Below are 72,089 nucleotides of genomic sequence, written 5' to 3' on the forward strand. Positions count from 1 at the left end.
GTCTCCCCCTTTGGCCTGACCCCTCCACGCAGGTGGATTCGGGCGTGCGGTGGCGACTCGCCCGTCCGCATCCCTGGGATCCCTTCATTCCTCGTTCCTGGAGCCTTCACCGCTCCTCTTCCTTCCTTCTCCCTCTTGCAGGCCTGGGCCTCTGTTACTAGGCCCGCCTCCGGAGCAGAGCTCATGCAGAGCCCCTGCTCCCTGCCACTTCTGCTCAGACTTCTCTGCACTGAACTAAGATGGTGCCCACCTTTTATACTCCCTTCTCAATGCACCCAGGAACTGCTTCCTCCCTGCTCCTGCACTGCAGGGTTCCCCTTCCTCAGTGTTCCCTCCTCCCACTCCAGCCAGGGACAGGGACTGTCGTGCCCATCTCAGGGGCATATTGGTCGCCCTGCCCCACGGCAATGTGGTGTAATGCAAGCAGGTGTCGGGTCCTGATCCACACTCCATCCTTATCTGAGAGTGAGATATCACACCTCTGGGTGAGGTGCAATACGTCTGTAGCAACCGAGCCCTCGTTGCTACAGTTCCATTTATCTTCAGCCTAGGTGACGTATTGTGATACAGGGCCGTGATTTTGGCTATAAAAGGGTCCCCTAGACCCCTACCCCAAGCTTTTTAAGAGAATCATATATGGCGTGCCAGGAGACTCTATGGAATGCTTTCTCAGCATCCAACGAGAGTATCTACTTACAAATTTTTAACTGCATCTAGCCCAGGAAATACTTTGTGCCTAGTAGCAGTGTCTGCTAGTCAGCGGATTATCCCGGCTGTTAAGCAAGCTACACCACCTGTAGTTTGGACACTTAATTTTTTCAAAGGAAATGCTTCGGGACCACGGGATACTCAGTGAAGAGCATCAGGAGGCACCCCAAGGCATAGGGGCTGGGACTGGCACTAGGATGCCTTGCGGTGGACAGCCGAGCTCGATCCTTATAAAAGCTTTTTAACTGCAGCAGCTTTAGTGGACGCTACTGGAGCTGGAATTACGCGGCTGCTGGCATGAGACTTGCCCTCCAATAGATCCTTGTAAATGGATTTAAAGTGTATTCATTCAAATTAGAGGGACAATTTAAATTAAAAAGCTTAGAGCTGCCTCCACCAAAGGGGGGCTCTCTCGACCCACCAGCGGACAGGCACCAGTATTGGGAGAGGGGGGCTGGCCGTCAGGGTTCACCGCGGCTCTGGCACAAACCCGGCGACACGGAGGTGGCACGGGCAGGAGCGGACTGGCCGTCTCGGCTTCTCACTTTTTGGATTTTAGAAGGGCATGACATGCCTATATCTGTGTCTCACCCTCCTTTTACTCCTCCACCTCTTTTCTTTTCGCATGACTATATGTACTTGTCACTTTTCCATGTGTTAGTTGTGTCTTCTGAGCAGTTTGTCAGCTTTTGGACACCTTTGAAGGTGTTTTCTATGTGTTTCTATGTGTTTTTGTTTGCCTGCCATTGGTTTTAACGGTGTTCGAAGGTGTTCGACGAACCGAACCGAACTCGAACACTACGGGGGTGGCTCAACACTAATCCCAACGTGCCTTAAATATTCAATGTTTTGCTTTTGTTCCCCGATGATTTTTCTCATGAAATAATTGTTTATAAGTTATTATTCTATAACATTCAACTAAAATACACTTTTTTAGACACTGTGCTGACAGATAGCAACCAGCTTCAATTTTAATCCAGACATGGGTTAAGTTATGAAAAAGTGTTTTGCTCTCGATGTGATTTGAACACACAACCTTCTGACCTGGTGTCAGAATCGCTACTGTTGCGCCACGAGAACATATTAAAAGTAACTTTCCGCCCATAATATAACTCACTTAAAAAGTGCATGAAGAAATCGTGGCACACCTTCTCGAAATTTGCTACTTTTACTTACAGACTGAAAAAGACATAAACAAGGATGAATGAACATCTTGATATTGGGAATGCAGGGTTTTCCAGTTTAAAATTCAGAGTCTAGTAAAGAACCCTTTTTTCTTATGGATTCAAAGAGGACAATGCTATGATCAAAGTGAAAAGAGATCCCAATGTGCCTTAAATATTCAATGTTTTGATTTCGTTTCCCTATGATTTTTCTCATCAAATAATTGTTTATAAGATATTAATTTATAACGTCCAACTAACAGACACTTTTTCAGACACTGTGCTGACAGATAGCAACACAGCTTCAATTTTAATCCAGACATGGGTTAAATTATGAAAAAGTATTTTGACCCCGACATGATTTGAACAGGCAACCTTCTGATCTGGAGTCATATGCGCTACCGTTGCGCCATGAGATCATATGAAAAGTAATTTTCCACCCATAATATAACTCACGTAAAAAGTGCATGAAGAAATCATGGCACACCCTCTTGAAATTTGCTACTTTTACTCACAGACTGAAAAAGACATAAAAACGGATGAATGAACATCTTGATATTGGGAATGCAGGGTTTTCCAGTTTAAAATTCAGAGTCTAGTAAAGAACCCTTTTTTCTTATGGATTCAATGATGACAATGCTATGATCAAAGTGAAAAGAGAACCCACCGTGCCTTAAATATTCAATGTTTTGATTTCGCTTCCCTATGATTTTTCTCATCAAATACTTGTTTATAAGATATTAATTTATAACATTCTACTAAAAGACTCTTTTTTAGACACAGCGCTGACAGATAGCAACACAGTTTCAATTTTAATCCAGACATGGGTTAAGTAATGAAAAAGTTGCTTGACCTTGGTATGATTTGAACTCGCGACCTTATGATATGGAGTCAGACGCGCTACCGTTGCACCACAAGATCATTGGAAAAGATACTTTCCACCCATAATTCACATGAAAAGTGTATGAAGAAATCGCGCAAACCTTCTCGAAGTTTGCTACTTTTGCTCACAGACTGAAAATGACATAAACAAGGACGAATGAACATCTTGATATTGGGAATGCAGGGTTTTCCTGTTTAAAATCTAGAATCTAGTAAAGAACCCTTTTTTCTTATGGATTCAAAGATGACAATGCTATGATCAAAGTGAAAGGAGATCCCGACGTGCCTAAAATATTCAATGTTTTGCTTTTGTTCCCCGATGATTTTTCTCATCAAAGAATTGTTTGTAAGATATTATTCTATAACATTCAACTAAAATACACTTTTTTAGACACTGTGCTGACAGATAGCAACACAGCTTCAATTTTAATCCAGACATGGGTTAAGTTATGAAAAAGTGTTTTGATCCCGATGTTATTTGAACACACAACCTTCTGACCTGGAGTCAGAATCGCTACTGTTGCGCCACGAGGTCATTTTAAAAGCAACTTTCTGCCCATAATATAACTGACTTAAAAAGTGCATGAAGAAATCGTGGCACACCTTCTCGAAATTTGCTACTTTTACTTACAGACTGAAAAAGACATAAACAAGGATGACTGAACATCTTGATACTGGGAATGCAGGGTTTTCCAGTTTAAAATTCAGAGTCTAGTAAAGAACCCTTTTTTCTTATGGATTCAAAGATGACAATGCTATGATCAAAGTGAAAAGAGATCCCAACGTGCATTAAATATTCAATGTTTTGATTTCGTTTCCCTATGATTTTTCTCATCAAATAATTGTTTATAAGATATTAATTTATAACATTCAACTAAAAGACACTTTTTCAGACACTGTGCTGACAGATAGCAACACAGCTTCAATTTTAATCCAGACATGGGTTAAGTTATGAAAAAGTTTTTTGACCCCGACGTGATTTGAACACGCAACCTTCTGATCTGGAGTCATATGCGCTACCGTTGCACCACAAGGTCATATGAAAAGTAATTTTCCACCCATAGTATAACTCACTTAAAAAGTGCATGAAGAAATCGTGGCACACCTTCTCCAAATTTGCTACTTTTACTTACAGACTGAAAAAGACATAAACAAGGACGAATGAACATCTTGGTATTGGCAATGCAAGGTTTTCCAGTTTAAAATTTAGAGTCTAGTAAAGAACCGTTTTTTCTTATGGATTCAAAGATGACAATGCTATGATCAAAGTGAAAGGAGATCCCAACGTGCCTTAAATATTCAATGTTTTGATTTCGCTTCCTGATTATTTTTCTCATCAAATAATTGTTTATAAGATATTAATCTATAACATTCAAATAAAAGACACTTTTTCAGACACTGTGCTGACAGATAGCAACACAGTTTAAATTTTAATCCAGACATGGGTTAAGTTATGAAAAAGTTTTCTAACCCCGACATGATTTGAACACACAACCTTCTGATATAGAGTGAGACGCGCTACCGTCGCGCCACAAAGTCATATGAAAAGAAACTTTCCGCCCATAATATATCTCAATGAAAAAGTGCATGAAGCAAACGTGGCACACCTTCTCGAAATTTGCTACTTTTACTTACAGACTGAAAAAGACATAAACAAGGACGAATGAACATCTTGATATTGGGAATGCAGGGATTTACAGTTTAAAATTTAGAATCTAGTAATGAACCCTTTTTTCTTATGGTTTCAAAGATGAAAAAGCTATTATCAAAGTCAAAAGAGATACCGAAGTGCATTAAATATCCAATGTTTTGATTTAATTTCACGATGATTTTTCTCATAAAAGAATTGTTTATAAGATATTAATATATAACATTCAACTAAAAGACACTTTTTCAGCAACTGCGCCGACAGATAGCAACACAGTTTCAATTTTAATGCATACATGGGTTAAGTAATGAAAAAGTAGCCTGACCCTGGCGTGATTTGAACACGCAACCTTCTGATCTAGAGTCAGACTTGCTACCGTTGCACAACAAGATAATACGAAAAGAAACTTTCCGCCCATAATTCATGTGAAAAGTGTATGAAGAAATCGCGCAAACCTTCTCGAAATTTGCTACTTTTGCTCAAAGTCTGAAAATGACATAAACAAGGACGAATGAACATCTTGATATTGGGAATGCAGGGATTTCCTGTTTAAAATTTAGAATCTAGTAAAGAACCCTTTTTTCTTATGGATTCAAAGATGACAATGCTATGATCAAAGTGAAAAGAGATCCCGACGTGTCTTAAATATTCAATGTTTTGATTTTGTTCCCCGATGATTTTTATCATCAAAGAATTGTTTGTAAAATATTAATCTATAACATTCAACTAAAAGACACTTTGCTGACAGATAGCAACACAGCACTAGTTTTATTCCAGACATGGGTTAAGTTATGAAATAGTTTTTTGTCCCCGACGTGATTTGAACAAGCAACCTTCTGATCTGGAGTCAGACGCGCTACCGTTGCACCACGAGATCATACAAAAAGTAACTTTCCACCCATAATATAACTCACTTAAAAGTGCATGAAGAAATCGTGGCACACCTTCTCGAAATTTGCTACTTTTACTTACAGACTGAAAAAGACATAAACAAGGACGAATGAACATCTTTGTATTGGGAATGCAGGGTTTTCCAGTTTAAAATTTAGAGTCTAGTAAAGAACACTTTTTTCTTATGGATTCAAAGATGACAATGCTATGATCAAAGTGAAAGGAATTCCCAACGTGCCTTAAATATATGCAATGTTTTGATTTTGCTTCCTGATTATTTTTCTCATCAAATAATTGCTTATGAGATATTAATCTATAACATTCAACTAAAGGACACTTTTTCAGACACTGTGCTGACAGATAGCAACACAGTTTCAATTTTAATCCAGACATGGGTTAAGTTATGAAAAAGTTTTTTGACCCTGACGTGATTTGAACACGCAACCTTCTGATGTGGAGTCAGACGCACTACCGTCACACCACGAAGACATATGAAAGCAACTTTCCGCCCATAATATAACTCACTGAAAAAGTGCATGAAGCAATCGTGGAACACCTTCTCGAAATTTGCTACTTTTACTTACAGACTGAAAAAGACATAAACAAGGACGAATGAACATCTTGATTTTGGGAATGCAGGGATTTCCAGTTTAAAATTAAGAATCTAGTAATGAAGCCTTTTTTCTTATGGTTTCAAAGATGACAATGCTATGACCAAAGTGAAAAGAGATCCCGAAGTGCATTAAATAATCAATGTTTTGATTTCATTTCACGATGATTTTTCTCATAAAAGAATTGTTTATAAGATATTAATCTATAACATTCAACTAAAAAACACTTTTTTATACAATGCGCCGACAGATAGCAATACAGTTTCAATTTTAATCCAGACATGGGTTAAGTAATGAAAAAATTGCTTGACCCTGACTTGCTTTGAACACACAACCTTCTGACCTGGAGTCAGAAGCGCTACCATTGAGCCATGAGGTGGTATGAGAAGCAACTTTCCACCCATAATATAACTCACTTAAAAAGTGCATGAAGAAATCGTGGCACAACTTCTCGAAATTTGCTACTTTTACCTACAGACTGAAAAAGACATAAACAAGGACGAATGAACATCTTGGTATTGGGAATGCAGGGTTTTCCAGTTTAAAATTTAGAGTCTAGTAAAGAACCCTTCTTTCTTATGGATTCAAAGATGACAATGCTATGATCAAAGTGAAAGGAGATCCCGACGTGCCTTAAATATTCAATGTTTTGATTTTGTTCCCCGATGATTTTTCTCATCAAAGAATTGTTTGTAAGATATTAATCTATAACATTCAAAAAAAGGACACTTTTTTAGACACTGTGCTGACAGATAGCAACACAGCTTTAATTTTAATCCAGACATGGGGTAAGTTATGAAAAAGCTTTTTGACCCCGACGTGATTTCAACACGAAACCTTCTGATCTGGAGTCAAACGCGCTACCCTTGCGCTACGAGATCATTCAAAATGCAACTTTCCACCCATGATATAACTCACTTAAAAAGTGCATGAAGAAATCATGGCACACCTTCTCGAAATTTTCTACTTTTACTTACAGACTGAAAAAGACCTAAACAAGGACGAATGAATATCTTGGTATTGGGAATGCAGGGTTTTCCAGTTTAAAATTTAGAGTCTAGTAAAGAACCCTTTTTTCTTATGGATTCAAAGATGACAATGCTATGATCAAAGTGAAAGAAGATCCCAACGTGACTTAAATATTCAATGTTTTGATTTCGCTTCATGATTATTTTTCTTATCAAATAATTGTTTATAAGATATTAATCTATAACATTCAACTAAAAGACACTTTTTCAGACACTGTGCTGACAGATAGCAACACAGCTTCAATTTTTCATTCAGACCTGGGTTAAGTTATGAAAAAGGTTTTTAACACTCACGTGATTTGAACACGCAACCTTCTGAACTGGAGTCAGACACGCTACTGTTGCTCCACAAGGTCATGTCGAAAGAAACTTTCCGCCCATAATATAACTCACCTAAAAAGTGCATGAAGAAATCATGGCACACGATCTCGAAATTTGCTACTTTTACTTACAGACTGAAAAATACATAAACAAGGACGAATGAACATCTTGATATTGGGAATGCAGGGATTTACAGTTTAAAATTTAGAATCTAGTAATGAACCCTTTTTTCTTATGGTTTCAAAGATGAAAAAGCTATTATCAAAGTCAAAAGAGATTCCGAAGTGCATTAAATATTCAATGTTTTGATTTTGTTTCCCGATGATTTTTCTCATCAAAGAATTGTTTATAAGATATTAATCTATAACAATCAACTAAAAGACACTTTTTTAGACACTGCGCTGACAGATAGCAACACAGTTTCAATTTTAATCCAGACATGGGTTAAGTAATGAAAAAGTTGCTTGACCCTGGCGTGATTTGAACACGCAACATTCTGATCTGGAGTCAGACGCGCTACCATTGCACCACAAGATCATACTAAAAGAAGCTTTCCACCCATAATTCACATGAAAAGTGTATGAAGAAATCATGGCAAACCTCGAAATTTGCTACTTTTGCTCACAGACTGAAAATGACATAAACAAGGATGAATGAACATCTTTATATTGGGAATGCAGGGTTTTCCAGTTTAAAATTTAGAATCTAGTAAAGAACCCTTTTTTCTTATGGATTCAAAGATGACAATGCTATGATCAAAGTTAAAGGAAATCCCGACGTGCCTTAAATATTCAATGTTTTGATTTTGTTCCCCGATGATTTTTCTCATCAAAGAATTGTTTGTAAGATATTAATCTATAACATTCAACTAAAAGACACTTTTTTAGACACTGTGCTGACAGATAGCAACACAGCTTTAGTTTTAATCCAGACATGGGTTAAGTTATGAAAAAGCTTTTTGACCCGGACGTGATTTGAACATGCAACCGACTGTTTTGAAGTCAGACGCGCTACCCTTGCGCCGCGAGATCAAACGAAAAGTAACTTTCCACCCATAATATAACTCACTTAAAAAGTGCATGAAGAAATCATGGCACACCTTCTCGAAATTTGCTACTTTTACTTACAGACTGAAAAAGACATAAACAAAGACGAATGAATATCTTGGTATTGGGAATGCAGGGTTTTCCAGTTTAAAATTTAGAGTCTAGTAAAGAACTCTTTTTTCTTATGGACTCAAAGATGACAATGCTATGATCAAAGTGAAAAGAGATCGCAACGTGCCTTAAATATTCAATGTTTTGATTTTGCTTCCTGATTATTTTTCTCATCAAATAATTGTTTATGAGATATTAATCTATAACATTCAACTAAAAGACACTTTTTCAGACATTGTGCTGACAGATAGCAACAAAGCTTCAATTTTAATCCAGACATGGGTTAAGTTATGAAAAAGTTTTTTGACCCTGACATGATTTGAATACGCAACCTTCTGATCTGGAGCTAGACGCGCTACCGCTGCGCCACGAGTAGAGAAGAGCGTTGTTCTACTCGAACTGCTCGCCAATCTAAAATTCAAGCTGTTTTGGGCGGTGTTCGAGCCGTTCGGCGAACACAAACAATTTGAGAAAAATTCGGCTGTTCGAGGTTATGTTCGATAACTGTTCGTGCACCAAAATCATAACTGGATTTTTTCTCAGTAATGATGAAAATTAATGTTAATACGCAGTTTGAGTGTACAGCGGGGAGGGGCAGGGGATGGATCTCTGCAGGAACAATGAAGATCTCCATTTTTTTTTCTCTTTCCCGCATTTACAGTGGGGAGGTGCAATCAGTCAGCCTATCAGCAGCGCACACACGGAGCGAAGTGCTTTTTTTCACACAAGCAAGGGCATGTGTCATTGGCAGTGTATGTCACATGTCCTTGCCCTATAAGACCAAGCCATTTTCCCCGTCGCCACCATATTCTCACTGCTGCAGCTGCGTGTTAGACGGCACCGCTGTTGCTGTGTGCGCTATACCTTGTTAATTTCAAGCCAATTTTCGCACAAATCTACAGATAGCTTGGGAGTAAGGAATAGTTGTGATTGCAGTCCTTTTAATGACTAGGTTACAGCATTTCCTACGAATTTTATCAGGCAGGTCTGTGCTCTTAAAAAGATAGGTTGTGGGAGTAAAGAATAATTGTAATTGGAGTCCTTTTCAGGACTAGGTTACATCAGTTACTATCAGTTTTTGCCAGGCAGGTCTGTGCCAGTGCTGTGCAAGTTTTTTTCACAGCATTTGGCTGAATCTAGCAAAGCTAATTCTTTTTGGCCTATTGCAGAGTGTGTTAGTCAGTGGAGTAGCCTATCTGTGTTGCAAGATATACCACCTGTGTATAGAATACCAATTTTTTTACTGCACCTAGTGAAGTAAAATCTTTTGGGCATAGCATCATTCTATTAGTCCATCTATACTGACCTCCATCAGGTTGCAAATTGAATATAATTTTTTTCTGCATCTAGCTCTGAAAAAATATTTGGGCTTCTAGCAGTGTGTGGGACTTTCTCTATTAGTCCATCTATACTGACCTCCATCAGGTTGCAAACTGAATATATTTTTTTCTGCATCTACCTCTGAAAAAATATTGGGTTTGGAGCTGTGTGTGGGACTTGTTCTATTAATCCATCTATACAGACCTCCATCAGGTTGCAAACTGAATATAATTTTTTTCTGCATCTACCTCTGAAAAAATATTTGGGCTTCTAGCTGTGTGTGGGACTTGTTCTAATACTCCATCTATACTGACCTCCATCAGGTTGCAAATAGAATATAATTTTTTTCTGCATCTAGCTCTGAAAAAATATTTGGCTTCTAGCTGTGTGTGGGACTTGTTGTATTAGTCCATCTATACTGACCTCCATCAGGTTGCAAACTGAATATATTTTTTTCTGCATCTACCTCTGAAAAAATATTGGGCTTCTAGCTGTGTGTGGGACTTGTTCTATTAATCCATCTATACAGACCTCCATCAGGTTGCAAACTGAATATAATTTTTTTCTGCATCTAGCTCTGAAAAACTATTTGGGCTTCTAGCTGTGTGTGGGACTTTCTCTATTAGTCCATCTATACTGACCTCCATCAGGTTGCAAATTGAATATAATTTTTTTCTGCATCTAACTCTGAAAAAATATTGGGCTTCTAGCTGTGTGTGGGACTTGTTGTATTAGTCCAACCATACTGACCTCCATCAGATTGCAAACTGAATATATTTTTTTCTGCATCTACCTCTGAAAAAATATTGGGTTTCTAGCTGTGTGTGGGACTTGTTCTATTTATCCATCTATACTGACCTCCATCAGGTTGCAAATTGAAAATAATTTTTTTCTGCATCTAGCTCTGAAAAAATATTGGGCTTCTAGCTGTGTGTGGGACTTGTTGTATTAGTCCATCTATACTGACCTATATCAGGTTGCAAACTGAATATATTTTTTTCTGCATCTACCTCTGAAAAAATATTGGGCTTCTAGCTGTGTGTGGGACTTGTTCTATTAATCCATCTATACAGACCTCCATCAGGTTGCAAACTGAATATAATTTTTTTCTGCATCTAGCTCTGAAAAAATATTTGGCCTTCTAGCAGTGTGTGGGACTTTCTCTATTAGTCCATCTATACTGACCTCCATCAGGTTGCAAATTAAAAATATTTTTTATCTGCATCCAGCTCTGAAAAATATTTGGGCTTCTAGCTGTGTGTGGGACTTGTTCTATTACTCCATCTATACTGACCTCCATCAGGTTGCAAATTGAATATAATTTTTTTCTGCACCTAGCTCTGAAAAAATATTGGGCTTCTAGCTGTGTGGGACTTGTTGTATTAGTCCATCTATACTGACCTCCATCACGTTGCAAACTGAATATATTTTTTTCTGCATCTACCTCTGAAAAAATATTGGGCTTCTCTCTGTGTGTGGGACTTGTTCTATTAATCCATCTATGCAGACCTCCATCAGGTTGCAAACTGAATATAATTTTTTTCTGCATCTAGCTCTGAAAAAATATTTGGCCTTCTAGCAGTGTGTGGGACTTTCTCTATTAGTCCATCTATACTGACCTCCATCAGGTTGCAAATTAAAAATAATTTTTATCTGCATCTAGCTCTGAAAAAATATTTGGGCTTCTAACTGTGTGTGGGACTTGTTCTATTACTCCATCTGTACTGACCTCCATCAGGTTGCAAATTGAATATAATTTTTTTCTGCATCTAGCTCTGAAAAAATATTGGGCTTCTAGCTGTGTGTGGGACTTGTTGTATTAGTCCATCTATACTGACCTCAATCAGGTTGCAAACTGAATATATTTTTTTCTGCATCTACCTCTGAAAAAATATTGGGCTTCTAGCTGTGTGTGGGACTTGTTCTATTAATCCATCTATACAGACCTCCATCAGGTTGCAAACTGAATATAATTTTTTTCTGCATCTAGCTCTGAAAAAATATTTGGCCTTCTAGCAGTGTGTGGGACTTTCTCTATTAGTCCATCTATACTGACCTCTGTCAGGTTGCAAACTGAATATAATTTTTTTCTGCATCTAGCTCTGAAAAAATATTTGGCCTTCTAGCAGTGTGTGGGACTTTCTCTATTAGTCCATCTATACTGACCTCCATCAGGTTGCAAACTGAATATAATTTTTTTCTGCATCTAGCTCTGAAAAAATATTTGGCCTTCTAGCAGTGTGTGGGACTTTCTCTATTAGTCCATCTATACTGACCTCCATCAGGTTGCAAATTAAAAATAATTTTTATCTGCATCTAGCTCTGAAAAAATATTTGGGCTTCTAGCTGTGTGTGGGACTTGTTCTATTACTCCATCTATACTGACCTCCATCAGGTTGCAAATTGAATATAATTTTTTTCTGCATCTAGCTCTGAAAAAATATTGGGCTTCTAGCTGTGTGTGGGACTTGTTCTATTAATCCATCTATACAGAACTCCATCAGGTTGCAAACTGAATATAATTTTTTTCTGCATCTAGCTCTGAAAAAATATTTGGCCTTCTAGCAGTGTGTGGGACTTTCTCTATTAGTCCATCTATACTGACCTACATCAGGTTGCAAATTAAAAATAATTTTTATCTGCATCTAGCTCTGAAAAAATATTTGGGCTTCTAGCTGTGTGTGGGACTTGTTCTATTACTCCATCTATACTGATCCCCATCAGGTTGCAAATTGAATATTATTTTTTTCTGCATCTAGCTCTGAAAAAATATTGGGCTTCTAGCTGTGTGTGGGACTTGTTGTATTAGTCCATCTATACTGACCTCCATCAGGTTGCAAACTGAATATATTTTTTTCTGCATCTACCTCTGAAAAAATATTGGGCTTCTAGCTGTGTGTGGGACTTGTTCTATTAATCCATCTATACAGACCTCCATCAGGTTGCAAACTGAATATAATTTTTTTCTGCATCTAGCTCTGAAAAAATATTTGGCCTTCTAGCAGTGTGTGGGACTTTCTCTATTAGTCCATCTATACTGACCTCCATCAGGTTGCAAATTAAAAATAATTTTTATCTGCATCTAGCTCTGAAAAAATATTTGGGCTTCTAGCTGTGTGTGGGACTTGTTCTATTACTCCATCTATACTGACCTCCATCAGGTTGCAAATTGAATATAATTTTTTTCTGCATCTAGCTCTGAAAGAGTATTGGGCTTCTAGCTGTGTGTGGGACTTGTTGTATTAGTCCATCTATACTGACCTCCATCAGGTTGCAAACTGAATATATTTTTTTCTGCATCTACCTCTGAAAAAATATTTGGCCTTCTAGCAGTGTGTGGGACTTTCTCTATTAGTCCATCTATACTGACCTCCATCAGGTTGCAAACTCAATATAATTTTTTTCTGCATCTAGCTCTGAAAAAAATATTTGGCCTTCTAGCAGTGTGTGGGACTTTCTCTATTAGTCAATCTATACTGACCTCCATCAGGTTGCAAATTAAAAATAATTTTTATCTGCATCTAGCTCTGAAAAAATATTTGGGCTTCTAGCTGTGTGTGGGACTTGTTCTATTACTCCATCTATACTGACCTCCATCAGGTTGCAAATTAAAAATAATTTTTATCTGCATCTAGCTCTGAAAAAATATTTGGGCTTCTAGCTGTGTGTGGGACTTGTTCTATTACTCCATCTATACTGACCTCCATCAGGTTGCAAATTGAATATAATTTTTTTCTGCATCTAGCTCTGAAAGAGTATTGGGCTTCTAGCTGTGTGTGGGACTTGTTGTATTAGTCCATCTATACTGACCTCCATCAGGTTGCAAACTGAATATATTTTTTTCTGCATCTACCTCTGAAAAAATATTTGGCCTTCTAGCAGTGTGTGGGACTTTCTCTATTAGTCCATCTATACTGACCTCCATCAGGTTGCAAACTCAATATAATTTTTTTCTGCATCTAGCTCTGAAAAAAATATTTGGCCTTCTAGCAGTGTGTGGGACTTTCTCTATTAGTCCATCTATACTGACCTCCATCAGGTTGCAAATTAAAAATAATTTTTATCTGCATCTAGCTCTGAAAAAATATTTGGGCTTCTAGCTGTGTGTGGGACTTGTTCTATTACTCCATCTATACTGACCTCCATCAGGTTGCAAATTGAATATAATTTTTTTCTGCATCTAGCTCTGAAAAAATATTGGGCATCTAGCTGTGTGTGGGACTTGTTGTATTAGTCCATCTATACTGACCTATATCAGGTTGCAAACTGAATATATTTTTTTCTGCATCTACCTCTGAAAAAATATTGGGCTTCTAGCAGTGTGTGGGACTTGTTGTATTAGTCCATCTATACTGACCTCCATCACGTTGCAAACTGAATATATTTTTTTCTGCATCTACCTCTGAAAAAATATTGGGCTTCTAGCTGTGTGTGGGACTTGTTCTATTAATCCATCTATACAGACCTCCATCAGGTTGCAAACTGAATATAATTTTTTTCTGCATCTAGCTCTGAAAAAATATTTGGCCTTCTAGCAGTGTGTGGGACTTTCTCTATTAGTCCATCTATACTGATCTCCATCAGGTTGCAAATTAAAAATATTTTTTATCTGCATCTAGCTCTGAAAAAATATTTGGGCTTCTAACTGTGTGTGGGACTTGTTCTATTACTCCATCTGTACTGACCTCCATCAGGTTGCAAATTGAATATAATTTTTTTCTGCATCTAGCTCTGAAAAAATATTGGGCTTCTAGCTGTGTGTGGGACTTGTTGTATTAGTCCATCTATACTGACCTCAATCAGGTTGCAAACTGAATATATTTTTTTCTGCATCTACCTCTGAAAAAATATTGGGCTTCTAGCTGTGTGTGGGACTTGTTCTATTAATCCATCTATACAGACCTCCATCAGATTGCAAACTGAATATAATTTTTTTCTGCATCTAGCTCTGAAAAAATATTTGGCCTTCTAGCAGAGTGTGGGACTTTCTCTATTAGTCCATCTATACTGACCTCCATCAGGTTGCAAATTAAAAATAATTTTTATCTGCATCTAGCTCTGAAAAAATATTTGGGCTTCTAGCTGTGTGTGGGACTTGTTCTATTACTCCATCTATACTGACCTCCATCAGGTTGCAAATTGAATATAATTTTTTTCTGCATCTAGCTCTGAAAGAGTATTGGGCTTCTAGCTGTGTGTGGGACTTGTTGTATTAGTCCATCTATACTGACCTCCATCAGGTTGCAAACTGAATATATTTTTTTCTGCATCTACCTCTGAAAAAATATTTGGCCTTCTAGCAGTGTGTGGGACTTTCTCTATTAATCCATCTATACTGACCTCCATCAGGTTGCAAATTGAATATAATTTTTTTCTGCATCTAGATCTGAAAAAATATTGGGCTTCTAGCTGTGTGTGGGACTTGTTGTATTAGTCCATCTATACTGACCTCCATCACGTTGCAAACTGAATATATTTTTTTCTGCATCTACCTCTGAAAAAATATTGGGCTTCTAGCTGTGTGTGGGACTTGTTCTATTAATCCATCTATACAGACCTCCATCAGGTTGCAAACTGAATATAATTTTTTTCTGCATCTAGCTCTGAAAAAATATTTGGCCTTCTAGCAGTGTGTGGGACTTTCTCTATTAGTCCATCTATACTGACCTCCATCAGGTTGCAAATTAAAAATAATTTTTATCTGCATCTAGCTCTGAAAAAATATTTGGGCTTCTAGCTGTGTGTGGGACTTGTTCTATTACTCCATCTATACTGACCTCCATCAGGTTGCAAATTGAATATAATTTTTTTCTGCATCTAGCTCTGAAAAAGTATTGGGCTTCTAGCTGTGTGTGGGACTTGTTGTATTAGTCCATCTATACTGACCTCCATCAGGTTGCAAACTGAATATATTTTTTTCTGCATCTACCTCTGAAAAAATATTTGGCCTTCTAGCTGTGTGTGGGACTTTCTCTATTAGTCCATCTACACTGACCTCCATCAGGTTGCAAACTGAATATATTTTTTTCTGCATCTACCTCTGAAAAAATATTGGGCTTCAAGCTGTGTGTGGGACTTGTTCTATAAATCCATCTATACAGAAATCCATCAGGTTGCAAACTGAATATAATTTTTTTCTGCATCTAGCTCTGAAAAAATATTTTGCCTTCTAGCAGTGTGTGGGACTTTCTCTATTAGTCCATTTATACTGACCTCCATCAGGTTGCAAAAAGAATATAATTTTTTTCTGCATCTAGCTCTGAAAAAATATTTGGCCTTCTAGCAGTGTGTGGGACTTTCTCTATTAGTCCATCTATACTGACCTCCATCAGGTTGCAAACTGAATATATTTTTTTCTGCATCTACCTCTGAAAAAATATTGGGTTTGGAGCTGTGTGTGGGAATTGTTCTATTAATCCATCTATACAGACCTCCATCAGGTTGCAAATTGAAAATAATTTTTTTCTGCATCTAACCCAGCCAATAGTTTTGGCCTAATACCACACTTTGGCCACTCAGCTCTGCTCGGTTCCCATCCATTGTTTTTTTGTGCAAACAACTCCAGAGTTGTGAATTAGTTAACCACCAAAATGAGTGGAAAAAGGCCTGCTGCTGGTGGAAAGGGGAATAGGCGTGTTGGGAAGGGGAAAAAAGGTTGTGTCCGTGGGGTAGGTGTTAAAGCAGCATTAACATCTGCAGAAGAAAGACCATCTTCCAGCCAAACTAAAATGTCTACTTCTTTTAGCGGACAATGTGATAAGATCCCTTTCTTACGGCCACGCCAATCACTACAAATTCCAGATGAGGCACAAAACAGCCTGTGCTTCAACGGATATCAAGTGCTCCTTTAAGTGGGCTCTCCTCCACATCAACTTCAACATCACAAATACTCCAGTCCTCAAAGGTGTCACCCCAATGGCACTTGCTTCCTCACAGCTCCCAAATCTCCAGCTGCCCATCTGAGTATGAGGTAGAACAGATGGTTGAGTCTGCAGAGCTGTTTACTCATATTATAGCCTGGGAATCAGAGGTCGACTCCAGCGCTTCTGTGAATCCAGACGAGGAAATGATCTGCACTGATGCCCAGAATCTTTATGAGTCGGATCCAGGACCAGACGCAGAAGGTTCTGACCATAATGTAGACCCTCATTCCTAAACTGTAACTCCTGTTGGTGGAGACAATGAGGAAGACGATGATGAGACTCAAATACCTGATTGGAGCGACAACTTTAGTTTTTTGTCAGGGCAGGAAGAGGTTGGCTCTGAGGACGACGGGTGTGATAACGCACAGGGTGATGATGATGAGGTTGGAGATCCCACTTACTGTCAACCCACAGTCAGCCAAGAGATGAGGTCAGCAGAGGAGGTGGAGGAAGATGCTAGTGACGACGAGGTCAGGTTGCGCCTTCCTGGACAGAGACGTAGTACTGGAAGCACGTCAACAACTGCATCCTCAAACACAACTCTGCCTCTCACCACAAGTCGTGGTGGCTCTTCCGGTCGCATGGGTGCTAAGCCTTGCATAGCCTGGGCATTTTTTCAGATCGATAAATATGACCCAACTCGTGTTATCTGTAACATTTGTCAGCAAAAGCTAAGTAGAGGCCAAAAAATACATAGTTTGAGTACTTCATGCATGAACCGGCACATGGACATGAAGCATAAGTTGCAGTGGGATACTCGGTGTGCTACAATGTGGCTTAGCCGGCCGGGCCAACCACCGTCTGCCATATCTTGTGCATCCGCGGCCTCTTCATCCTCTGTGACTGGGGGGACAGCAGTCACACCTGTTTTGGGGCGCAGACCTGCCACCTCTTTACCCGCAACAGCCAGCGTGATTGGCAGGTCATCATTTTCTTTGGAGGTGGTAACACCAGCTGGTGTTGAGCTCTGTCCGACATCGATAGCACCACCTTTGGATCAAGGCAACCTAACATGTCCGCCTGCATCTTCCTCACAGACCGGCAGTTTGCCGGGGACACCCTTATCAACCCCGTCTAAGCACAATAGCCAGCCCTCGGTCCCTCAGATGTGGACAAGTAAAAGACCATTTCCTCCTAGCCATGAGAAAGCTAAGAGGTTGAATTTCACCATCTGCAAGCTCTTGGCTACAGAAATGCTGCCCTTCCGCCTGCTGGACACAGAGGATTTTCGAGACCTTATGTCCGTCGCAGTGCCCCAGTACCAGATGCCCAGTCGGCACTACTTCTCAAACAAAGGTGTGCCTGCGCTCCACCAGCATGTCGCACACAACATCACCGCTTCTTTGAGAAACTCTGTGTGTGACAGGGTGCATTTCACCACAGACACTTGGACGAGTAGGCATGGACAGGGGCGTTACATGTCGCTGACTGGGCACTTGGTAACTATGGTGACAGCAGGACAAGGGGCTGCTGTCCAAGTCTTGCCGTCCCCACGAGTTGTGCGTCAATCCTCTTTATGTCAAAGTTCCTCCACTGCTTCTGCCTCCTCAACCTCCTCTCGGTCTTCCACCTGCACCCAAAGCCTGTCTGGTCATGCCACAAGCTTTCTAACTGCGCAGAAGGGATCCTGCACACCTCCTTACTATGCTGGCAGTAGGGCTCAACGTCATCAGGCTGTTTTTACTTTGAAATGTCTGGGAAATGTGAGTCACACAGCTGAGGAGTTGTGGTCAGCTCTGGAGAACCAATTTCATGAATGGTTGTCTCCACTGGACCTGAAACCAGGGAAGGCCGTGTGCGACAATGCTGCAAACCTGGGTGTGGCCCTTTGCCGGGGCAATGTCACACACGTGCCTTGTATGGCTCACGTGTTGAACCTGGTTGTCCAGCAATTTTTAGCCCACTATCCCAGACTAGATGGCCTTCTGCAGAGGGCACGGTCGCTGTGTGCTCACTTCCGCCGTTCGCATCCCGCAGCTCAGCGACTTACATCTCTACAGAAGTCGTTGGGCCTGCCGCTTCACTGGCTAAAATGCGATGTGCCTACCCGGTGGAATTCAACTCTGCACATGTTGCAGCGACTGTGGCAGCACCGAGAAGCCCTGGTGCAATACGTTCTGATGTATAGCCTGGGCCAACGAGATCCAGAGGTGGGGCAAATCACGCTGGAGGAGTAGTCTCAGATCAGGGACCTATGCACCCTTCTGCACAGTTTTGAAATGGCGATGAAGATGTTTAGTGCTGACAATGCCATTATCAGCATGACTATTCCGGTGATTTACATGCTGGAGCACATGTTAAACAGAATTCGGAGTCAGGTGGTGGCACAAGAGGAGGTGGAGGAAGTAGAGGAGGAGGAGTTGTATGAGGAAGGGCTAACATCTGCAAGGTCCAGACGGTCGGCAGCACCAAGGCGGCAGGCATGTGAGGGTGGGGGAGATGGTTTTAACAGGGCGCATGGTAGCAGCCAAACTAGTGAGGAAGGTGCAGGAGCCCAGGAAGAAGTGGAGGACGAACTGATGGAAGACTCATCAGATGAGGGAAACCTTGATCACATTTCTGTTGTATGAGGTTGGGGGGAGAGGACAGAGGAAGGAATCATGATTGTTACCTCGCCACCAACACAACAGGGACTTGGTGCTCCTGGATGCGCAACACACATGAGTGCCTTTTGCTGCACTACCTGCAACATGACCCTCGAATTGTGAGAATTAGAAATAATCCTGACTACTGGGTTGCCACACTGTTAGATCCCCGGTACAAAAGTAAATTTGCAGAAATTATTCCTGCCATAGAATGGGATGCACGCATGCAGGAGTATCAGCAGAGACTGTTGCAGAATCTTACATGTGCTTTTCCACAAAACACCAGTGGTTCACGTAATGAATCTTACAGTTCTAACTTGCCAACCGTGGTCTGTATGGAGTTGTTCAATAAAGGGCCCAAAATTAAGATAACATAGATGGGAGAGGTCTCTATGAATAGGAATTCCTAAGTATTTGATACCCTGTGAGGGCCAGGCAAAGGGAAAGTTGGACTGGATGGAATCCTATATGGATTTTCGGAGGGAGACATCGAGGGCCTCAGACTTCGCTGCATTGATTTTAAAATTTGACCATGTAACAAAGTGATCTATTTCAGCCATAACAGCATGGATGGATATATGTGATTGAGTGATATATACTAGGACATCATCAGCAAATAGAGAGCACTTGTACTCGGTGCCTCCCACCTCAATCCACCTAATATTGGGGTTATGGCGAATTTATGAGAGCAGGTGCTCCATCACTAGGATGTATAAGAGAGGGGACAGAGAACATCCCTGCCTTGTCCCATTGGTGATTGTGAAAGGTGATGAAAATGTTCTGATGCACCCCCTGGGCCTTGGGACCACCGGAGCCGGACCCTTTTTGGTGGTTGCTGGTGGTTGTAGTCTTCGTGGCGGCGACAAGGTTCCGTGGCTCAGGGTGGTCAAACCAGGGGCGGAACTATTTATGTGGTTTTGATGTTTAAATGTCCGACTACGCCACCCGTGGATTGCGGTCAGAGTGAACCGCCATTGCAGGGCAGACCGCTGAGGCTGGTGTTGTGGGTGCAGCAGAGCGTAGCATAACTCCCCACGGGAGGAGTATAGCCTCAGGGCAGTGTATGCGGAGGATGGGGGTGATGGTGCAGGGCAGCAGCAGTAATGACACGGAGTCAGTGATGCAGTCCAGGGCCTTTACTCACAGTTCTTATTATCCAGACCACGTCTGCAGGTAACGGCTGCCCACGTCGTACTGTGCTCACCAGGTGAGGGGCTCAGACAACTCCCAGATAACTTTGGAGCGCTTCACAGGACCCCCTTTGTGTGTCCTTTGTCTGGCCTTTCTTACCAACCCTTCTGTCCGGCTGCCTCGGGTCTCCTCTTGGTAAACTTGGCGCCAGTTTCCCTGACCCTATGTGGTGCCTTCCTAGCTGGTGTAGCGAGGGGCTGCGCCACATAAAATGTCACAGCCTCTGGTTTCTAGCTGAGGGTCATTTCCTGCCTCCACTAGTTTCGGGGACCGGTCTCCCCCTTTGGCCTGACCCCTCCACGCAGGTGGATTCGGGCGTGCGGTGGCGACTCACCCGTCCGCACCCCTGGGATCCCTTCATTCCTCATTCCTGGAGCCTTCTCCGCTCCTCTTCCTTCCTTCTCCCTCTTCCAGGCCTGGGCCTCTGTTACTAGGCCCGCCTCCGGAGCAGAGCTCATGCAGAGGCCCTGCTCCCTACCACTTCTGCTCAGACTTCTCTGCACTGAACTAAGATGGTGCCCACCTTTTATACTCCCTTCTCAATGCACCCCGGAACTGCTTCCTCCCTGCTCCTGCACTACAGAGTTCCACTTCCTCAGTGTTCCCTCCCCCCACTCCAGCCAGGGACAGGGACTGTCGTGCCCATCTCAGAGGCATATTGGTCGCCCTGCCCCACGGCAATGTGGTGTAATGCATGCAGGTGTCGGGTCCTGATCCACACTCCATCCTTACCTGAGAGTGAGATATCACACCTCTGGGTGAGGTGCAATACTTCTGTAGCAACCGAGCCCTCAGGGTGCTACAGTTCCATTTATCTTCAGCCTAGGTGACGTATTGTGATACAGGGCCGTGATTTTGGCTATAAAAGGGTCCCCTAGATCCCTACCCCAAGCTTTTTAAGAGAATCATATATGGCGTGCCAGGAGACTCTATGGAATGCTTTCTCAGCATCCAACGAGAGTATCTAATTACAAATTTTTAACTGCATCTAGCCCAGGAAATACTTTGTGCCTAGTAGCAGTGTCTGCTAGTCAGTGGATTATCCCGGCTGTTAAGCAAGCTACACCACCTGCAGTTTGGACAGTTAATTTTTTCAAAGGAAATGCTTCGGGACCACGGGATACTCAGTGAAGAGCATCAGGAGGCACCCCAAGGCATAGGGGCTGGGACTGGCAGTAGGATGCCTTGCGGTGGACAGCCGAGCTCGATCCTTATAAAAGCTTTTTAACTGCAGCAGCTTTAGTGGACGCTACTGGAGCTGGAATTGCGCGGCTGCTGGCATGAGACTTGCCCTCCAATAGATCCTTGTAAATGGATTTAAAGTGTATTCATTCAAATTAGAGAGACAATTTAAATTAAAAAGCTTAGAGCTGCCTCCACCACAGGGGGGCTCGCTCAACCCACCAGCGGACAGCCACCAGTATTGGGAGAAGGGGGGCTGGCCGTCAGGGTTCACCACGGCTCTGGCACAAACCCGGCGACACGGAGGTGGCACGGGCAGGAGCGGACTGAATGTGTCGGCTTCTCACTTTTTGGATTTTAGAAGGGCATGACATGCCTATATCTGTGTCTCCCCCTCCTTTTACTCCTCCACCTCTTTTCTTTTCACATGACTATATGTACTTGTCACTTTTCCATGTGTTAGTTGTGTCTTCTGAGCAGTTTGTCAGCTTTTGGAAATCTTTGAAGGTGTTTTTTATGTGTTTCTATGTGTTTTTGTTTGCCTGCCATTGGTTTTAACGGTGTTCGAAGGTGTTCGACGAACAGTTCGACGAACACACGGGTGTTCGACGTACCAAACCGAACTCGAACACTACGGGGGTGGCTCAACACTAGTAAAGAACCCTTTTTTCTTATGGATTCAAAGATGACAATGCTATGATCAAAGTGAAAGCAGATCCCAACGTGCCTTAAATATTCAATGTTTTGATTTTGCTTCCTGATTATTTTTCTCTTGAAATAATTGTTTATAAGATATTAATCTATAACATTCAACTAAAAGACACTTTTTCAGACACAGTGCTGACAGATAGCAACACAGCATCAATTTTAATCCAGACATGGGTTAAGTTATGAAATAGTTTTTTGACCCCGACGTGATTTGAACACGCAACCTTCTGATCTGGAGTCAGACAAGCTACCCTTGCGCTCGAGATCATACAAAAAGTAACTTTCCACGCATAATATAACTCACTTAAAAAGTGCATGAAGAAATCGTGGCACACCTTCTCGAAATTTGCTACTTTTACTTACAGACTGAAAAAGACATAAACAAGAACGAATGAACATCTTGGTATTGGGAATGCAGGGTTTTCCAGTTTAAAATTTAGAGTCTAGTAAAGAACCCTTTTTTCTTATGGATTCAAAGATGATAATGCTATGATTAAAGTGAAAGGAGATCCCAACGTGCTTTAAATATTCAATGTTTTGATTTCGCTTCCTGATTATTTTTCTCATGAAATAATTGTTTATAAGATATTAATCTATCACATTCAACTAAAAGACACTTTTTCAGACACTGTGCTGACAGATAGCAACACAGCTTCAATTTTAATCCAGACCTGGTTTAAGTTATGAAAAAGTTTTTTAACACTCATGTGATCTGAACACGCAACCTTCAGATGTGGAGTCAGACGCGCTACCGTTGCGCCACGAGGTCATATGAAAACAAGCTTTCCGCCCATAATATAACTCACTTAAAAATTGCATGAAGAAATCGTGGCACACCTTCTCGAAATTTGCTACTTTTACTTACAGACTGAAAAAGACATAAACAAGGATGAATGAACATCTTGATATTGGGAATGCAGGAATTTAAAGTTTAAAATTTAGAATCTATTAATGAACCCTTTTTTCTTATGGTTTCAAAGATGACAATGCTATGATCAAAGTGAAAAGAGATCCCGAAATGCATTAAATATTCAATGTTTTGATTTCGTTTCACGATGATTTTTCTCATGAAAGAATTGTTTATAAGATATTAATCTATAACATTCAACTAAAAGACACTTTTTTAGACACTGCGCTGTCAGATAGCAACACAGTTTCAATTTTAAACCAGACATGGGTTAAGTAATGAGAAAGTTGCTTGACCCTGGCGTTATTTGAACACGCAAACTTCTGATCTGGAGTCAGACGCGCTACCGTTGCACCACAAGATCATATGAAAAGAAACTTTCCGCCCATAATTCACATGAAAAGTGTATGAAGAAATCACAAAAACCTTCTCGAAATTTGCTACTTTTGCTCACAGACTGAAAATGACATAAACAAGAACGAATGAACATCTTGATATTGGGAATGAAGGGTTTTCCTGTTTAAAATTTATAATCTAGTTATGAACCCTTTTTTCTTATGGATTCAAAGATGACAATGCTATGATCAAAGTGAAAGGAGATCCCGACGTGCCTTAAATATTCAATGTTTTGATTTTGTTCCCCGATGTTTTTTCTCATGAAAGAATTGTTTATAAGATATTAATCTATAACATTCAACTAAAAGACACTTTTTTAGACACTGCGCTGACAGATAACAACAAAGTTTCAATTTTAATCCAGACAGGGGTTAAGTAATGAAAAAGTTGCTTGACCCCGACGTGATTTGAACATGCAAACTTCTGATGTGGAGTCAGATGCGTTACCGTTGCACCACAAGATCATATGAAAAGAAACTTTCCGCCCATAATTCACTTAAAAAGTGCATGAAGAAATCGTGCACACCTTCTCGAAATCTGCTACTTTTACTTACAGACTGAAAAAGACATAAACAAGGATGAATGAATATCTTGGTATTGGGAATGGAGGGTTTTCCAGTTTAAAATTTAGAATCTAGTAAAGAACCCTTTTTTCTTATGGATTCAAAAATGACAATGCTATGATCAAAGTGAAAGGAGATCCCGACGTGCCTTAAATATTCAATGTTTTGATTTTGTTTCCCGATGATTTTTCTCATCAAAGAATTGTTTGTAAGATATTAATGTATAACATTCAGCTAAAAGACACTGTGCTGACAGATAGCAACACAGCTTCAATTTTAATCCAGACATAGGTTAAGTTATGAATAAGTTTTTTGACCCGCGACGTAATTTGAACACGCAACCTTCTAATCTGCAGTCAGACGCGCTACCGTTGCGCCACGAGGTCATATGTAAACAAGCTTTCCGCCCATAATATAACTCACTTAAAAATTGCATGAAGAAATCGTGGCACACCTTCTCGAAATTTGCTACTTTTACTTACAGACTGAAAAAGACATAAACAAGGATGAATGAACATCTTGATATTGGGAATGCAGGGATTTCCAGTTTAAAATTTAGAATCTATTAAAGAACCCTTTTTTCTTATGGTTTCAAAGATGACAATGCTATGATCAAAGTGAAAAGAGATCCCGAAATGCATTAAATATTCAATGTTTTGATTTCGTTTCACGATGATTTTTTTCATGAAAGAATTGTTTATAACATATTAATCTATAGCATTCAACTAAAAGACACTTTTTTAGACACTGTGCTGTCAGATAGCAACACAGTTTCAATTTTAATCCAGACATGGGTTAAGTTATGAAAAAGTTGCTTGACCCTGGCGTGATTTGACCACGCAAACTTAAGATATGGAGTAAGTCGCGCTACCGTTGCGCCGCAAGATAATATGAAAAGAAACTTTCCACCCATAATTCACATGAAAAGTGTATGAAGAAATCGCGCAAATCTCGAAATTTGCTACTTTTGCTCACAGACTGAAAATGACATAAACAAGGACGAATGAACATCTTGACATTGGGAATGCAGGGTTTTCCTGTTTAAAATTTAGAGTCTAGTAAAGAACCCTTTTTTCTTATGGATTCAAAGATGACAATGCTATGATCAAAGTGAAAGGAGATCCCGACATGCCTTAAATATTCAATGTTTTGATTTGGTTTCCCGATGATTTTTCTCATCAAAGAATTGTTTGTAAGACATTAATGTATAACATTCAACTAAAAGACACTTTTTTAGTCACTGTGCTGACAGATAGCAACACAGCTTCAGTTTTAATCCAGACATGGGTTAAGTTATGAAAAAGTTTTTTGACCCTGATGTGATTTGAACACGCAACCTTCTGATCGGGAGTCAGAGGCGCTACCGTTGCGCCATGAGGTCATTCCACCCATAATATAACTCACTTAAAAAGTGCATGAAGAAATCGTGGCACACCTTCTCGAAATTTGCTACTTTTACTTACAGACTGAAAAAGACATAAACAAGGATGAATGAACATCTTCATATTGAGAATGCAGGGTTTTCCAGTTTAAAATTTAGAATCCAGTAAAAAACCCTTTTTTCTTATGGATTCAAAGATGACAATGCTGTGATCAAAGTGAAAAGATATCCCGAAATGCATAAATATTAAATGATTTGATTTCGTTTCACGATGATTTTTCTCATGAAAGAATTGTTTATAAGATATTAATCTATAACATTCAATTAAAAGACACTTTTTTAGACACTGCGCTGACAGATAGCAACACAGTTTCAATTTTAATCCAGACATGGGTTAAGTAATGAAAAAGTTGCTTGATCCTCGCGTGATTTGAACACGCAACCTTCTGATCTGGATTCAGATGGGTTACCGCTGCACCACAAGATCATACGAAAAGAAACTTTCCGCCCATAATTCACTTAAAAAGAGCATGAAGAAATCGTGGCACACCTTCTCGAAATTTGCTACTTTTACTTACAGACTGAAAAAGACATAGACAAGGACGAATGAATATCTTTTTATTGGGAATGGAGGGTTTTCCAGTTTAAAATTTAGAGTCTAGTAAAGAACCCTTTTTTCTTATGGATTCAAAGATGACAATGCTATGATCAAAGTGAAAGGAAATCCCGACATGCCTTAAATATTCAATGTTTTGATTTCGCTTCCCTATGATTTTTCTCATCAAATAATTGTTTATAAGATATTAATTTATAACATTCAACTAAAAAATACTTTTTCAGACACTTTGCTGACAAACAGCAACACAGCTTCAATTTTAATCCAGACATGGGTTAAAATAAGAATAAGTTTTTTGACCCCGACGTGATTTAAACACTCTACCTTCTGATCAGGAGTCAGACGCGCTACCTTTGCGCCACGCGGTGATATGAAAAGAAACTTTCCGCCCATAATATCACTCACTTAAAAATTGCATGAAGAAATCGTGGAACACCTTCTTGAAATTTGCTACTTTTACTTACAGACTGAAAAAGACATAAACAAGGATGAATGAACATCTTGATATTTTGAATGCAGGGATTTCCAGTTTAAAATTTAGAATCTATTAATGAACCCTTTTTTCTTATGGTTTCAAAGATGACAATGCTATGATCAAAGTGAAAAGAGATCCCGAAATGCATTAAATATTCAATGTTTTGATTTCGTTTCACGATGATTTTTCTCATCAAAGAATTGTTTATAAGATATTAATCTATAACATTCAACTAAAAGACACTTTTTTAGACACTGCGCTGACAGATAGCAACACAGTTTCAGTTTAAATCCAGACATGGGTTAAGTAATGAACAAGTTGCTTGAACCTGGCGTGATTTGAACACGCAATCTTCTGATCTGGAGTCAGACGCGTTACCGTTGCACCACAAAATCATATGAAAAAAAACTTTCCGCCCATAATTCACTTAAAAAGTGCATGAAGAAATCATGCACACCTTCTCGAAATTTGCTACTTTTACTTACAGACTAAAAAAGACATAAACAAGGACGAATCAATATCTTGGTATTGGGAATGGAGGGTTTTCCAGTTTAAAATTTAGAGTCTAGTAAAGAACCCTTTTTTCTTATGAATTCAAAGATGACAATGCTATGATCAAAGTGAAAGGAGATCCCGACATGTCTTAAATATTCAGTGTTTTGATTTTGCTCCCTGATTATTTTTCTCATCAAATAATTGTTTATAAGATATTAATCTATAACATTAAACTAAAATACACTTTTTCAGACACTGTGCTGACAGATAGCAACACAGCTTCAAGTTTAATCCAGACATAGGTTAAGTTATGAAAAAGTATTTTGACCTCAACATGATTTGAACACGCAACCTTCTGATATGGAGTCAGAAGCTCTACTGTTGCTCCACAAGATAATATGAAAAGAATCTTTCCGCCCATAATATAAATCACTTAAAAATTGCATGAAGAAATCGTGGTATACTTTCTCAAAATTTGCTACTTTTACTTACAGACTGAAAAAGACATAAACAAGGATGAATGAACATCTTGATATTGGGAATGAAGGGATTTCCAGTTTAAAATTTAGAATCTATTAATAAACCCTTTTTTCTTATGGTTTCAAAGATGACAATGCTATGATCAAAGTGAAAAGAGATCCCGAAATGCATTAAATATTCAATGTTTTGATTTCGTTTCACGATGATTTTTCTCATGAAAGAATTGTTTATAAGATATTAATCTATAACATTCAACTAAAAGACACTTTTTTAGACACTGCGCTGACAGATAGCAACACAGTTTCAATTTTAATCCAGACATGGGTTAAGTAATGAAAAAGTTGCTTGACCCTGGCGTGATCTGAACACACAACCTTCTGATCAGGAGTCAGACACGTTAAGGTTGCACCACAAGATCATACGAAAAGAAACTTTCCGCCCATAATTCACTTAAAAAGTGCATGAAGAAATAGTGGCACACCTTCTCGAAATTTGCTACTTTTACTAACAGACTGAAAAAGACATAAACAAGGACGAATGAATATTTTAGTATTGGGAATGGAGGGTTTTCCAGTTTAAAATTTAGAGTCTAGTAAAGAACCCTTTTTTCTTATGGATTCAAAGATGACAATGCTATGATCAATGTGAAAAGAAATCCCAACGTGCCTTAAATATTCAATGTTTTGATTTCGCTTCCCTATGATTTTTCTCATAAAATAATTGTTTATAAGATATTAATCTATAACATTCAACTGAAAGACACTTTTGCACACACTGTGCTGACAGATAGCAACACAGCTTCAATTTTAATCCAGACATCGGTTAAGTTATGAATAAGTTTTTTGACCCCGACGTGATTTGAACACGCAACCTTCTGATGTGGAGTCAGACACGCTACCGTTGCGCCACGAGGTCATATGAGTAGAAATTTTCCACCCATAATATAACTCACTTAAAAATTGCATGAAGAATTCGTGGCACACCTTCTCGAAATTTGCTACTTTTACTTACAGACTGAAAAAGACATAAACAAGGACGAATGAACATCTTGATTTAGTGAATGCAGGGATTTCTAGTTTAAAATTTAGAATCTATTAATGAACCCTTTTTTGTTATGGTTTCAAAGATGACAATGCTATGATTAAAGTGAAAAGACATACCGAAATGCATTAAATATTCAATGTTTTGATTTCGTTTCACGATGAATTTTCTCATCAAAGAATTGTTTATAAGATATTAATCTATAACATTCAAATAAAAAACACTTTTTTAGACACTGCACTGACAGATAGCAACACAGTTTCAATTTTAATCCAGACATGGGTTAAGTAATGAAAGAGTTGCTTGACCCTGGTATGATTTGAACACGCAACCTTTGGATCTGGAGTAAGATGTGCTACCATTGCGCCACAAGGTCATATAAAAAGAATGTTTCCGCCCATAATATAACTCACTTAAAAATTGCATGAAGAAATCGTGGCACACTTTCTCGAAATTTGCTACTTTTACTTACAGACTGAAAAAGACATAAACAAGGATGAATGAACATCTTGATATTGGGAATGCAGGGATTTCCAGTTTAAAATTTAGAATCTATTAATAAACCCTTTATTCTTATGGTTTCAAAGATGACAATGCTATGATCAAAGTTAAAAGAGATCCAAAAATGCATTAAATATTCAATGTTTTGATTTCGTTTCACAATGATTTTTCTCATGAAAGAATTGTTTATAAGATATTAATCTATAACATTCAACTAAAAGACACTTTTTTAGACACTGCGCTGACAGATAGCAACACAGTTTCAATTTTAATCCAGACATGGGTTAAGTGATGAAAAAGTTGCTTGACCCTGGCGTGATTTGAACACGCAACCTTCTGATCGGGAGTCAGACGCGTTACCGTTGCACCACAAGATCATATGAAACAAAACTTTCCGCCCATAATTCACTTAAAAAGTGCATGAAGAAATTGTGCACACCTTCTCGAAATTTTCTACTTTTACTTACAGACTGAAAAAGACATAAACAAGGACGAATGAATATCTTGGTATTGGGAATGGAGGGTTTTCCAGTTTAAAATTTAGAGTCTAGTAAAGAACCCTTTTTTCTTATGGATTCAAAGATGACAATGCTATGATCAAAGTGAAAGGAGATCCCGACGTGCCTTAAATATTCAATGTTTTGATTTTGCTTCCTGATTATTTTTCTCATCAAATAATTGTTTATGACATATTAATCTATAACATTCAGCTAAAAGACACTTTTTCAGACACTGTGCAGACAGATAGCAACACAGCTTCAATTTTAATCCAGACATGGGTTAAGTTATAAAAAAGTATTTTGACCTCGACATGATTTGATCACGCAACCTTCCGATAAGAAGTCAGACGCGCTACCGTTGCTCCACAAAGTCATATGAAAAGAAACTTTCCGCCCATAATATAACTCACTTAAAAATTGCATGAAGAAATCGTGGCACACCTTCTCGAAATTTGCTACTTTTACTTACAGACTGAAAAAGACATAAACAAGGATGAATGAACATCTTGATATTGGGAATGCAGGAATTTAAAGTTTAAAATTTAGAATCTATTAATGAACCATTTTTTCTTATGGATTCAAAGATGACAATGCTATGATCAAAGTGAAAAAAGATCCCGAAATGAATTAAATATTCAATGTTTTGATTTCGTTTCACGATGATTTTTCTCATGAAAGAATTGTTTATAAGATATTAATCTATAACATTCAACTAAAAGACACTTTTTTAGACACTGCGCTGACAGATAGCAACACAGTTTCAATTTTAATCCAGACATGGGTTAAGTAGTGAAAAAGTTGCTTGACCCTGGCATGATTTGAACACGCAACCTTCTGATCGGGAGTCATACGCGTTACCGTTGCACCACAAGATCATATGAAACAAAACTTTCCGCCCATAATTCACTTAAAAAGTGCATGAAGAAATCGTGGATAGTTTTGAGCCACCCCCGTAGTGTTCGAGTTCGGTTCGGTTCGTCGAACACCTTCGAACACCGTTAAAACCAATGGCAGGCAAACAAAAACACATAGAAACTCATAGAAAACACCTTCAGAGGTGTCCAAAAGCTGACAAACTGCTCAGAAGACACAACTAACACATGGAAAAGTGACAAGTACATATAGTCATGCAAAAAGAAAAGAGGTGGAGGAGTAAAAGGAGGGGGAGACACAGATATAGGCATGTCATGCCCTTCTAAAATCCAAAAAGTGAGAAACCGACACGGCCAGTCCGTTCCTGCCCGTGCCACCTCTATGTCGCCGGGTTTGTGCCAGAGCCGCGGTGGACCCTGACGGCCAGCCCCCCTCTCCCAATACTGGTGCCTGTCCGCCGGTGGGTCGAGGCCCCCCACGGTGGGTTTGGGAGTAACATCTGCAGAAGAAAGACCATCTTCCAGCCAAACTAAGATGTCGACTTCTTTTCGTGGACAATGTGATACGATCCCATTCTTACGGACATGCCCATCGCTACAAATTCTAGATGAGGCACAAAAACAGCAGGTGCTTCAACGGATATCAAGTGCTCCTTCAAGTGGGCTCTCCATCACATCAATTTCAACATCACAAATACTCCAGTCCTCAGAGGTGTCACCCCAATCGCACTTGCTTCCTCACAGCTCCCAAGTCTCCAGCTGCCCGTCTGAGTATGGGGTAACACAGATGGTTGAGTCTGCACAGCTGTTTACTCATACTATAGCCTGGGAAACAGAGGTCTGCTCCAGAGCTTCTGTTAATCCAGATGAGGAAATGATCTGATCTGATGCCAAGAATCTTTATAAGTCGGATCCAGGACCAGATGAAGAAGGTTCTGAGCATAATGTAGACCCTTGTTCCCAAACTGTAACTCCTGTTGGTGGAGACAATGATGAAGACGATGATGAGACTCAAATACCTGATTGGAGCGACAACTTGACTTTTCGGTCAGGGCAGGAAGAGGTTGGCTCTGAGGACGACGGGTGTGATAACACACAGCGTGATGATGACGAGGTTGGAGATCCCACTTACTGTCAACCCACAGTCAGCCAGTCCATGAGGTCAGCAGAGGAGGTGGAGGAGGATGTGACTAGCCCTGGGGATGGGGATGACTCGGTACCCGGTAATTTGCCTGGCCTTGGGGATGTCGCGGTGGTCGGCTCCCTGGCCCGTACCCTGGGGTCTCTCTTTAAAAGAGTGGATAATTGTTAATTTTATAAGAGTTCATGACGCCACCTGTGGTATCTGGTGACAAGCACCAGCGTTGCAGCAGTCCACTGAGGCCGGTGATAAGGCAGCTCGATGGTATAGCTCCCCACAGGTGGAGCTACGTCTCAGGGCAGCGTATGCAGGGGGAATGCAGGACAGGCGAGACCCAGCTGGGTCAGAGCAAGAACGGGAACGGACACGGTAGTCACTTCAGTACCTTTTACTGGTGGAAATTCAGGCACATCCCGGAGCACTGTAGGGTGAAGGGTGCATATCAGGATCCTCCCCAATGATCGGGTGTAGGGCCTCCTGTTTCTTGCCTCTGCGTAGTAAGTTTCTGACCTGCCTGGAGCTAGGCCTAACTTTGTCTCTGTCCTGCGCTGGCTGACCTTGTGGTAGGGCCTTCTCTTGGAGTTCACGCTCCCAGTATGCGGGGCCTAAGCATCTCCTGGCTCTGTTACATATCAGCACCTTAGCGATCCTGGGACTTGTAGTTCTCCAGGGATTCCTGTTATGCCTTACTGGGTCATAGAGATACCGGTAAGCTCGGATCCTGTGTCCGGTAAATGCTTCGGGGTGAGCAGGTTAAGCTCCTCTGCCCCTTATGTAGTAACTCGCCTCTCGCCTTTGGCCTACTCGGGCCCTCACTAGGCTATACACATTAACGGCAGCTTGCCGCGCTTCACTGATATTACGGCACCGGCACACCTTAAGCTCTATCTAGGCTCCCTGAATCTAGCAAGCAGGAGCCTCGTGCTTCACTGCTGAACTATTAACTGCGTTCTCTAGACTAGACTGAGCTCCACTGCAGACTGACCTCTCTTAGGCTTCTCTACTGCAGGAACTCTTCAGAGGAACTGAACTGCCTAGCTCCACCTTGCCTATTTATATCCCTAACGGGCTCCCTCTGCTGGTCTGAGGTGGAAGGTGGAGATGTGTGAATGTTTATGGGGGCCTCTTGTGGAGGATTCCATCAATGCACTCTTCTAGGATCTGTGATACCAAGGGCAGGGGGGCATCACAGATGCTATTGACGATGAGGTTAGGTTGCGCCTTCCTGAACAGAGACGGAGTACTGGAAGCACGTCAACAACTGCATCCTCAACCACAACTCTGCCTCTGACCACAAGTTGTAGTGTCTCTTCAGGTCACATGGGCTCTAAGCCTTGCATAGCCTGGGCATTTATTCAGATCGATAAGGATGACCGAACTCGTGTTATCTGTAATATTTGTCAGCAAAAGCTAAGTAGAGGCCAAAAAATCCATAGTTTGAGTACTTCATGCATGTACCGTCACATGGATATGAAGCATAAGTTGCAGTGGGAAGCTCACTGTGCTACAATGCGGCCTAGCCGGCTGGGCCAACCACCGTCTGCCCCATCTTGTGCATCCGCAGCCTCTTCATCCTCTGTGATTGGGGGGACAGCAGTCACACATGTTTTGGGACGCAGACATGCCACCTCTTTACCCGCAACAGCCAGTGTGATCGGCAGGTCGTCAGTTCATTGGGAAGTGGAAACACCTGCTAGTGTTGAGCGCTCTCCGACATCGAGAGCACCACCTTTGGATCAAGGCAACCTAACATGTCCGCCTGCATCTTCCTCACAGACCAGCAGTTTGCCGGGGACACCCTACTCAACACCGTCTAAGCACAACAGCCAGCCCTCGGTCCCTCAGATGTGGAAAAGTAAAAGACCATTTCCTCCTAGCCATGAGAAAGCTGTGAGGTTGAATTTCACCATCTGCAAGCTGTTGGCTACAGAAATGCTGCCTTTCCACCTGGAGGACACAGAGGATTTTCAAGACCTTATGTCCGTCACAGTGCCCCAGTACCAGATGCCCAGTCGGCACTACTTCTCAAAGAAAAGTGTGCCTGTGCTCCACTAGCATGTCGCACACAACATCACCGCTTCTTTGAGAAACTCTGTGTGTGACAGGGTGCACTTCACCACAGACACTTGGACGAGAAGGCATGGACAGGGGCGTTACATGTCGCTGACTGGGCACTGGGTAACTATGGTGACAGCAGGACAAGGGGCTGCTGTCCAAGTCTTACCTTCCCCACGAGTTGTGCGTCAATCCTCTTTATCTCGAAGTTCCTCCACTGCTTCTGCCTCCTCAACCTCCTCTCGGTCCTCCACCTGCACCCAAAGCCTGTCTGGTAATGCCACCTGCTTTCTAACTGCGCAGAAGGAATCCTGCACACCTCCTTACTATGCTGGCAGCAGGGCTCAACGGCATCAGTGTTTACTTTGAAATGTCTGGGAAATGTGAGTCACACAGCTGAGGAGTTGTGGTCAGCTCTGGAGACCCAGTTTCATGAAAGGTTGTCTCCACTGGACCTGCAACAAGGGAAGGCCATGTGCGACAATGCTGCAAACCTGGGTGCGGCACTTCGCCGGGGCAATGTCACACACGTGCCTTGTATGGCTCACGTGTTGAACCTGGTTGTCCAGCAATTTTTAGCCCACTATCCCGGACTAGATGGCTTTCTGCAGAGGGCACGGTCGCTGTGTGCTCACTTCCGCCGTTCGCATCCCGCAGTTCAACGACTTACATCTCTACAGAAGTCGTTGGGCCTGCCAGTTCACCGGCTGAAATGCGATGTGCCGACACGGTGGAATTCAACTCTGCACATGTTGCAGCGACTGTGGCAGCACTGACAAGCCCTGGTGCAATACGTTCTGACGTATAGCCTGGGCCAATGTGATCCAGAGGTGGGGCAAATCACGCTGCAGGAGTGGTCTCAGATCAGGGACCTATGAAGTTGATGCGCCCCCTGGGCCATGGGGTACCCTGAGCAGGGCCGGTAGACGCTGGGGGTTGTAGTCACTGTGGCGGTGACCCAGTCCATGACCCAGGGCGGTCAATCCAAGGGTAATTTGTATATATGGATTTTATAATGTCTGACTACGCCACCTGTGGAGTGCGGCCAAAGGGGCCGCCGCTGCGGAACAGTCCTCTGAAGCTGGTGGTTTTGCAGCAACGGTATTATTACTCACCACAGGAAGAGTGTAGCTTCAGGGCAGTGTGGGTGGATGATGGTGGTTGTAGTGCAGGGAGTCAGTAATGAACACAGAGTCCGTGTGATGCCGTCTCAAGATATTACTCACAGTTGTTGTAGTCCAGATTACAGGTAACAGAGCAATCTCCCCCGTCGTGCTGTGCATACTCAGTGAGGGGCTCAGTCCACCCCCAGAAAGCTCTGGAGTACTTAGCAGGACCCCCTTCTGTGTGTCCTTTCTCTGGCCTTCTCCCTGCACCTCACACCCAGTGACACTTCTATCCGGTATCCTTGGGCCTTGGCGGGTGACGTGTGTTCCGTCCCCTGGGTCCTATGTGGCTACCTTCTTAGTGAGATTGGTGTGGACTTTGGCCTGCAGTACATGAAATGCAGCAGCCTCCGGTTTCTAGTTGAGACTTGCTGTTTCTCCGCTAGTTGAGGGATTGGTTCCTCTTATCTGGCCTGACCCCTCTACCTCCTGGTAGCAGCGGGAGTACGGGTGGCCTTCTGCACGGCCCATAGCCGTAGGGTCCCTTTGGTTCCTGGAGCCTTCCAGCTCCCCCTCCTCTCTTCTCTCCTTCAGTCCTGGGCCTCCCAGGCTAGGCCCGCCTCCGGAGCAGAGCTCATGCCTAGTCTCTGCACCTGTCACTTTTCCTCCTCTGTCTGGCTTGCTCTTTCTAAGATGGCTTCCTATTTATACTCTCCTTGTCATGTGCTCCCCTAAGCACCCACTACATAGGACCCTCAAACCAGCTAGGGACCTGGGACTGTGCTCTCCCTTAGGAGCAATCTCGCCCTACCCCCACTGCGGGTATGTGTTGGATGCAGGAGTTAGGGTCCCGAGCCATATGCCTTCCTTACCTGAGGGTGAGATACCACACCTCTGGGTGAGATGCAGTAACTCTGTGGCGACTGAACCCTCAGGGGCGCCACACACCCTTCTGCACAGTTTTGAAATGGCGACGAAGATGTTTAGTGCTGACGACGATGCCATTATCAGCATGACTATTCCGGTGATTTACATGCTGGAGCACACATTAAACAGAATTCAGAGTCAGGTGGTGGGACAAGAGGAGGTGGAGGAAGTAGAGGAGGAGTCGTATGGGGAAGGGATAACATCTCCAAGGTCCAGACGGTTGGCAGCACCAAGGCGGCAGGCATGGGAGGGTGGGGGAGAGGGATTAACCAGGGCGCATGGTAGCAGCCAAACTGTTGAGGAAGGTGCAGGAGCCGAGGAAGAAGTGGAGGACGAACTGGCGATGGGCATGGAAGACTCATCAGATGAGGGAGACCTTGATCACATTTCTGTTGTGCGAGGTTGGAGGGAGAGGGCAGAGGAAGGAAGCATGATTCTTACCTCGCTACCAACACAACAAGGACTTGGTCCTTCTGGATGCGCAAGACACATGAGTGCCTTCTTGCTGCACTACCTCCAACATGACCCCCGGATTGTCAGAATTCAAAGTAATCCCGACTACTGGGTTGCCACACTCTTAGATCCCCGGTACAAAATTATATTTGCCGAAATAATTCCTGCCATAAAAAGGTATTGACGAATGCAGGAGTATCTGCAGATGCTGTTGCTGAATCTTACATGTGCTTTTCCACAAAACACCAGTGGTGCACGTAGTGAATCTCACAGTTCTAACTTGCAGCATGCCCTGGGTCCCCACTCCGGCAAGTTGGCCAACAAGTGTAACTCTCCAACATGTCCTTTCTATTTCCAGGCCACGGAGGATCCAGCGTACTCGTATGCAGGACTCTGACTCCCACCCATCACTCTTAACGCTTGTTCCACTCCGTCCTGGAGTCCTGACAGGAATATGTCCAGTCCAATATCTATTAAGTGAACACCGTCGGGCCGTATGAGGCCTGCTTTATCTCCTTCCAGTTGTCGGTGTCGTATCACTACACCGCCTCTGTCTCTTCTAAATTTTGCCATCCGAATATTTATTACCCGCCTTGTCCATTCAATGGCCGTGATGTCTCGCGCACCTTGCCATATCGCTATCGGCACAATCTCTGACCATACTATAGCTAATTTTGTGAAAAAATCTCTGAAGCGCTCAGTGTCTAATTTCATTATTGCCATTAGTTATGCGCTCTTGTGATGACCTAGGTTGTTTCCTCCGGCCTGTATAACTAAGATGACCGGACCTCTTGCCTCTCTCCCTACCTTGATTACCTCCATTAGTACCTGTGGACATAGCAGGCCTCTAATACCTCTCCAGTTGAAATATGTGATATGAAACTCTAATTTCCTCCCGCCTGGGCGGACTTTCGCCCTTTTTTGTGCCCAATATATATACGAGTGGCCTATCACTCACACTGTTGGCTTAGCGTCACCTGTAAAAGAAACAAACCACGTTAGGATAACAAGTCCGGTCTTATGTATCTCACCAAACACGTGGATCGCCATCTCCCTATCCTCTGAACTTCCGTTTCTGACAGTCCTGCTCTTGCTGCTTCCGTGGCCGCACCTATGCGGAATGAGTGTGTCCTGTAATCTTTGGGGTGGTTCCCTGCCGATGTTATGCATTTATTAAATATAGCTTGGAACAGGTATCTTGATAATGGCGTTCCATCAATGTGTGATAGGAAGAAATTACTTTGTGATCTGATGGTTAGATATGTTTTTACTATTGTTACCCGACTCAGTGTACCGTTTGTGGGTTGTAGAAGTACCCAAGTACCCCTGCCCGCTGGAACCATTTTCGATTGGTGTATGCGTAGACGTATTGCATTATTGGCTATGACTACGTCCTGGTGTAATAAGCCTCCACTGGTGGTAATTTTGGATTGAGGGACTAATTCGCTTATACATAGCGCCCCGAAGAAGGCGATCACAAATGCATTAGACATTAGTGTTGCTTCAAATTGTGAGTGTCATGTTAATGGTGTTAGGGATAAGATGTGAGAAATCAGTTTTAGTGACACGGGACGGGACGTCTACATTCCTGACTTGGCTGACCCCTTTTCCACCCTTTTATGCATTGTCTGATGATGAATCTTTGTCACATCTCAACAATTCAGTAATTGGAAGTGAAATGCTACTCCGGTCAGACACCGCTGCGCTGACGCCCCTGATATGCCCCTCATCATTAGCTGGTGGAGAAATTCTATGGTGACTTGTGATCTGGCTTGTTCACATTGGTCAACCCGTCTGCCTGCTACTAGTCGTGTCCACTCTTCCCATGCCTTACCGTATGCTTGCCACGTTGACGGGGCAACTGACGCTCTGATTAATGGCATCAACTATTCGCCACTAGATCCCATAGGGAGGGTGGGCAACTGTTGCCCGATGGGTGGGTGTTGTGGAAGAGCTCTGTGAAAATCTGCCAATTGAATTGTTATAAAGCGTTAGCAGCAGCTTTATACCCCTCAGCATAGCGGCTAGCGCGGACCCATACATTGTGTTTTAGGCACAGGAATGCTAGCCTGCGTAGTAGGCCTAGCACTGGGAAAGACGATGATGCCTTCTTATTAATGCAGTGCGCTAGGCTGGTGTTTTGTGTTATGAAGCGTATATTATTGTTAGCCAGGCGCGCGCCCCATATTTCTATTGCTATCACTATTGGGAAAAATTATTTTCAGGGCTAGATGCAGCTAAAAATTATTTTTAATTTCAAAGCTGGTGGAGCTTGGTATAGATGGCCTAATACAATGAGTCCCACACACTGCTAGAAGTCCAACCTGATGGAGGTCAGTATAGATGGACTAATAGAGAAAGTCCCACACACTGCTAGAAGGCCAAATATTTTTTCAAAGCTAGATGCAGATAAAAAATATTTTTAATTTGCAACCTGATGGAGGTCAGTATAGATCGACTAATAGACCAAGTCCCACACACTGCTAGAAGCCCAAATATTTTTTCAGAGCTAGATGCAGATAACAAATATTTTGAATTTGCAACCTGATGGAGGTCAGTATAGATGGACTACTAGAACAAGTCCCACACACTGCTAGAAGCCCAAATATTTTTTCAGAGGTAGATGCAGAATAAAATTATATTGAATTTGCAACCTGGTGTAGGTTAGTATAGATGGACTAATAGAACAAGTCCCACACACGGCTAGAAGCCCAAATATTTTTTCAGAGCTAGATGCAGAAAAAAATGATATTCAATTTGCAACCTGATGGAGGTCAGTGTAGATGGACTAATAGACCAAGTCCCACACACTGCTAGAAGCCCAAATATTTTTTCAGAAGTAGATGCAGAAAAAAAGTATATTCAATTTGCAACCTGATGGAGGTCAGTATAGATGGACTAATAGAACAAGTCCCACACACTGCTAGAAGCCCAAATTTTTTTTCAGAGGTAGATGCATAAAAAAATGAAATTCAGTTTGCAACCTGATGGAGGTCAGTATAGATGGACTAATAGAACAAGCCCCACACACTGCTAGAAGCCCAAATATTTTTTCAGAGCTAGATGCAGAAAAAAATTATATTCAGTTTGCAACATGATGGAGATCAGTATAGATGGACTAATAGAACAAGTCCCACACACTGCTAGAAGCTCAAATATTTTTCCAGAGCTAGATCCAGATAAAAATTATTTTTAATTTGCAGTCTGATGGAGGTCAGTATAGATGGACTAATAGACCAAGTCCCACACACTGTTAGAAGCCCAAACATTTTTTCAGAAGTAGATGCAGAAAACAATGATATTCAATTTGCAACCTGATGGAGGTCAGTATATATGGACTAATAGAACAAGTCCCACACACTGCTAGAAGCCCAAATTTTTTTTCAGAGGTAGATGCAGAAAAAAATTATATTCAATTTGCAACCTGATGGAGGTCAGTATAGATGGACTAATAGAACAAGTCCCACACACTGTTAGAAGGCCAAATATTTTTTCAGAGCTAGATGCAGAAAAAAATTATATTCAGTTTGCAACCTGATGGAGGTCAGTATAGATGGACTAATAGAACAAGTCCCACACAGAGCTAGAAGCCCAAATATTTTTTCAGAGGTAGATGCAGATAAAAATTATTTTTAATTTGCAGCCTGATGGAGGTCAGTATAGATGGACTAATAGAGAAAGTCCCACACACTGCTAGAAGGCCAAATATTTTTTCAGAGCTAGATGCAGACAATAAATATTTTTAATTTGCAACCTGATGGAGGTCAGTATAGATGGACTAATAGAGAAAGTCCCACACACTGCTAGAAGGCCAAATATTTTTTCAGAGCTAGATGCAGATATAAATTATTTTTAATTTGCAACCTGATGGAGGTCAGTATAGATGGACTAATAGAGAAAGTCCAACACACTGCTAGAAGGCCAAATATTTTTTCAGAACTAGATGCAGAAAAAAATTATATTCAGTTTGCAACCTGATGGAGGTCAGTATAGATGGACTAATAGACCAAGTCCCACACACTGCTAGAAGGCCAAATATTTTTTCAGAGCTAGATGCAGACAAAAAATTATTTTGAATTTGCAAGCTGATGGAGGTCAGTATAGATGGACTAATAGAGAAAGTCCCACACACTGCTAGAAGGCCAAATATTTTTTCAGAGCTAGATGCAGATAAATATTATTTTAAAATTGCAACCTGATCCCGACGTGCCTTAAATATTCAATGTTTTGATTTCGTTTCACGATGATTTTTCTCATGAAAGAATGGTTTATAAAATATTAATCTATAACATTCAACTAAAAGACACTTTTTTAGACACTGCGCTGACAGATAGCAACACAGTTTCAATTTTAATCCAGACATGGGTTAAGTAATGAAAAAGTTGCTTGACCCTGGCGTGATTTGAACACGCAACCTTCTGATCTGGAGTCAGACGCGTTACCGTTGCACGACATAATCATATGAAAAGAAACTTTCCGCCCATAATTCACTTAAAAAGTGCATGAAGAAATCGTGCACACCTTCTCGAAATTTGCTACTTTTACTTACAGACTGAAAAAGACATAAACAAGGACGAATGAATATCTTGGTATTGGGAATGGAGGGTTTTCCAGTTTAAAATTTAGAGTCTAGTAAAGAACCCTTTTTTCTTATGGATTCAAAGATGACAATGCTATGATCAAAGTGAAAGGAGATCCCGACGTGCCTTAAATATTCAATGTTTTGATTTTGCTTCCTGATTATTTTTCTCATCAAATAATTGTTTATGAGATATTAATCTATAACATTCAACTAAAAGACACTTTTTCAGACACTGTGCTGACAGATAGCAACACAGCTTCAATTTTAATCCAGACATGGGTTAAGTTATGAAAAAGTATTTTGACCTCGACATGATTTGAGCACGCAATCTTCAGATCTGGAGTCAGACGCACTACCATTGCTCCACGAAGTCATATGAAAATTATCTTTCCGCCCATAATATAACTCACTTAAAAATTGCATGAAGAAATCGTGGCACACTTTCTCGAAATTTGCTACTTTTACTTACAGACTGAAAAAGACATAAACAAGGTTGAATAAACATCTTGATATTGGGAATGCAGGGATTTCCAGTTTAAAATTTATAATCTTTTAATAAACTCTTTTTTCTTATGGTTTCAAAGATGACAATGCTATGATCAAAGTGAAAAGAGATCCCGAAATGCATTAAATATTCAATGTTTTGATTTCGCTTCACGATGATTTTTCTCATGAAAGAATTGTTTATAAGATATTAATCTATAACATTCAACTAAAAGACACTTTTTTAGACACAGCGCTGACAGATAGCAACACTGTTTCAATTTTAATTCAGACATGGGTTAAGTAATGAAAAAGTTGCTTGACCATGGCGTGATTTGAACACGCAACCTTCTGATCTGGAGTTATACGCGTTACCGTTGCACCACAAAATCATACGAAAAGAAACTTTCCGCCCATAATTCACTTAAAAAGTGCATGAAGAAATCGTGGCACACCTTCTCGAAATTTGCTACTTTTACTAACAGACTGAAAAAGACATAAACAAGGACGAATGAATATCTTGATATTGGGAATGCAGGGTTTTCCAGTTTTAAATTTAGAATCTAGTAAAGAACCCATTTTTTTTATGGATTCAAAGATGACAATGCTGTGATCAAAGTGAAAGGAGATCCCAACGTGCCTCAAATATTCAATGTTTTGATTTCGCTTCCCGATGATTTTTCTCATCAAATAATTGTTTATAAGATATTAATCTATAACATTCAACTAAAAGACAATTTTTCAGACTCTGTGCTGACAGATAGCAACACAGTTTCAATTTTAATCCAGACATGGGTTAAGTTATGAAAAAGTTTTTTGACTCAGACATGATTTGAACACGCAACCTTCTGATCTGGAGTCACACGTGCTATCGTTGCGCCACAAGGTCATATGAAAAGAAACTTTCCGCCCATAATATAACTCACTTAAATAGTGCATGAAGAGCTCGTGGAACACTTTCTCGAAATTTGCTACCTTTACTTACAGACTGAAAAAGACATAAACAAGGACGAATGAACATCTTGATATTGGGAATGCAGGGTTTTCCAGTTTAAAATTTATAGTCTGGTAAAGAACCCTTTTTTCTTCTGGATTCAAAGATGACAATGCTATGATCAAAGTGAAAGGAGATCCCGATGTGACTTAAATATTCAATGCTTTGATTTCACTTCCTGATGATTTTTCTCATCAAATAATTGTTTATAAGATATTAATCTATAACATTCATCTAAAAGACACTTTTTCAGACACTGTGCTGACAGATAGCAACACAGCTTCAATTTTAATCCAGACATGGGTTAAGTTATGAAAAAGTTTTTTCACCCTGATGTGATTTGAACACGTAACCTTCTGATCTGGAAACAGACGCTCTACCATTGCGCCAGGAGGTCATATGAAAAGAAACTTTCCGCCCATAATATAACTTACTTAAAAAGTGCATGAAGAAATCGTGGCACACCTTCTCGAAATGTGCTACTTTAACTTAGAGATTGAAAAAGACATAAACAAGAACGAATGAACATCTTGATTTTGGGAATGCAGGCATTTCCAGTTTAAAATTTAGAATCTAGTAATGAACACTTTTTTCTTATGGTTTCAAAGATGACAATGCTATGATCAAAGTGAAAAGAGATCCCCAAGTGCATTAAATATTCAATGTTTTGATTTCGTTTCCCGATGATTTTTCTCATCAAAGAATTGTTTATAAGATATTAATCTATAACAATCAACTTAAAGACACTTTTTTAGACACTGTGATGACAGATAGCAACACAGTTTCAATTTTAATCCAGACATGGGTTAATTTATGAAAATGTTTTCTGTCCCCGACGTGATTCAAACACGCAATCTTCTGACCTGGAGTCAGACGCGCTACCATTGCGCCACAAGATCATATGAAAATAAACTTTCCGCCCATAATTCACATGAAAACTGTATGAAGAAATCGCGCAAATCTCGTATTTGCTACTTTTGACCACAGACTGAAAATGACATAAACAAGGACGAATGAACATCTTGATATTGGGAATGCAGGGTTTTCCTGTTTAAAATTTAGAATCTAGTAAAGAACCCTTTTTTCTTATGGATTCAAAGATGACAATGCTATGATCAAAGTGAAAAGAGATCCCTACATGCCTTAAATATTCAACGTTTTAATTTTGTTTCCCGATGATTTTTCTCATCAAATTATTGTTGATAATATATTAATCCATAACATTTAACTGAAAGACTCTTTTTTAGACACTGCTCTGACTGATAGCCACATAGTTTCCAATTTCAATTTTAATCCAGACATGGGTTAAGTTATGAAATTCTTTTTTTACCTTGACATAATTTGAACACAAAACCTTCTGATCTGGAGTCAGATGTGCTACCGTTGTGCCACAAGATCAAATGAAAAGAAACTTTCCGCCCATAATTCACATGAAAAGTGTATGAAGAAATCGAGCAAAGCTTCTCGAAATTTGCTACTTTTACTTACAGACTGAAAAAGACATAAACAAGGACGAATGAACATCTTGATATTGGGAATGCAGGGTTTTCCAGTTTAAAATTTAGAGTCTAGTAAAGAACCCTTTTTTCTTATGGATTCAAATATGACAATGCTATGATCAAAGTGAAAGGAGATCCCAACGTGTCTTAAATATTCAATGTTTTGATTTCGTTTCCCGATGATAATTCTCATCAAAGAATTGTTTGTAAGATATTAATCTATAACATTCAACTAAAAGATACTTTTTTAGACACGGTGATGACAGATAACAACACAGCTTCAATTTCAATTCAGACATGGGTTAAGTTATGAAAATGTTTTTTGATTCCGACATGATTTGAACACGCAACCTTCTGATATGGAATCAGATGCGCTACAGTTGCACCTCGAGGTCATATAAAAAGTAACTTTCCGCCCATAATATAACTCACGTGAAAAGTGCATGAAGAAATCGTGGCACACCTTCTTGAAATTTGCTACTTTTACTTACAGACTGAAAAAGACATAAACAAGGATGAATGAACATCTTGATATTGGGAATGCAGAGTTTTCCAGTTTAAAATTTAGAATCTAGTAAAGAACCCTTTTTCTTATGGATTCAAAGATGACAATGCTATGATCAAAGTGAAAAGAGATCCCGACGTGCCTTAAATATTCAACATTTTAATTTTGTTTCCTGATGATTTTTCTCATCAAAGTATTGTTGATAATATATTAATCTATAACATTTAACTAAACGACACTTTTTTAGACACTGCGCTGACAGATAGCAACAGAGTTTCAATTTTAATCCAGAAATGGGTTAAGTTATGAAAAAGTTTCTTGACCCTGGCGTGATTTGAACACCCAACCTTCTGATCTGGAGTCAGATGTGCTACCGTTGCGCCACAAGATCAAATGAAAAGAAACTTTCCGCCCAAAATTCACATGAAAAGTGTATGAAGAAATCGCGCAAAGCTTCTCGAAATTTGCTACTTTTACTTTCGGACTGAAGAAGACATAAACAAAGACGAATGAACATCTTGGTATTGGGAATGCAGGGTTTTCCAGTTTAAAATTTAGAGTCTATTAAAAAACTCTTTTTTCTTATGGATTCAAAGATGACAATGCTATGATCAAAGTGAAAGGAGATCCCAACGTGCCTTAAATATTCAATGTTTTGATTTCGCTTCCTGATGATTTTTCTCATCCAATAATTGCTTATAAGATATTAATCTATAACATTCAACTGAAAGACTCTTTTTCAGACACTGTGCTGACAGATAGCAACATAGTTTCAATTTTAATCCAGACATGGGTTAAGTTATGAAAAAATTGCTTGACCCTGGCGTGATTTGAACATGCAACCTTCTGATCTGGAGTCAGACGCGCTACCATTGCGCCACTAGATAAAATGAAAACAAGCTTTCTGCCCTTAATTCACATGAAAAGTGTATGAAGAAATCGCGCAAACCTTCTCGAAATTTGCTACTTTTACTTACAGACTGAAAAAGACATAAACAAGGACGAATGAACATCTTGATTTTGGGAATGCAGGGTTTTCCTGTTTAAAATTTAGAATCTAGTAAAGAACCCTTTTTTCTTATGGACTCAAAAATGACAATGCTATGATCAAAGTGAAAGGAGATCCCGATGTGCCTTAAATATTCAATGTTCTAATTTCGTTTCCCGATGATTATTCTCATCAAAGAATTGTTTGTAAGATATTAATCTATAACATTCAACTAAAAGACACTTTGTTAGACACTGTGATGACAGATAACAACACAGCTTCAATTTTAATCCATTCATGGGTTGTTATGAAAGTTTTTTTTGACCCTGACACGATTTAAACACGCAATCGTTTGATCTAGAGTCAGACGCACTACCGTTGCACCACGAGATCATATGAAAAGAAACTTTCCGCCCATAATATAACTCACTTACAAAAGTGCATGAAGAAATCATGGCACAACTTCTCGAAATTTGCTACTTTTACTTACAGACTGAAAAAGACATAGACAAGGATGAATGAACATCATGATATTCGGAATGCAGAGTTTTCCAGTTTAAAATGTACAATCTAGTAACGAACACTTTTTTCTTATGGATTCAAAGATGACAATGCTATGATCAAAGTGAAAAGAGATCCCAACGTGCCTTAAATATTCCATGTTTTGATTTCGCTTCCTGATTATTTTTCTCATCAAATAATTGCTTATAAGATATTAATCTATAACATTCAACTAAAAGACACTTTTTCAGACACTGTGCTAACAGATAGCAACACAGCTTCAATTTTAATCCAGACATGGGTTAAGTTATGAAGAAGTTTTTTTGACACCGACGTGATTTGACCACCCAAACTTCTGATTTGGAGTCAGATGCGCTACCGTTGTGCCACGAGGTCACAGAATAAAAACTCTCCGCCCATAATATAACTCACCTAAAAAGTGCATGAAGAAATCGTGGCACACCTTCTTGAAATTTGCTACTTTTACTTACAGACTGAAAAAGACATAAACAAGGACGAATGAACATCTTGATATTGGGAATGCAGGGTTTTCCAGTTTAAAATTTACAATCTAGTAAAGAACCATTTTTTCTTATGGATTCAAAGATGACAATAGTACGATCAAAGTGAAAAGAGATCCCGACGTGCCTTAAATATTCAACATTTTAATTTCGTTTCCCGATGATTTTTCTCATCAAAGTATTGTTGATAATATATTAATCTATAACATTTAACTAAAAGACACTTTTTTTAGTCACTGTGCTGACAGATAGCAACACAGCTTCAATTTTAATCCAGACATGGGTTAAGTTATGAAGAAGTTGCTTGACCCTGGCGTGATTTGAACACGCACCCTCCTAATCTGGAGTTAGACACGCTATTGTTGCACCACAAGATCATATGAAAAGAAACTTTCCGCCCATAATTCACATGAAAAGTGTATGAAGAAATCGCGCAAAGCTTCTCGAAATTTGCTACATTTACTTACAGACTGAAAAAGACATAAACAAGGACGAATGAACATCTTGGTATTGGGAATGCAGGGTTTTCCAGTTTAAAATTTGGATTCTAGTAAAGAACCCTTTTTTCTTATGGATTCTAAGATGACATTGCTATGATCAAAGTGAAAGGAAATCCCAACGTGCCTTAAATATTTAATGTTTTGATTTCGCTTCCTGATGATTTTTCTCATCAAATAATTGTCTACAAGATATTAATCTATAACATTCAACTGAAAGACACTTTCTCAGACACTGTGATGACAGATAGCAACACAGCTTCAATTTTAATCCAGACATGGGTTAAGTTATGAAAAAGTTGCTTGACCCTGGCGTGATTTGAACAAGCAACCTTCTAACATGAAGTCAGAAACGCTACCGTTGCGCCACAACATCAAATGAAAAGAGATCCCAACGTGCCTTAAATATTCAATGTGTTGATTTCGCTTCCCTATGATTTTTCTCATCAATAATTGTTTATAAGATATTAATCTATAACATTCAACTAAAAGACACAGCTTCAATTTTAATCCAGACATGGGTTAAGTTATGAAAAAGTTTTTTGACACCGATGTGATTTAAACATGCAACCGTCTGATCTAGACTCAGACGCACTACCGTTGCACCACCAGGTCATATGAAAAAAAACTTTCTGCCCATAATATAACTCACTTAAAAACTGCATGAAGAGATCATGGCACACCTTCTCGAAATTTGCTACTTTTACTTACAGACTGAAAAAGACATAAACAAGGATGAATGAACATCTTGATATTGGGAATGCAGGATTTTCCAGTTTAAAATTTAGAATCTAGTAATGAACACTTTTTTCTTATGGTTTCAAAGATGACAATGCTATGATCAAAGTGAAAGGAGATCCCGACGTTCCTTAAATATTCAACATTTTAATTTCGTTTCCCGCTGTTTTTTTTCATCAAAGTATTGTTGATAATATATTAATCTATAACATTTAACTATAAGACTCTTTTTCAGACACTGCGCTGACTGATAGCAACATAATTCCCAATTTCAGTTTTAATCCAGTTAAGGGTTAAGTTTTGATAAATTGTTTTGACCTTGACGTAACTTGAACACACAACCTTCTGCTCAGGAGTCAGATGTGCTACCGTTACACCACAACATCATACGATGAGAAACTTACCGCCCATAATTCACATGAAAAGTGCATGAAGAAATCGTGGCACACCTTCTCTACATTTGCTACTTTTACTTACAGACTGAAAAAGACATAAACAAGGATGAATGAACATCTTGATATTGGGAGTGCAGAGATTTCCTGTTTAAAATTTAGAATCTAGTAAAGAACACTTTTTTCTTATGGATTCAAAGATGACAATGCTATGATCAAAGTGAAAGGAGATCCCGATGTGCCTTAAATATTCTATGTTTTGATTTTGTTTCCCGATGATTTTTCTCATCAAAGAATTGTTTATAAGATATTAATCTATAACATTCAACTAAAAGACACTGTGATGACAGATAACAACACAGCTTCAATTTTAATCCAGACATCAGTTAAGTTATGAAAGAGTTTTTTGACCCTGACAAGATTTGAACAGGCACTCTTCTGATATGGAGTCAGATGCGCTACAGTTGCACCTCGAGGTCATATGAAAAGCAACTTTCCGCCCATAATATAACTCACGTGAAAAGTGCATGAAGAAATCGTGGCACACCTTCTCGAAATTTGCTACTTTTACTCACAGACTGAAAAAGACATAAACAAGGATGAATGAACATCTTGATATTGGGAATGCAGGGTTTTCCAGTTTAAAATTCAGAGTCTAGTAAAGAACCCATTTTTCTTATGGATTCAAAGATGACAATGCTATGATCAAAGTGAAAAGAGATCCCAACGTGCCTTAAATATTCAATGTTTTGATTTCGCTTCCCTATGATTTTTCTCATCAAAGAATTGTTTATAAGATATTAATCTATAACATTCAAGTAAAAGACAATTTTTTAGACACTGTGCTGACAGATAGCAAAACAGCTGCAATTTTTATCCAGACATGGGTTAAGTTATGAAAAAGTTTATCCACCCAGATGTGATGTGAACACTCAACCTTCAGATATGGAGTTAGACGCGCTACCGTTGCGCCACGAGGTCATATGATAAGCAACTTTCCGCCCATAATATAACTCATTTAAAAAGTGCATGAAGAAATCGTGGTACACCTTCTGGAAATTTGCTACTTTTAATTACAGACTGAAAAAGACATAAACAAGGACGAATGAACATCTTGGTATTGGGAATGCAGGGTTTTCCAGTATAAAATTTAGAATCTAGTAAAGATCCATTTTTTCTTATGGATTCAAAGATGACAATGCTATGATCAAAGTGAAAGGAGATCCCAACGTGCCTTAAATATTCAATGTTTTGATTTCGCTTCCTGATTATTTTTCTCATCAAATAATTGTTTGTAAGATATTAATCTATAACATTCAACTAAAAGACACTTTTTTAGACACTGTGCTGACAGATAGCAACACAGCTTCAATTTTAATCCAGACATGGGTTAAGTTATGAAAAAGTTTTTTGACACAGATGTGATTTGAACATGCAACTAGTGTTGAGCCACCCCCGTAGTGTTGGAGTTCGGTTTGGTATGTCAAACACCCGTGTGTTCGCCGAACTGTTCGTTGAACACCTTCGAACACCGTTAAAACCAATGGCAGGCAAACAAAAACACATAGAAACACATAGAAAACACCTTCAAAGGTGTCCAAAAGCTGACAAACTGCTCAGAAGACACAACTAACTCATGGAAAAGTGACAAGTACATATAGTCATGCGAAAAGAAAAGAGGTGGAGGAGTAAAAGGAGGGGGAGACACAGATATAGGCATGTCATGCCCTTTTAAAATCCAAAAAGTGAGAAGCCGGCATGTTCAGTCCGCTCCTGCCCGTGCCTCCTCCGTGTCGCCGGGTTTGTGCCAGAGCCGCGGTGAACCCTGACGGCCAGCCCCCCTCTCCCAATACTGGTGCCTGTCCACTGGTGGGTCGAGCGAGCCCCCCTGTGGTGGAGGCAGCTCTAAGCTTTTTAATTTAAATTGTCTCTCTAATTTGAATGAATACACTTTAAATCCATTTACAAGGATCTATTGGAGGGCAAGTCTCATGCCAGCAGCCGCATAATTCCAGCTCCAGTAGCGTCCACTAAAGCTGCTGCAGTTAAAAAGCTTTTATAAGGATCGAGCTCGGCTGTCCACCGCAAGGCATCCTACTGCCAGTCCCAGCCCCTATGCCTTGGGGTGCCTCCTGATGCTCTTCACTGAGTGTCCCGTGGTCCCGAAGCATTTCCTTTGAAAAAATTAAGTGTCCAAACTACAGGTGGTGTAGCTTGCTTAACAGCCGGGATAATCTGCTGACTAGCAGACACTGCTACTAGGCACAAAGTATTTCCTGGGCTAGATGCAGTTAAAAAATTGTAATTAGATGCTCTCGTTGGATGCTGAGAAAGCATTCCATAGAGTCTCCTGGCACGCCATATATGATTCTCTTAAAAAGCTTGGGGTAGGGTTCTAGGGGACCATTTTATAGCCAAAATCATGGCCCTGTATCACCTAGGCTGAAGTTAAATGGAACTGTAGCACCCTGAGGGCTCGGTTGCTACAGAGGTATTGCACCTCACCCAGAGGTGTGATATCTCACTCTCAGGTAAGGATGGAGTGTGAATCAGGACCCGACACCTGCATGCATTACACCACATTGCCGTGGGGCAGGGCGACCAATATGCCTCTGAGATGGGCACGACAGTCCCTGTCCCTGGCTGGAGTGGGGGGAGGGATCACTGAGGAAGGGGAACCCTGTAGTGCAGGAGCAGGGAGGAAGCAGTTCCTGGGTGCATTGAGAAGGGAGTATAAAAGGTGGGCACCATCTTAGTTCAGTGCAGAGAAGTCTGAGCAGAAGTGGCAGGGAGCAGGGGCTCTGCATGAGCTCTGCTCCGGAGGCGGGACTAGTAACAGAGGCCCAGGCCTGGAAGAGGGAGAAGGAAGGAAGAGGAGCGGAGAAGGCTCCAGGAACGAGGAATGAAGGGATCCCAGGGGTGCGGACGGGCGAGTCACCACCGCACGCCCGAATCCACCTGCGTGGAGGGGTCAGGCCAAAGGCGGAGACCGGTCCCCGAAACTAGTGGAGGCAGGAAACGACCCTCAGCTAGAAACCGGAGGCTGTGACATTTTATGTGGTGCAGCCCCTCGCTACACCCGCTAGGAAGGCACCACATAGGGTCAGGGAAACTGGCGTCAAGTTTACCAAGAGGAGGCCCGAGGCAGCCGGACAGAAGGGTTGGTAAGAAAGGCCAGACAAAGGACACACAAAGGGGGTCCTGTGAAGCGCTCCAAAGTTATCTGGGAGTTGTCTGAGCCCCTCACCTGGTGAGCACAGTACGACGTGGGCAGCCGTTACCTGCAGATGTTGTCTGGATAATAAGAACTGTGAGTAAAGGCCCTGGACTACATCACTGACTCTGTGTCGTTACTGCTGCTGCCCTGCACCATCACCCCCATCCTCCGCATACACTGCCCTGAGGCTATACTCCTCCCGTGGGGAGTTATGCTACGCTCTGCTGCACCCACAACACCAGCCTCAGCGGTCTGCCCTGCAGCGGCGGTTCACTCTGACCGCAATCCACGGGTGGCGTAGTCGGACATTTAAACATCAAAACCACATAAATAGTTCCGCCACTGGTTTGACCACCCTGAGCCACGGAACCGGGTCGCCGCCACGAGGACTACAACCACCAGCATCCACCAAAAAGGGTCCGGCTCCGGGTGTCCCAAGGCCCAGGGGGTGCATCAGAACATTTTCATCACCTTTCACAATCACCAATGGAACAAGGCAGGGATGTCCTCTGTCCCCTCTCTTATACATCCTAGTGACAGAGCACCTGCTCTCATAAATTCGCCATAACCCCAATATTAGGTGGATTGAGGTGGGAGGCACCGAGTACAAGTGCTCTCTATTTGCTGATGATGTCCTAGTATATATCACTCAATCACATATATCCATCCATGCTGTTATGGCTGAAATAGATCACTTTGTAACATGGTCATATTTTAAAATCAATGCAGCGAAGTCTGAGGCCCTCGATGTCTCCCTGTTATGATCTGCTATAGGGACTAAGGAAAGGCAGGAGATCTGTCCCTACAATAGAACTAAACTAGATCCCTACGATGTAACGGGGAACCTGATCCTGCGATCAGACCCGCTAAAGTCCTCGGCTAGTCTGAACGCAGACCGATAGATGTGGGGGAGGGATCCCTACAAGATCTAAGGACTGGGATTTAGTTGGACACCTCCTAGCAGAAATAGTAGCAGTCAAAGACAAACACACAACAAAAAGGCAAGGAGGCCAAAAGATCCAGCAAAACTAACAGAGTATGGCAATAGAGCAACAAGCTAGCTCAACAGTAGTAAATACAAATGAAGTCCAGCAAAGCCAGGAGGGCGGAGCCGGATTAAATAGGCAAAATGGTCATGTGACCAGCAAACTAATAAAAACCTAACAGGAGAGTTGTAACAGTACCCCCTCTTCTAAGAGGATCCTCCGGATCCCCTAGGCCCAGGCTTACCAGGAAACCTCCTGTGAAACGCTCGGACAAGTCTGGGGGCAGAAACATCATCCGCCCTCACCCATGAGTTATCCTCAGGTCCGAAACCCTTCCAAGCGACGAGATACTGCAAACTCCCTCTATACCGTCTAGAATTTACGATGCGGGAAATTTCATATTCCCCGTCCTCCACCACCGGAGGAGCAGTGGCAGAGGCGTCACCATCCGACACATCAGCTTTTTTCAACAGAGAAACATGAAACACCGGATTAATCCTCCAGGACGTAGGAACCTCCAGCCTAACAGCAGATTGGTTAACTATCTGAAGTACCTTAAAGGGCCCTACGAACTTGGGACCCAATTTTTTAGAAGGAATCCTCAATCGCAGATTCTTAGAGGACAACCAAACTGTTAGAACCTTGCTCTTAGGTTTTTTCTATTGCTGGTCACATGACCTTGTTGGCCTATTTAGTCCTGCTCTGCCCTTCTGGCTTTGCTGGACTTCATTGTATTACTACTCTTTAGCTAGCCTGTGCTCAGTATCTTACTCTGTTAGTTTGCTTGGTCTTCGGACCTCTGTGTTCTATATTATTTGTTTGTTCGTCTTTCTGCTACTATTTCTGTTAGGAGGTGTCCATTTTGCTTCCAGTCCCTAGTACTTGTAGGGATTCCTTCCCCACATCTATAGGTCTCCGTACAGACTAGCTGAGGACTTAGCAGGTCTGATCGCAGGATCAGGTTCCCTGTTACATCGTAGGGATCAAGCTGAGTTCTATCGTAGGGACAGATCTCCTCTCTTTCCTTAGCTCTGGTAGCAGAAAATAACAGTAAGTCCAGCCCGCAAATTCTCTAAGGAAAGATTTTTCTGTTCCATCATGGTGTCGGTTCAGGATTTGGCTCAACGCCTGCAGGGACTCTCTCTGGAGGTGGCCGAGCTCCATCAGCACGTGAGTAACTGTTCTGGAGCGCATTTCTTGGAGCCGAAGGTACGTTTGCCTGATTTATTTTTTGGTGAACACCAAGAATTTTTTTCATTTAAAAATGCTTGCTTATTGTATTTTCGTTTGAGACCCAGGTCCTCTGGGGATGAATCCCAGCGCATAGGGTTCATAATGTCACTTTTGCGCAAAGAACCTCAGGAGTGGGCCTTTTCTTTACAACCTAGTGATTCATGCTTTAGATCAGTGGATAGTTTTTTTTCTGCTTTGGGGCTATTATATGATGATCCTGACCGTGTCTCATCAGCTGAGACTGAGTTGAGACGTTTGAGACAGGGATCAGGTAATGTGGAAAAATATTGTACTCATTTCCGTCGGTGGTCTACTCAAATAGGGTGGAACGATTCTGCTCTGAAGAGTCTGTTTCTTGCAGGGCTTAGTGAGAGGGTTAAAGATCTGCTAATTGCTTATCCTACACCTGAATATTTGCAACAGGCTATGCAATTAGCTATACGGGTGGATAGGAGACCACGTGCAAGGGTTAATGAGAGTAAATGCTCTGTAATGTCAGTTTCTGGTCATGAGAATGTGTGCACTAACAGTGGAGAGCCGATGGAGATTGGAGCGATGGCACCTCGCTCTCAAGAAAAAGACCTCAGATTTTCTGAAGGCTTGTGTTTCTATTGCGGAAATTCTGGTCATTTTATTAAAAGCTGTGTGCTTCATATGAAGAAAGAAAAAAAAATGGTCAGTCATGCCCGTATTGCCTGTTTAAATTCTAAGGGAGTATTCCTATCTGCCACTACTGCTGCTCAGGATGAGTTAATTGAATTTCGGGTATTTGTGGATTGTGGATCTACTCTGAATGTGATTGATGGGGGATTCTTGGAAAAACTTAGATTAGAACCTAAAACTTTGTCATCCCCTATTGCTGTGGTTTCTGTCGATGGCTCTCCCTTGAAGAGTGTTACTCACAAGGTCTGTGAATTTCCCCTCACTATTAATGGTATTCACCATGAGAATTTGGATTTGGTAGTTTTGAATAACTTGCCTTCTCCGGTGGTGTTGGTATTTCCCTGGTTAAAATTGCACAATCCTGTACTGGATTGGTCTACCAATGAAATTAAATCCTGAAGCCATAAATGTTATGACAAGTGTTGTAACGGGCGCATTGCAGCTGTGGATAGGGGGGAATTGCCTGTGCCTATTCAGGATTTTTGGAGAGTTTTTTCTGAGAAGGAATCGCAGGTTTTTCCTCCCCATAGAGACTATGATTGTACTATTGAATTTGTCCCTGGAGCGACTCTTCCTAAAAGTCGTTTATTTAACCTTACTATTCCTGAGAGAAAGGCTTTGGAGGAATACATACAGACAAGTTTGGCCGCCGGTCACATTAGGCCTTCTAAGTCTCCTGTGGCGGTTGGATTTTTTTTTGTAAAAAAAAAAGACGGCGGTTTACGTCCTTGTCTGGATTTTCGTGAGATTAACAAAATTACTGTACGCAATCCTTACCCACTGCCATTGATTCCTGATCTGTTTAACCAGTTAGTGGGGGCCAAGTGGTTCTCTAAAATTGACCTTCGGGGGGCATACAATCTGTTGCGCATGAAGGAGGGTGACGAATGGAAGACTGCTTTTAACACTCCTGTGGGTCATTTTGAGAATCTGGTTATGACTTTTGGTCTCACCAATGCTCCTGCATTTTTTCAGAATCTTATTAATGACATCCTTAGACCTTTGATCGGCAAAAATGTGGTTGTGTATTTGGATGACATTTTGATTTATTCGCCGGATCTGGAGTCTCATTGGCGGAGCGTACGTGAGGTATTACAGTTATTAATTGACAATTTGCTTTTTGCTAAGCTGGAGAAATGTGAGTTCGCTGTACAGAGAATTAGTTTTTTGGGCTACATTATCTCCAGCGAAGGCTTTGAGATGGACCCGGTGAAAGTTCAAGCTGTGCAGGAATGGCCTAGGCCTATTGGTTTGAAATCGATACAGAGGTTTTTGGGTTTCGCCAATTATTATAGAAAATTCATTAAAAATTTTTCTATTATTGTCAAACCTCTGACCGATCTCACCAGGAAAGGTGCTGATGCGGTTCAGTGGACTACTGAGGCCATTGAAGCCTTTGTGTATCTCAAGGAGAGGTTCAGCTCTGCTCCCATCCTTATACAGCCTGATGTGACTAAACCATTTTTGGTTGAGGTTGATGCTTCCTCTGTGGGGGTTGGCGCAGTATTGTCTCAGGATAACGGGGATGGAATACATCCCTGTGCCTTTTTTTCAAAAAAATTTTCGGAGACTGAACTGAATTACGATATTGGTAATCGGGAATTATTGGTTATTAAACTCGCATTTGAACACTGGCGCCACCTCTTGGAAGGTGCTGAATTTCCCGTTCAGGATTTTACAGATCATAAAAATCTGATATATCTTGATGCTGCCAAGCGCCTGAATGCCCGTCAGGCTAGGTGGGCACTGTTATTCTCGCGGTTTAATTTTTCCGTTACTTACATCCCAGGTACTAAGAATGTTAAGGCGGATGCCTTGTCTCGCAGCTTTTCTCCCATAGTCGGTGCTGAGAAAGAGGAGAACATTTTACAAGAAGGTGTTGTGATAGCTGCTTTGTACTCCGTTTTGGAAGATGAGATTCTTAAAGCACAGGAGAATGCCCCATCTAACACTCCCCATGGGAGGTTGTTTGTGCCTGGGACCTTTAGGAGAGATTTGTTTGTTGAGTGTCACGAATCTCGGTTGGCAGGTCATCCTGGAATCTCTGAGACCAAGAGACTGGTGGGTCGCAGTTTTTGGTGGCCTGGATGGCAGAAGGAAGTCATTAAGTGGGTGCGCCAATGTTCTGTGTGTGCAAGATCCAAGTCTTCGCATGCTCCTGCTGCGGGGTTGCTTTGCCCTCTGGAGGTTCCTAGTGCTCCTTGGACACATTTGGCTATGGATTTTATAACTGACCTTCCCCCCTCTGAGGGTTTCACTGTCATCTGGGTGGTCGTGGACCGTTTTAGCAAGATGTGTCACTTGGTTCCCTTCGTCAAACTGCCCTGCGCTAAGACTCTCGCTAAGGCCTTTGTCAAGGAAATTGTCAGACTTCATGGCATTCCTACTGACATTGTTTCTGATAGGGGACCTCAGTTCGTGGCTCGTTTTTGGCGTGCCTTTTGTGACAGGTTGGGAGTTCATTTGTCGTTCTCATCCGGAAATCATCCTGAATCTAATGGCCAGACAGAAAGGAAAAACCAGGATGTTGAGCAGTTCTTGCGTTGTTTTGTGGCAGACAATCAAGAGGGGTGGTCTGAGTTTCTGCCACTTGCTGAATTTGCTCTGAACAATCATACATCTTCTTCTGCTGGTTGTTAGCCTTTTTTGTTGTTGTTCTGGGAGACATCCGTCGTTTGGGTCGTTCTCCAAGTTGGTATCTGCCGTGCCTGAGGAGGAGAATTTTTCCGGCGATTTAGAGAGAGTTTGGACGGATGTGCGTGGTAATCTTCTGGAGGCTAACAGAAAATCTAAAGACTACTTTGATAGGAAACGACAGGAGGTTTTGTTCGCTGTTGGTGACATGGTTTGGTTGTCCTCTAGGAATCTGCGGTTGAGGATTCCTTCTATGAAATTGGGTCCCAAGTTTGTAGGGCCCTTTAAGGTGCTTCAGGTTGTCAACCAATCTGCTGTTAGGTTGGAGGTTCCTACCTCCTGGAGAATTAATCCGGTGTTTCATGTCTCTCTGTTAAAAAAAGCTGTTGTGTCGGATGGTGACGCCTCTGTCTCGGTTCCTCCGGTGGTGGAGGACGGGGAATATGAAATTTCTTGCATCCTTAATTCTAGACGGTATAGAGGTAGTTTGCAGTATCTCGTGGCCTGGAAAGGTTTCGGACCCGTGGATAACTCATGGGTGAGGTCGGATGATGCTTCCGCGTCCAGACTTATCAGAGCGTTTCACAGGAGGTTTCCTGATAAGCCTGGGCCTAGGGGATCCGAAGAATCCTCTTAGAAGGGGGGGTACTGTTAGAACCTTGCTCTTGGGTTTTTTCTATTGCTGGTCACATGACCTTGTTGGCCTATTTAGTCCTGCTCTGCCCTTTTGGCTTTGCTGGACTTCATTGTATTACTACTCTTTAGCTAGCCTGTGCTCAGTATCTTACTCTGTTAGTTTGCTTGGTCTTCGGACCTCTGTGTTCTATATTATTTGTTTGTTCGTCTTTCTGCTACTATTTCTGTTAGGAGGTGTCCATTTTGCTTCCAGTCCCTAGTACTTGTAGGGATTCCTTCCCCACATCTATAGGTCTCCGTATAGACTAGCTGAGGACTTTAGCAGGTCTGATCGCAGGATCAGGTTCCCTGTTACATCGTAGGGATCAACTGAGTTCTATCGTAGGGACAGATCTCCTCTCTTTCCTTAGCACTGGTAGCAGAACATAACACAAACCATGTCACCAACAGCAAACAAAACCTCTTGCCGTTTCCTATCAAAGTACCTCTTAGATTTTTTAAAAAACCAGGCAATGTGAACTGAGGTCTAAGATGGTAGACATGCAAGAAATAGGAGCATGTTCACACTAGCAAAAAAGAAACAAAACCTACAAAAGACAAAATACAAAAATATATCTCATACCCTACCATCATTATATATAAATGTAAAGCAAAGTTGCATAATAAATATAGGGTACTTAGTGAACTATTTTTGATCAAAAAAAGTATACAAGCCGTCCCACCAGCGGCAAGGTGACCCTAAATTGGGACGGTACCTATACTGCCTATATTAAAAACCTTACTGTATATCAAAGTTGAAGCAATGCATATAAAAGGGTAGACAAATAGGACCGGGTCCCAACTCCAGACCACCCAGGCCCGTGGTAAGCTACATATATACCAGTCAGCTCAACAAAGGGGATGCCACACCCTTAAATTGCACAGAATGCAAACAAGACAAAAAACCAGGCAATGTGAACTGAGGTCTAAGATGGTAGACATGCAAGAAATAGGAGCATGTTCACACTAGCAAAAAAGAAACAAAACCTACAAAAGACAAAAGACAAAAATATATCTCATACCCTACCATCATTATATATAAATGTAAAGCAAAGTTGCATAATAAATATAGGGTACTTAGTGAACTATTTTTGATCAAAAAAAGTATACAAGCCGTCCCACCAGCGGCAAGGTGACCCTAAATTGGGACGGTACCTACACTGCCTATATTAAAAACCTTACTGTATATCAAAGTTGAAGCAATGCATATAAAAGGGTAGACAAATAGGACCGGGTCCCAACTCCAGACCACCCAGGCCCGTGGTAAGCTACATATATACCAGTCAGCTCAACAAAGGGGATGCCACACCCTTATATTGCACAGAATGCAAACAAGACAAAAAAACAGGCAATGTGAACTGAGGTCTAAGATGGTAGACATGCAAGAAATAGGAGCATGTTCACACTAGCAAAAAAGAAACAAAACCTACAAAAGACAAAAGACAAAAATATATCTCATACCCTACCATCATTATATATAAATGTAAAGCAAAGTTGCATAATAAATATAGGGTACTTAGTGAACTATTTTTGATCAAAAAAAGTATACAAGCCGTCCCACCAGCGGCAAGGTGACCCTAAATTGGGACGGTACCTATACTGCCTAAATTAAAAACCTTACTGTATATCAAAGTTGAAGCAATGCATATAAAAGGGTAGACAAATAGGACCGGGTCCCAACTCCAGACCACCCAGGCCCGTGGTAAGCTACATATATACCAGTCAGCTCAACAAAGGGGATGCCACACCCTTAAATTGCACAGAATGCAAACAAGACAAAAAACCAGGCAATGTGAACTGAGGTCTAAGATGGTAGACATGCAAGAAATAGGAGCATGTTCACACTAGCAAAAAAGAAACAAAACCTACAAAAGACAAAAGACAAAAATATATCTCATACCCTACCATCATTATATATAAATGTAAAGCAAAGTTGCATAATAAATATAGGGTACTTAGTGAACTATTTTTGATCAAAAAAAGTATACAAGCCGTCCCACCAGCGGCAAGGTGACCCTAAATTGGGACGGTACCTATACTGCCTATATTAAAAACCTTACTGTATATTAAAGTTGAAGCAAAGCATATAAAAGGGTAGACAAATAGGACCGGGTCCCAACTCCAGACCACCCAGGCCCGTGGTAAGCTACATATATACCAGTCAGCTCAACAAAGGGGATGCCACACCCTTAAATTGCACAGAATGCAAACAAGACAAAAAACCAGGCAATGTGAACTGAGGTCTAAGATGGTAGACATGCAAGAAATAGGAGCATGTTCACACTAGCAAAAAAGAAACAAAACCTACAAAAGACAAAAGACAAAAATATATCTCATACCCTACCATCATTATATATAAATGTAAAGCAAAGTTGCATAATAAATATAGGGTACTTAGTGAACTATTTTTGATCAAAAAAAGTATACAAGCCGTCCCACCAGTGGCAAGGTGACCCTAAATTGGGACGGTACCTATACTGCCTATATTAAAAACCTTACTGTATATCAAAGTTGAAGCAATGCATATAAAAGGGTAGACAAATAGGACCGGGTCCCAACTCCAGACCACCCAGGCCCGTGGTAAGCTACATATATACCAGTCAGCTCAACAAAGGGGATGCCACACCCTTAAATTGCACAGAATGCAAACAAGACAAAAAACCAGGCAATGTGAACTGAGGTCTAAGATGGTAGACATGCAAGAAATAGGAGCATGTTCACACTAGCAAAAAAGAAACAAAACCTACAAAAGACAAAAGACAAAAATATATCTCATACCCTACCATCATTATATATAAATGTAAAGCAAAGTTGCATAATAAACATAGGGTACTTAGTGAACTATTTTTGATCAAAAAAAGTATACAAGCCGTCCCACCAGCGGCAAGGTGACCCTAAATTGGGACGGTACCTATACTGCCTATATTAAAAACCTTACTGTATATCAAAGTTGAAGCAATGCATATAAAAGGGTAGACAATTAGGACCGGGTCCCAACTCCAGACCACCCAGGCCCGTGGTAAGCTACATATATACCAGTCAGCTCAACAAAGGGGATGCCACACCCTTAAATTGCACAGAATGCAGACAAGACAAAAAACCAGGCAATGTGAACTGAGGTCTAAGATGGTAGACATGCAAGAAATAGGAGCATGTTCACACTAGCAAAAAAGAAACAAAACCTACAAAAGACAAAAGATAAAAATATATCTCATACCCTACCATCATTATATATAAATGTAAAGCAAAGTTGCATAATAAATATAGGGTACTTAGTGAACTATTTTTGATCAAAAAAAGTATACAAGCCGTCCCACCAACGGCAAGGTGACCCTAAATTGGGACGGTACCTATACTGCCTATATTAAAAACCTTACTGTATATCAAAGTTGAAGCAATGCATATAAAAGGGTAGACAAATAGGACCGGGTCCAAACTCCAGACCACCCAGGCCCGTGGTAAGCTACATATATACCAGTCAGCTCAACAAAGGGGATGCCACACCCTTAAATTGCACAGAATGCAAACAAGACAAAAGACCAGGCAATGTGAACTGAGGTCTAAGATGGTAGACATGCAAGAAATAGGAGCATGTTCACACTAGCAAAAAAGAAACAAAACCTACAAAAGACAAAAGACAAAAATATATCTCATACCCTACCATCATTATATATAAATGTAAAGCAAAGTTGCATAATAAATATAGGGTACTTAGTGAACTATTTTTGATCAAAAAAAGTATGCAAGCCGTCCCACCAGCGGCAAGGTGACCCTAAATTGGGACGGTACCTATACTGCTTATATTAAAAACCTTACTGTATATCAAAGTTGAAACAATGCATATTAAAGGGTAGACAAATAGGACCGGGTCCCAACGCCAGACCACCCAGGCCCGTGGTAAGCTACATATATACCAGTCAGCTCAACAAAGGGGATGCCACACCCTTAAATTGCACAGAATGCAAACAAGACAAAAAACCAGGCAATGTGAACTGAGGTCTAAGATGGTAGACATGCAAGAAATAGGAGCATGTTCACACTAGCAAAAAAGAAACAAAACCTACAAAAGACAAAAGACAAAAATATATCTCATACCCTACCATCATTATATATAAATGTAAAGCAAAGTTGCATAATAAATATAGGGTACTTAGTGAACTATTTTTGATCAAAAAAAGTATACAAGCCGTCCCACCAGCGGCAAGGTGACCCTAAATTGGGACGGTACCTATACTGCCTATATTAAAAACCTTACTGTATATCAAAGTTGAAGCAATGCATATAAAAGGGTAGACAAATAGGACCGGGTCCCAACTCCAGACCACCCAGGCCCGTGGTAAGCTACATATATACCAGTCAGCTCAACAAAGGGGATGCCACACCCTTAAATTGCACAGAATGCAAACAAGACAAAAAACCAGGCAATGTGAACTGAGGTCTAAGATGGTAGACATGCAAGAAATAGGAGCATGTTCACACTAGCAAAAAAGAACCAAAACCTACAAAAGACAAAAGACAAAAATATATCTCATACCCTACCATCATTATATATAAATGTAAAGCAAAGTTGCATAATAAATATAGGGTACTTAGTGAACTATTTTTGATCAAAAAAAGTATACAAGCCGTCCCACCAGCGGCAAGGTGACCCTAAATTGGGACGGTACCTATACTGCCTATATTAAAAACCCGGTCCTATTTGTCTACCCTTTTATATGCATTGCTTCAACTTTGATATACAGTAAGGTTTTTAATATAGGCAGTATAGGTACCGTCCCAATTTAGGGTCACCTTGCCGCTGGTGGGACGGCTTGTATACTTTTTTTGATCAAAAATAGTTCACTAAGTACCCTATATTTATTATGCAACTTTGCTTTACATTTATATATAATGATGGTAGGGTATGAGATATATTTTTGTCTTTTGTCTTTTGTAGGTTTTGTTTCTTTTTTGCTAGTGTGAACATGCTCCTATTTCTTGCATGTCTACCATCTTAGACCTCAGTTCACATTGCCTGGTTTTTTGTCTTGTTTGCATTCTGTGCAATTTAAGGGTGTGGCATCCCCTTTGTTGAGCTGACTGGTATATATGTAGCTTACCACGGGCCTGGGTGGTCTGGAGTTGGGACCCGGTCCTATTTGTCTACCCTTTTATATGCATTGCTTCAACTTTGATATACAGTAAGGTTTTTAATATAGGCAGTATAGGTACCGTCCCAATTTAGGGTCACCTTGCCGCTGGTGGGACGGCTTGTATACTTTTTTTGATCAAAAATAGTTCACTAAGTACCCTATATTTATTATGCAACTTTGCTTTACATTTATATATAATGATGGTAGGGTATGAGATATATTTTTGTCTTTTGTCTTTTGTAGGTTTTGTCTCTTAGATTTTTTGTTAGCCTCCTGAAGATTACCATGCACATCCGTCCAAACTCTCTCCAAATCACCGGAAAAACTCTCCTCCTCAGGCACAGCCGAAACCAATTTGGAAAATGACCCAAAAGACGGATGTCTCCCAGAACAACAAAAAAAAGGCGAACACCCAGCAGAAGAGGATGTATGGTTGTTAAGAGCAAATTCAGCAAGTGGCAGAAACTCAGACCACCCCTCTTGATTGTCTGCCACAAAACAATGCAAGAACTGCTCAACATCCTGGTTCTTCCTTTCTGTCTGGCCATTAGACTCAGGATGATATCCGGATGAAAACGACAAATGAACTCCCAACCTGTCACAAAAGGCACGCCAAAAACGAGCCACGAACTGAGGTCCCCTATCAGAAACAATGTCAGTAGGAACACCATGTAGTCTGACAATCTCCTTGACAAAGGCCTTAGCGAGTGTCTTAGCGCAAGGCAGTTTGATGAAGGGAACCAAGTGACACATCTTGCTAAAACGGTCCACGACCACCCAGACGACCGTGAAACCTTCAGAGGGAGGAAGGTCAGTAATAAAGTCCATAGCCAGATGTGTCCAAGGTGCACTAGGAACCTCCAGAGGGCAAAGCAACCCCGCAGCAGGAGCATGCGAAGACTTGGATCTTGCACACACAGTACATTGGCGCACCCACTTAATGACTTCCTTCTGCCATCCAGGCCACCAAAAACTGCGACCCACAAGTCTCTTGGTCTCAGAACTTCCTGGATGACCTGCCAACTGAGACTCATGACACTCAACAAACAAATCTCTCCTAAAGGTCCTAGGCACAAACAACCTCCCATGGGGAGTGTTAGATGGGGCATTCTCCTGTGCTTTAAGAATCTCATCCTCCAAAACGAAGTCCAAAGCAGCAATCACAACACCTTCTTGTAAAATGGTCTCCTCCTCCACCTCAACACCGACCATGGGAGAAAAGCTGCGAGACAAAGCATCCGCTTTAACATTCTTGGTACCCGGGATGTAAGTAACGGAAAAATTATATCGCGAGAAAAAAAGTGCCCACCTAGCCTGACGGGCATTCAAGCGCTTGGCAGCATCAAGATAGATCAGATTTTTATGATCAGTGAAAACCTGAACGGGAAATTCAGCACCTTCCAAGAGGTGACGCCAGTGTTCAAATGCGAGTTTAATCGCCAGCAATTCCCGATTACCAATATCGTAATTAAGTTCAGTCTCGGAAAATTTTTTTGAAAAAAAGGCACAGGGATGTACTCCATCCTTGTTTTCCTGAGACAACACCGCACCAACCCCCACCAAAGAAGCATCAACCTCAACCAAAAACGGCTTAGTCACATCAGGCTGCATAAGGATGGGAGCAGAGGTAAACCTCTCCTTTAAAAACACAAAAGCTTCAATGGCCTCAGAAGTCCACTGAACCGCATTAGCACCTTTCCTGGTGAGATCGGTCAGCGGTTTGACAATAATAGAAAAATTTTTTATGAATTTTCTGTAATAATTGGCGAAACCCAAAAACCACTGTATCGATTTCAAACCAATAGGCCAAGGCCATTCCTGCACAGCTTGAACTTTAACCAGGTCCATCTCAAAACCTTCACTGGAGATAATGTAGCCCAAAAAACTAACTCTCTGTAAGCGAACTCACATTTCTCCAGCTTAGCAAAAAGTGAATTGTCCATTAATAACTGTAATACCTCACGTACGCTCCGCCAATGAGACTCCAGATCGGCGAATAAATCAAAATGTCATCCAAATTCACAACCACATTTTTGCCAATTAAAGGTCTAAGGATATCATTAATAAGATTCTGAAAAAATGGTGGAGCATTGGTGAGACCAAAAGGCATAACCAGATTCTCAAAATGACCCACAGGAGTGTTAAAAGCAGTCTTCCATTCATCACCCTCCTTCATGCGCAACAAATTGTATGCCCCCCGGAGATCAATTTTAGAGAACCACTTGGCCCCCACTAACTGGTTAAATAAATCGGGAATCAATGGCAGTGGGTAAGGATTGCGTACAGTAATTTTATTAATCTCACGAAAGTCCAGACAAGGACGTAAACCGCCATCTTTTTTTTTTACAAAAAAAAACCCAACAGCCACAGGAGACTTGGAAGGCCTAATGTGACCGGCGGCCAAGCTTGTCTGTATGTATTCCTCCAAAGCCTTTCTCTCAGGAATAGTAAGATTAAATAAACGACTCTTAGGAAGAGTCGCTCCAGGGACAAATTCAATGATACAATCATAGTCTCTATGGGGAGGCAAAACCTGCGACTCCTCCTCAGAAAAGACTCTCCAAAAATCCTGAATAGGTACAGGCAATTCCCCTCTATCCACAGCAGCAATGCGCCCGTTACAACACTTGTCATAACACTTAGGGCTCCAGGACTTAATTTCATTGGTAGACCAATCCAGCACAGGATTGTGCAATTTCAACCAGGGTAACCCCAATATTACTGGAGAAGGCAAATTATCCAATACCACCAAATCCAAATTCTTTTGATGAATACCATTAATAGTGAGGGGAAATTCACAGACCTTGTGAGTAACACTCTTCAAGGGAGAGCCATCGACAGAAACCACAGCAATAGAGGATGACAAATTTTAGGTTCTAATTTAAGTTTTTCCAAGAATCCCCCATCAATCACATTCAAAGTAGATCCACAATCCACAAATACCCGAAATTCAATTAATTCATCCTGAGCAGCAGTAGTGGCAGATAGGAATACTCCCTTAGAATTTAAACAGGCAATACGGGCATGACTGACCATTTTTTTTTCTTTCTTCATACGAAGCACACAGCTTTTAATAAAATGACCAGAATTTCCGCAATAGAAACACAAGCCTTCAGAAAGTCGGCGGTCTTTTTTCCAGAGAGCGGGGTGCCATCGCCCCAATTTCCATCGGCTCTCCATTGTCAGCACCGAACCTCTCAGAACTCGAAGCTGACATAGCAGAGGATTTGCTCACATTAACCCTTTCACGCAGTCTCCTGTCCACCCGTATAGCTAATTGCATTGCCTCCTGCAAGTTTCCAGGTGTGGGATAAGCAATCAGAAAATCCTTTACCCTTTCACATAGCCCTGCAAGAAACAAGCTTTTCAAAGCAGAATCGTTCCACCCCACCTGGGCAGACCACCGACGGAAGTGAGAACAATATTTTTCCACATTACCTGATCCCTGCCTCAAACGTCTTAATTCAGATTCAGCAGATGAGACACGATCAGGATCATCGTACAACAAACCCAAAGCAGAAAAATAACTATCCACTGATCTAAAGCACGGATCACTAGGATGGAGAGAGAAGGCCCATCCCTGAGGATCTTTGCGCAAAAGTGACATTATGAACCCTATGCGCTGTGATTCATCACCAGAGGATCCGGGTCTCAAACGAAAATATAATAGACAAGCATTTTTAAAAGAAAAAAAATCTTGTTGTTCACCAAAAAATAGATCAGGCAGACATACCTTATGTTCAACAAAATGCGCTCCAGAACAGCTACTCACGTGTTGTTGGAGCTTGGTCACCTCCAGAGAGAGTCCCTGCAAGCGTTGAGCCAAATCTTGCACCGAGACCATGATGGAAAACTGGAGGTCTTTCCTTAGAGAATTTTTTTTTTTTTACTGGCTGGACTTACTGTTATGATCTGCTACAGAGACTAAGGAAAGGCAGGAGATGTGTCCCTACAATAGAACTAAACTAGATCCCTACGATGTAACGGGGAACCTGATCCTGCGATCAGACCCGCTAAAGTCCTCGGCTAGTCTGAACGCAGACCGATAGATGTGGGGGAGGGATCCCTACAAGATCTAAGGACTGGGATTTAGTTGGACACCTCCTAGCAGAAATAGTAGCAGTCAAAGACAAACACACAACAAAAAGGCAAGGAGGCCAAAAGATCCAGCAAAACTAACAGAGTACGGCAATAGAGCAACAAGCTAGCTCAACAGTAGTAAATACAAATGAAGTCCAGCAAAGCCAGGGGGGCGGAGCCGGATTAAATAGGCAAAATGGTCATGTGACCAGCAAACTAAAGAAAACCTAACAGGAGAGTTGTAACACTCCCTCCCAAAATCCATATAGGATTCCATCCAGTCCAACTTTCCCTTTGCCTGGCCCTCACAGGGTATCAAATACTTAGGAATTCCTATTCATAGAGACCTCTCCCATCTATGTTATCTTAATTTTGGGCCCTTTATTGAACAACTCCATACAAACCACGGTTGGCAAGTTAGAACTGTAAGATTCACTACATGAACCACTGGTGTTTTGTGGAAAAGCACATGTACACTGTGTTCCAAATTATTATGCAAAAAGTGTTTAGGAGTGATAAGGGAAGAATTTGTTTGTTTGTCAGTTAAACTGATTGATGGTGATGTGTGTCAGGGCTCTTTTTATCACTGTAAGCAATTGCAGACACCTGTGCTAATTAGTTTGGCAGGTGTGTCCAATGAAAGGCAAGACTACTTAAGAAGGCTGTCTCACATTATTAAGCAGCCTACATTTTCTGCCAAAATGGGAAAGAAAAAGGATGTGTCGGCTGCTGAGAAGCAAGAAATTGTGGAGTGTTTAGGTCAAGGCATGACTACAAACAACATTGTGCGATGATCAGGATGAAGTGTCTTGGCAATCAAGAAGTATGTAGCTGATTCACAGTACACACGTGTGCGTGCTGATAAGGGCAAATTGAGGACTCTTTCCTACAGGCAATTACGTCAGGTTAAAAGAGCAGCGGCAAAAAAGCCTTGTCATAGCAGCAGACAAGTTTTTGAAGCTGCTGGTGCCTCCAACGTCCCCCGAACAACAAGATGCAGGGTCCTTCAGAGGTTTGCAGCTGTGCATACGCCATCCTGTTGACCTCCTCTATCCACTTCACACAAGCAGAAACGGCTCCAGTGGGCTAAACATTACATGAAGACTGATTTCAAAACTGTTTTGTTCACGGATGAGTGCCGTGCAGCGCTCGATGGTCCAGATGGATGGAGTGGAGGATGGCTGGTTGATGGACACCCCACGCAAACACGGCTACAGCGCCAACAAGGAGGAGGTGGAGTAATGTTTTGGGCTGGAATCATGGGGAGAGAGATTGTCGGCCCCTTTAGGATCCCTGAAGGCGCTAAAGATGAACTCCATAATGTATGTGGATTTTCTCAAACAGCACTTCCTGCCATGGTTCAAGAAGAAGAACCGTGTATTTCACAGCAAGATCATTTTTTTTGCATGATAATGCACCATCTCATGCTGCACATAAAACATCTGCATCTCTGGCTGATATGGGCATAAAAGGGGACAAACTTATGGTGTGACCCCCATGCTCCCCTGACCTCTACCCCATTCAGAACCTCTGGAGCATCATCAAAAGGAGTGTCTATGATGGCGGGAGGCAGTTCACATCTAAGCAACAGCTCTGGGAGGGTATTCTGTCCTCATGCAAAACAATTGAAGCAGAAACCATCCAAAACCTGACAAATTCAATGGACGAGAGAGTTCAGAAGCTCCTTTCGAACAAGGGGTCCTATGTGAAAATGTAACATCACCTAGAATAAAGTTTTGAGTTGAAAACTGTTTGATTTCAGTTTCTAATAACCTGCTAATGCTTATAATTTCAAAAATGACCATTTTTTTGGTCTTTATTAAAATGAAAAGGTTGATCGAAAAGTTTGGGGGATCTAAGAGTGTGGCAACCCAGTAGTCATGATTACTTCGAATTCTGACAATATGAGGGTCATGTTGCAGGTAGTGCAGCAAGAAGGCACTTATGTGTCTTGCGCATCTCGGAGCCCCAAAATAATTTTCCGGGCTAGATGCAGCTAAAAATTATCATTAATTTTAAATCTGGTGGAGCTTAGCATAGATGGCCTCATAGGATCAGTGCTGCACACTGCTACAAAGCCCAAATTATTTTCCAGCCAAGATACAGATAAACATGATTAGTAATTTTAAATCTGGTGGAGCTTATTATAGATGGCCTAATAGAATCAGTGCTGCACACTGCTACAAAGCCCAAATTATTTTCCAGCCAAGATACAGATAAACATGATTAGTAATTTTAAATCTGGTGGAGCTTATTAAAGATGGCCTAATAGAATCAGTGCTGCACACTGCAACAAAGCCCAAATTATTTTCCAGCCAAGATACAGATAAACATGATTAGTAATTTGAAAGCTTAAAACGGTTGGTAGGGTGATTTTAACCAATCATCAAGCTTTTACTCTCCCCAGGATGACACATGGGTAGAAAAGTCGTTTCGGATCCATGATTTGTTCATCTTTATGAACGTGAGTCTGTCTACATTATCAGTGGAGAGCCGCGTGCGCTTATCTGTCAGCACACCACCAGCAGCGCTGAACACACGTTCAGACAGAACGATGGCTGCGGGGCATGACAAGATCTCCAAGGCGGAAGTGGCTAGCTCCGGCCATTTATCCAGATTGGAAGCCCAAAAAGAGCAAGGGTCCAGTGACACAGTCATGGCTTCAATGTTTACTTGGAGATACTCCTGTACCATCGTTTCTAGGCGTTGACTATGTGTCAGACTTCTTGTCTCCTGTGGCCTTGCAAAGGATGGGCTAAAAAAGTGGTGAAATGATTCCGCAAAATTGATGTTACCAGCAGATACTGTGGTTCTGTTACGGTTTGAGTGCTGAACACTTGACGGTCCGACGGTTGGCAAGTTGGAACTGTGAGATTCACTACGTGCACCACTGGTGTTATGTGGAAAAGCACATGTAAGATTCTGCAACAGTCTCTGCTGATACTCCTGCATGCGTGCATCCCTTTCTATAGCAGGAATAATTTCGGCAAATTTACTTTTGTACCGGGGATCTAACAGTGTGGCAACCCAGTAGTCAGGATTATTTCTAATTCTCACAATTCGAGGGTCATGTTGCAGGTAGTGCAGCAAGAAGGCACTCATGTGTGTTGCGCATCCAGGAGCACCAAGTCCCTCTTGTGTTGGTGGCGAGGTAACAATCATGCTTCCTTCCTCTGTCCTCTCCCCCCAACCTCGCACAACAGAAATGTGATCAAGGTCTCCCTCATCTGATGAGTCTTCCATCAGTTCGTCCTCCACTTCTTCCTGGGCTCCTGCACCTTCCTCACTAGTTTGGCTGCTACCATGCGCCCTGGTAAAACCATCTCCCCCACCCTCACATGCCTGCCGCCTTGGTGCTGCCGACTGTCTGGACCTTGCAGATGTTAGCCCTTCCGCATACAACTCCTCCTCCTCTACTTCCTCCACCTCCTCTTGTGCCACCACCTGACTCCGAATTCTGTTTAACATGTGCTCCAGCATGTAAATCACCGTAATAGTCATGCTGATAATGGCATCGTCAGCACTAAACATCTTTGTCGCCATTTCAAAACTGTGCAGAAGGGTGCATAGGTCCCTGATCTGAGACCACTCCTCCAGCGTGATTTGCCCCACCTCTGGATCTCGTTGGCCCAGGCTATACGTCAGAACGTATTGCACAAGGGCTAGTCGGTGCTGCCACAGTCGCTGCAACATGTGCAGAGTTGAATTCCACCGGGTAGGCACATCGCATTTTAACCGGTGAAGTGGCAGGCCCAACGACTTCTATAGAGATGTAAGTCGCTGAGCTGCGGGATGCGAACGGCGGAAGTGAGCACACAGCGACCGTGCCCTGTGCAGAAGGCCATCTACTCTGGGATAGTGGGCTAAAAATTGCTGGACAACCAGGTTCAACACGTGAGCCATACAAGGCACGTGTGTGACATTGCCCCGGCGAAGGGCCGCACCCAGGTTTGCAGCATTGTCGCACACAGCCTTCCCTGGTTTCAGGTCCAGTGGAGACAACCATTCATGAAATTGGTTCTCCAGAGCTGACCACAACTCCTCAGCCGTGTGACTCACATTTCCCAGACATTTCAAAGTAAATACCGCCTGATGACGTTGAGCCCTACTGCCAGCATAGTAAGGAGGTGTGCAGGATCCCTTCTGCGCAGTTAGAAAGCTTGTGGCATGACCAGACAGGCTTTGGGTGCAGGTGGAAGACCGAGAGGAGGTTGAGGAGGCAGAAGCAGTGGAGGAACTTTGTCATAAAGAGGATTGACGCACAACTCGTGGGGACGGCAAGACTTTGACAGCAGCCCCTTGTCCTGCTGTCACCATAGTTACCCAGTGCCCAGTCAGCAACATGTAACGCCCCTGTCTATACCTACTCGTCCAAGTGTCTGTGGTGAAATGCACCCTGTCACACACAGAGTTTCTCAAAGAAGCGGTGATGTTGTGTGCGACATGCTGGTGGAGCGCAGGCACACCTTTCTTTGAGAAGTAGTGCCGACTGGGCATCTGGTACTGGGGCACTGCGACGGACATAAGGTCTCGAAAATCCTCTGTGTCCACCAGGTGGAAAGGCAGCATTTCTGTAGCCAAGAGCTTGCAGATGGTGAAATTCAACCTCTTAGCTTTCTTATGGCTAGGAGGAAATGGTCCACATCTGAGGGACCGAGGGCTGTCTATTGTGCTTAGACGGGGTTGATAAGGGTGTCCCCGGCAAACTGCCGGTCTGTGAGGAAGATGCAGGCGGACATGTTAGGTTGCCTTGATCCAAAGGTGGTGCTATCGATGTCGGACAGCGCTCAACACCAGCTGGTGTTACCACCTTCAAAGAAAATGATGACCTGCCAATCAAGCTGGCTGTTGCGGGTAAAGAGGTGGCACGTCTGCGCCCCAAAAAACAGGTGTGACTTCTGTCCCCCCAGTAACAGAGGATGAAGAGGCCGTGGATGCACAAGATATGGCAGACGGTGGTTGGCCCGGCCGGCTAGGCCGCATTGTAGCACACTGGGCTTCCCACTGCAACTTATGCTTCATGTCCATGTGCCGGTTCATGCATGAAGTACTCAAACTATGTATTTTTTGGCCTCTACTAAGCCTTTGCTGACAAATGTTACAGATAACACGAGTTGGGTTATCTTTATCGATCTGAAAAAATGCCCAGGCTATGCAAGGCTTAGCACCCATGCGACCTGAAGAGCCACCACGACTTGTGGTGAGAGGCAGAGTTGTGTTTGAGGATGCAGCTGTTGACGTGCTTCCAGTACTACGTCTCTGTCCAGGAAGGCGCAACCTGACCTCGTCGTCACTAGCATCTTCCTCCACCTCCTCTGCTGACCTCATCTCTTGGCTGACTGTGGGTTGACAGTAAGTGGGATCTCCAACCTCATCATCATCACCCTGTGCGTTATCACACACGTCGTCCTCAGAGCCAACCTGTTCCTGCCCTGACAAAAAACTAAAGTTGTCACTCAAATCAGGTATTTGAGTCTCATCATCGTCTTCCTCATTGTCTCCACCAACAGGAGTTACAGTTTGGGAATGAGGGTCTACATTA

At 41.6% G+C, this 72,089-nt stretch overlaps 4 non-coding genes across 4 annotated transcripts; all 4 read right to left on the bottom strand.

The window, feature by feature from the left end:
• Window positions 1-7,717: 7,717 nt before the first annotated feature.
• Window positions 7,718-7,789, bottom strand: TRNAW-CCA (transfer RNA tryptophan (anticodon CCA)). The gene has a single exon. It is a non-coding gene; the product is annotated as a tRNA-Trp (tRNA).
• A 19,190-nt stretch (window positions 7,790-26,979) lies between these two features.
• Window positions 26,980-27,051, bottom strand: TRNAW-CCA (transfer RNA tryptophan (anticodon CCA)). The gene has a single exon. It is a non-coding gene; the product is annotated as a tRNA-Trp (tRNA).
• Window positions 27,052-28,474: 1,423 nt separating this feature from the next.
• Window positions 28,475-28,546, bottom strand: TRNAW-CCA (transfer RNA tryptophan (anticodon CCA)). Its single transcript has one exon. It is a non-coding gene; the product is annotated as a tRNA-Trp (tRNA).
• Window positions 28,547-29,478: 932 nt separating this feature from the next.
• TRNAG-CCC (transfer RNA glycine (anticodon CCC)) lies at window positions 29,479-29,550 on the bottom strand. The gene has a single exon. It is a non-coding gene; the product is annotated as a tRNA-Gly (tRNA).
• Between the last annotated feature and the right edge of the window lie 42,539 nt (window positions 29,551-72,089).

Source organism: Phyllobates terribilis, unplaced genomic scaffold (genome assembly GCF_046119375.1).
Source record: "Phyllobates terribilis strain yellow unplaced genomic scaffold, ASM4611937v1 Scaffold_11__3_contigs__length_659146591, whole genome shotgun sequence".
In the NCBI taxonomy this organism is placed as follows: Eukaryota; Metazoa; Chordata; class Amphibia; order Anura; family Dendrobatidae; genus Phyllobates; species Phyllobates terribilis.